The sequence below is a fragment of the Vipera berus genome (assembly GCF_964194415.1).
Source record: "Vipera berus genome assembly, chromosome: 3".
Classification (NCBI taxonomy): domain Eukaryota; kingdom Metazoa; phylum Chordata; class Lepidosauria; order Squamata; family Viperidae; genus Vipera; species Vipera berus.
The window spans coordinates 197,773,685-197,845,773 of record NC_138204.1 but is presented as its reverse complement, the minus strand read 5'-3'; positions in this window follow the sequence as shown (position 1 = coordinate 197,845,773).

The following is a 72,089-nucleotide window of genomic DNA, read 5'->3' as shown; positions in this document are numbered from 1 at the left end:
TGCCATGGATGGCAGACAAAGAGGTGAACAGAAACAGAGGAATCTTCCAGTTATCTCTGCAGCAATCCCAGAAAAGTCCATTCTCCCTTTCCTTCCTCCTGTAAAATGACCCCAGCCTAATTTCTGAATTAAGCATTGCAACATCTAGTCCACCTATACAGATAATAATAATAATAATAATAATAATAATAATAATAATAATAATAATAATAATAAGAAGAAGAAGAAGAAGAAGAAGAAGAAGAAGAAGAAGAAGAAGAAGAAGAAGAAGAAGAAGAAGAAGAAGAAGAAGAAGAAGAAGAAGAAGAAGAAGTTGGAAGGGACCTTGGAGGTCATCTAGTCCAACCCCCTGCTAAGGCAGGAAACCCTATACCATTTCAGACAAATGGCTGTCCAGGCTCTTCTTTAAAACTTCCAGTGTTGGAGCATTCACCACTTCTGGAGGCAGGTTGTTCCACTAGTTAATTGTTCTGTCAGGAAGTTTCTCCTTAGTTCTAGGTTGCTTCTCTCCTTGACTAGTTTCCATCCGTTGCTTCTTGTCCTGCTTTCAGGTGCTTTGGAGAATAGCTTGGCTCCCTCTTCTTTGTGGCAGCCCCTGAGATATTGGAACACTGCTATCATGTCACCCCTCACCCTTCTCTTCGTTAAACTACACATACCCAATTCCAGCAACCGTTCCCGATATGTTTTAGCCTCCAGTCCCCCAATCATCTTTGTTGCTCTTCTCTGTACTCTTTCTAGAGTCTTGACATCTTTTTTATAATACTTTTTATAATACATTTCCATTGGTCTTCCAGAAATATTTTCTGCCTACTGTGATGGTTTCTGTGTGCAAATTTAGTATGATGGGTGGTACTTAAAGAGCTGTTTTTCTCATCAGATGCTTCCCTTCCCTGTTCTCTGGTCCCAAAAGATACCTCCATTGGAAAGGAGAATTTATGGGAAGTGACACTTTGATACAACATAGGATTTCATATTCTTGCATTGCCAAAACATGAAGTTTCCTACAGCTGTTACAGATCAACAGTATATTCCCTGGTCCATAAAAGAGTTTAAAAGGCAAGGTTTGTATTGGCAGCATATGAAAAACATGATTTTAATCAGCCTTTCCAGCAGGTCAGTAATAAATGGAAGACAATTATCATCCATTTATGTCTTCCTTAATGGGTTAATAAAGAATGTTCCTGCCATGGTTAGTGAGTGATATCAAAGAGCTCCTTGCTCAAGAAACACAGTATGACTCTGAATAAAAAAGTAATGTGCATATTAGAATTAGAACAGGTGTAATTAATGTTTAATAAGTTATGGATATTATTAGTCTTTAATCAGTTGGCTTTTCAAGTGATAATTTGGCTAAACATATTTAGATCAACTCCAGTAATATCTTGGTTACAATATAGGTATATTCATCTACCATGGCCTGCTTAACGGAAGACCTGATTCAGAAGGAGTCTTTGCAGGGCTGAAAATATTGAAACTCTGTATCATTTGCTATCTAAAACAAGGTAGGTTTGTTAGATCTTTAATTGGCCTGGTTGTATGAATGGCATAGGCACAGTCTTTATTGATACTGGTGTATTGTCAAAATTGTTCCTCTTTAAAACCTTTCTCATTTTTTTCAAAATCTCATCCGTCATCCTCAGGCTGGTGACTTCAGCTTCATTCTTCTGGGAGAAGTGTGTGATAGTGGCTGTTTTTTCTTCTTTTTTAAACTGCCAGAGGGGGTGTGTTCTGTGGGTGGAGGCTTGGCTGTGTTCTGATGGGGTGGGGGTGTGCTCTGATTGGGTGGGGGCTTAGCTGTGTTCTGATTGGGTGGGAGTGTGTTTTGAATGGGGGCTGTGTTCTGATTGGGTGGGGATGTGTTTTGAGTGGATGGGCTGGTCTCAGCTGCCAGCCTTAGACCTGAACTGGTGAGTTGTGTTGCTTTTGTTCAGCTCCGTGTTTGTGGTGGTGCCATGTTTTTATAGTGGGTGTCAGTTTGCTTATTGTGTGGTTTGGAGGGGTTTAAAGTGGCTAATATTGCAGCTGTACTCCGAGACTCCACATACAAACACCTCAAGACAGATCCCACCACCTACGTGGAAAAAACCACAAAATCCAAAACAAAAGCCACCCCCATCAGTGAAGAGATCAAGCAAACAATCATTCCTAGAGAAAAATTATCCAGATGTCCCAAGCTCTATGGTCTCCCCAAGATACACAAAGAAGGAACCGCACTCAGACCCATAGTCAGCTCCATAGGCTCACCTCTACAAAATCTAGCCAAATTTCTTGCCAAACAACTACAGCCTTATGCAAATTCCATCACCTCACATGTACAAAACTCATTCCAATTCATAGAGATCATAAGTAAACTAAACTTACAGCCCTGTGACCTACTCGTGAGCTTCGATGTCATATCCCTCTTCACCCAATTGCCAATCAAAGAAGCCTTGACAGCTATCCTAAATAAATACAACCCCCCAAAACACATCCTAGATCTGACCAACCACTGCCTATCAAACACATACTTCATCTACAATGGACAAAGATACAAACAAATGGAAGGAGCACCCATGGGATCACCCCTTTCACCTGTCATCGCAAACCTCTACATGGAACACTTTGAAACCCTCGCTCTAGAAAAATCCAACCACAAACCCAAACTCGTAATCTGGCCACACAGCAAAGAAAAACTGGATGACTTCCTCACACACCTCAACAGCCTACACCCCAAAATACAATTCACCATGGAAACAGAAGCTAACAATCAACTTCCCTTCCTTGATGTCTTAGTCCACAAGAAATCCAACAGCTCCCTAGGACACACTATCTACCATAAAAAAAACACACACACAAACCTCTACCTGAACGCACTCTCACACCACCACCCAGCACAGATCAACTCCGTAGCCAAGACGCTCATCTCCAGAACAAAACACCTAGCTGACGAACAACACCTAAAAACCGAAGAACACACTCTCACTAATGTACTAACAGCCAACGGATTCCAAAGAAACATGATTACCAACTTAATCCAAAGAGAGACACCCACAAAAATCCAAGACAGAGAACAAGAAAATGGCAAAGCCCTCCTCCCATACTTAAAAGGGACCACAGACAGAATCAGCAAGATCCTCCAAAAACACAACATCAAAACAGCATTCTGCACAGACAGAAAAATATCCACCATCCTAAGAAACCCCAAAGACATAATTGGGTTAGAAAACCAAGGAGTATACATATTCGGGTCTTTTCCCGTGTAAGATTGAGGGTGTCTTGGTGACGTTTCGACAAGGTCCCATTCGTCATCTTCAGGCTTGTGTCTTCGGCTTCCAATCATGCTTTGCTTGCACAAGCACAAAGCCGAAGACACAAGCCTGAAGATGACGAGTGGTACCTCGTCAAAATGTCACCAAGACACCCTTAATCTTACACAGGAAAAGACCCGAATACGCCATGACCACAGGCCGGATGCATCATGCCAAAACTGCACTCACACCTTTGCCGGCAATGGGAAAAAAGTCATGACATGTTGTGACACATCATGTGACATCACGAGTTTGACACCCGTGCACTAATCAGTCAGTTAATTTCATGGTGACAAAATATTTTAGACAATATCATGGTCAAAGCAAAAATAATAATAATAAAGCATTGAAATTTGGAAAGGAACTTTTTTTTTAAATCTACCTTCATTTCCTGAGCATTTATGCACAGGAGACAAACAACTGAAGCCTGATGTGCAGAAGTACCATCTGTCTCTTTCAAATAAGCTTAATTTAACTCCAAACAGACAAAATAAGCTGTTCAAAAATTCAGACAATCCAGAAATAGGAAAAAGAAGGTTTTAGATTTGAGCTGGTTAGGTCTCAACCATCAGGCATGGCAGTAGAAGAAAGAACCATCAGGCAGGGAACAGTTGAGAGATTTGCTTTTGCTTTGTTTAATGTGCAGCTTATCAGAACTCTGTGCAAGGCATGTTGCTTTTTACTTAGTTCTGTTAATCATGTGAGAATTCATTTGGCATAGTAGTTAAAGCACCAGGCCAGAAACTGGAGCCCGTGAGTTCTAGTCCCGCTTCAGGCACAAAGTCAGAAGAATGACCTTGGGCCGGACATGCTCTCAGCTCAAGGAAGCAGGCAAATCACTTCCAAAATCTTCCCAGGAAAATTGCAAGGACTTATCCAAGCAGTTTCCAGGAGTCAGCTTTGACACAAGGGAATTAAAATGAATTGATACTATAGGTCAGGGGTCCCCAACCCCTGGTCCGTGGACCAGTACCAGGCTGTGGCATGCCAGAAACTGGTCTGCACAAACAAGGAAAGCCCCATCCGCAGGATGCAGGCAGCACATAAAACCACTCCCTCTCAGATCCACGGAAAAACCTCTCTCCACTTAACCGGTTCCTGGTGCCCAAAAGGTTGGGGACCTCTGCTATAGGTTATAGCTGACCATTGAGCAAGGGACAGAGAATAAGCCATAAAGAATGAGGGCCCAAGAAACCCACCTGAAAGGTGGCTTCTTTGATGAGACAGTCCATTTTATTATATTTTAATTTATGTTTTCATTATTCAAGTACTGGTAAACTATTTTCATTCATACGGCACGAAAAAAATAGAAATGGTATTCTGTACCTATTAGACATGCATTGATTATTGAGTAACATTGCTTAGATGAATACCAAGCTATTTGCCTTCTTCCTTAGTAACGTCTGCTCATCAAAGGAATTGATGAGACCCAGACACCAAGTTACTAAGCATGCTTTTAGTGTAAGATTGTTAAAGTCCTTGGGATACTTTTTAACCTTTGGGTTGAACCAGATTACCATGACTACTAAAAATGTATGCATGATGTTCCTTTTTATGATTGGTTCATAGTAACGTATATTGTAAAAAAATTATATAAAAAGGAGTTCACTCCAAGACAGGTGATATGCCCATTTTTGAACTTGTTTTGGGGCAATCTTTTTTTTGCAAGTAAAAATCTTAATCCTTTCCACCTATCTCATGTGGTTATTGGACCCAAACACTGCAAAAAAAGACCCAAACTTTCTGATACAACATCCTGTCTTGACTTGCCATCCCTCCCACAGTTACAATACTTGCTCTGATTCCTAGGAGGTGCCATATTGTGCTGAAATTCTTGGTTCCACATTCTAGGCCAGGAGTCCTCAATCCCCAGGCCATGGAGGGTACCAGTCTGTGCCCTGTTAGGAACTGGGTGGAGGTAAGCAGTGGGTGAGCAAAATTGTGCATGTGCAGGATCTAGGTTGTGCATTCCTCCTATTCTCCTCCCCCAGTCACTGGAAAAATTATCTTCCACAAAACCGGTCCCTGGTGCCAAAAGGTACTGTCCTAGGCAGTACCTACTAACCTAGTAGCCCAGAATCTGATTCTGATGGGTTGGCATATATATATAATGAACACCTTCAGGTTCCACTGACCTTGTAAAATTTGGATCATTAATTCTGATTTCTGGCATCACTATCTATCTTATGATTTTGAGAGACATACAGGAAATTCATCTTACACAAGTTTTCAGGTTATTGTAAAAGGTGTACTAAGGTTCCATCAAGGAAGAAATAGTTTTAGGTTCCTGATTTATTAGAAGACATTTTTAAAGGGGTGTACAGAAAATCTGGCACATGCTTTTACATGGAATGGAAATAGTTTAGTAGAATTTATTCAAAAATTGGATTGTGGCCATGCTGCAAAGCTACAGATATTTTGCTCTAGAAAGTATCAGAAATCAAAAAATAAATATCACACAATCTAATGTTATATATCTTTCAAGATGATTGCAAAAGAACAGGTACAACAATCATGCCTTTCTTTTTGTTTTATTTCATGTTTCACACTACAACTCATTTTGAAAATTCATTCTAGCTAACCTAATTCCTGTTTTTTTTCCATTGATTCTGCCAGAATTGGAACTATTTACAGCACTATGTAAATATGTTTGATTTTGTTTGATGATTTGCAATTTCTATCATATGTAACTCATTTCCCACATTTGCTTTGAAACTTACAATATAATAAAATGACAAAATTAAATTGCAAGCAAGTGTGTGTGTGAATGTGTGAGTATACACAGATGTATGCATGGGCTGAATGATTAGTATACAAACTTAAATTAGATTATGTGCAAGAGAAACTTACATATGAGAAAGATACCAGGATGGACTACTGCTTCTACTGTATTAGTTCTTGTTTCCACTATGTTGAGTGTTGAATGATTGTCTACCCAGGAGAGTAAGTATATGCTTTTATATCCAGTGTATATTTGCAGACATTCTTCTCAATGACACCCATGAGGCTATGTTCAAGCATGAGGAAATCATTCCAGCATGAAAAAGAGAAGTATATCTCACTTACTTTTCTCCCCTTCTTGTGTGTTTATGATGAAGCTACTATTTCTGACTTATTTTTCCATAGACAACTTTAAAATCTTGGAAGGTTCTCCTTGAATACCTCTAAAGGAAGATTCCAGTACTTTAAAAAAGAGGTTTAGGGAGGAAAAAAATCATGTGAGGTCTTTATTTTTCCAGATCTCAAAGTTGTTGAGTAAGGAGCCAAAAAATCTGAATAAAACTGAGCAATTCACCAACATCAAAAGATGAATAACATCAAAGATAAAGATTTCTCACACCTTCAGGATGCTAAGTGAAGAGTTGACAGCATAACAGCTGTTTTATATATTTTGTCTTGTCACTGATTAAGCCTGTAGTGTTACTATACCATTGTATTGGCAAGTTTGCCTTGAAATCTTGGCTATGTTGAATATTTGTCCTATGCTGGTTAAACTGTTGAAAGCTGTCTTTGATGCACAATTATGTAAATATATCAAGTACAGGCATTTGAAGGAGGGACTAAAACCAGATGGCCATCTGGTCAGGCTAGCTTTGCCAGTGGACAATCTCAACTGTCAGCCATGGAAAGAAGGGCCAAGGAACAGCCCTCCATCTGTGATCCCTGCCTTTGTATGCAAGGCTGAACATACAGTCAAAGCATTGGTATCTAGGGAACGGCTTACTTTGAGTCACAGCTTGTGTCTATTTCAATATTATAATAGATTTTGAGAAATTGTTGAAATATACAGGAAGGAAGGAAGGAAGGAAGGAAGGAAGGAAGGAAGGAAGGAAGGAAGGAAGGAAGGAAGGAAGGAAGGAAGGAAGGAAGGAAGGAAGATCTCTGGGCAAAAGAATTCTCTCCATAATCAATTAGCTATAGTGATTTGAGATGTGAAAAATAACAAAGCCTGATACAAGAAGAAGGGCTGTGCAAATCTTCAAAGGGGTTCTTGATGAAAGTTTATGTGAAGCATCTCTTTGAAACTGCTTTGCAAAGCACTGTTGTCTTCTTCTTCTAAAAGTAAAGGAAATAGACACGTGGTTTCATTTTGCCTTGTTCAGCACCTCTCATCCAGCGGTGCTAATATAACTAGAAAACATTTCTGCCCATGGTTGACACATACGCAAAAGCTTGTTCCAGTTCTTCCATTTATATATTAATTTGTGTATTTCTCAGTGTGACATGAAATGAGTTGAAGCACTGAAAGCCTGCAACAAGGCATGTTGCTTCCTAACAGCAGGAGAACATTAAGACTGAAGATAAGCCTTTGACTTATAACAAATTCTAAACAAGATGAGAAAGCCAGTTTGGTGTAGTGGTCAAGATGGCCACTTAAAAACCAGGAGAATGAATTGCTTTAGACACGAAAGTCAGCTGGGTGATGTTGGGCCAATCACTTTCTCTCTCAGCCCAGAAATGACTCTCATCTCACAGAGTTGTTGTGGGGAAAATAGGAGTATTAGATATATTAGCCACTTTGAGCTGATTATATACATCCCTTCTCACCCCTTCTCACCCCTCACCACTTCTCACCCCACACCTCTATGAGTAGAATATGTCTTCTTTAAACTTGAGTCTATGAATTTTCAGGCTCTGTACAGTATCTTTGCTGTTCCCATCACTGTACTCCTCTTGACGTGTTGCTCTTGGGGTCTGTTGGAGCCACTTTCCCAGTTTAGGAACACAGCCCCAAGTGTTCCTACCACACTAGGGTCATTTTGCCCTTTCTTTAAACATTCTCTCTAGTTTCTTCAAAGGGGTTCCCTGATATTTTTCCAGCTTCTCATATTCCTTCTTCCTGATGCTACTGTCTTGGAGGTCTAATCAAGCAGATTAACCTAGTGCAGGAATTCTCATACCATTCTGGACAGTCTTGTATAGAGGTCCCCAACCTTTTGGGCACCAGGGACTGGTTCCATGGAGAAAGTTTTTTCTGCAGACCGGAGAGTGTGTGGTTTTGTGTGCTGCCTGCACAGAAAACAGGTAGGGCTTTGCTTGTTTGTGTGGACCAATTGCTGGCATACCACAGCCCGGTATGGGTCCACAGACTGGGGGTTGGGACCCCTGGTCTAGTCTTTTCTTGAAAATCTCCAGTTCTAGAGCAACTCAGCTTCAGGAGGAGCACTACTCCATTGCTTCATAACTCTACAATCAAAAAATCCCTCCTTAGTTCAAGTTTGTATCTCTGTGTAAATCTTTCAGCCAGGATTTCTTGGGATGAAATAGCTTCTCCTGGTCTGGCCCCAATCCAAGATGTTCCGAAACCAGAATCCCCAGGAATCAAGGATTGGAGATCCAGGAAGAAATACAGCAAACTGGGTAATGGTAAGGCTCATGAGAATTATATTTTGGAGTTTTATTTCTTAGAAATTATTTGAGTCTTATATTGTGCTCTACATATTTGGTCAATGTTGTATAAATGTTTGTGCATTTCTTGCAGGAGGTCCAGCCATTCACATAAACCCTGAACATATAAATAGTATTTTCTTTTTCTTTCCTGTTGTCTTTTTGGCCTGAAAATTCCAGTCATTTTTTTTTTAATCTTCATAGACCTAATAAAGACTTGTATTCGGGTGTCCTGCAGAAATTGTGAGAAGATGCAAGAAGATTGTAGATGAAAGAGAGTGTTTAGTATCCAAGATCCTTGTACAATTGTATGCAAACACTCTTGATTACAAGACATATAAGTACATTCATCTGATTGGACTTTAATTTTAAATTTAGCTAGCTATGCTGGTGACAGTGAAGAATGGTTTACATCACAATCACTGTTTTCTTCTTACTCCTGTTGCAAGCCAGCTCTTCCATAAGGCTGACTAAAGAAATGGTATGTAATTATGTGATTTTGCACATAAGATAATGCAACGTTTGTTAAGAAGTCAAGATCATTTAACAATATTGCAAATTCTTGAATAGATTCCATCAATTTTCTCAACTAGATAATGCATTTGCAATGAAAGAAGTTTTCTTTTTCCCCAAGAAAAACATAGTCAGATTTATGTTTATGTTTATCTATACTGTATAAGGCATCTATGCTAAGAATTACTGGATTTATTAATGCCAAACACTTCATAATCCATTAAATGCTACATTGCATGGCGATCTGAAGCTCACATATCAAAATGCAGATTAATAAATTATGTATATTAGAGGTAGTGGATGTTCCCAGTAGTAGTAGTACTAGTAGTGGAGATTTCAATTTCAGATTTAATTACATATAACTCACATATCATTGCAAAGCAGATAGGTTGTAACATTTGCAGAACCCACATTTAATTTTCATGTTCTGTTATACTATCATAATAAAGATGGATTTAATCATTTAATTTCCACTGCTTGTACTTAAATCTGGATTCAACCTGTTGGTTTCCAATTTTTTTTTCTCATGAAAGAAATAGGTAATAATCCTCTTGTTGCATGATTGTTCCATTGTGGCATCTTTCACTGGAGGAGGAGGAAGCAGTGACAGCAGCAGCCTGATATGGCTTTATTTCTAACCAAAGAAGAAAATAGCTCCTGGTGCATATAAATACCTACTTGGGCAGCGAAGATGGAATAATATTCTTTCCAGCCACATTTTTTAAAAAAAAATCCTGTGCAGGCAGTTGTTATATAGAGAAACAACATACATTATGGAAAAAAATTGTCCCTCCTGACTGGACCATCTAATCTCTAAATATTATTCATCTTTTTATACATATAGTGTGCTGAAGATCTCTATATACTAATCCTTATCTAATTTGTAGCTTGCAGGTGCACGGGTGTTGTTTAAAAATCCTCAGTGGGTGACATGAAGAGCCTCTAAAACTCTCAAACTGTATTTATGCTCTATTTCAGTTTTCAAATAAACACCAGAATATTTTGGTTTGGGTTTAATGTAAAATATGAATCTAGTCATAGTGTAGAGTTAAATGCATAAGCACAAAGGAACCAGAGAAGGAAAATGCTAGACAGTTGTTGTTTTTTTAAAGACATATATAGTTTTTAGTCACCATGAAGTCTAAAATCTTTGTTAGTTCTTTATAGAGTAGACCAGACCAGACCAGACCAGACCGGAGTGGAGTGGAGTGGAGTGGAGTGGAGTGGAATAAAGTAGAGTGAAGGTCTGGACAGAATAGAATAGTTCTTTATTGACCAAGTGCAATTGGACACACAAGGAATTTGTCTCTCAGGGTAATACAGACAACAAAGTGATAAATCATAAGATACAATCATAAATCATAAGATACAAACAACACGTGATAAGTCATAAGATACCAATAGGAGAAGATAGTAGGAAAGATGAGAAGGATAATAGTAATATAGCCCTATTACATGTTTAGATATCCTTAGGCATTTAAGACAGTGCTATGGGAATTATGTGTTTAGCATGGCTCTCCAGAATGGAAAATAACTAGAACTTAAGTTCAGAACTTAGAAAAAGTGATTGACTAACCAGACTACTGGCAACCATTTTGACAGTGGGTTGTTGTTTGGGGTTGTTTTTTTTTTTGACAAATTATAAATATGTCCATGAAATAATAATAGTGTACAAAAAAGAATGGGCGCACCTTCTCTACACTAGGCAATAAGCAAGCAGCTTTGTGGTAATTCAAAAACACTTTAGGGATTAGATAATTTTCTATTGGATGCTGGATTAAGAGAACTGAATTGATGTAGCTCAGTGCTGACTTATTTGAAACCAGTTCCCTGCTACCATCATAAATATGAATCACTTGCCAAGCGTCTGAATTTTGATCACATGATCATGGGGATGCTACAATGGTCGTAAGTGTGAAAACTGGTCAAATGTCACTTTTCCAGTGATGCTGTAACTTTGAACAGTCACTAAATGAACTATTTTAAACCAAGGACTACCTGTACATATATTCATGCACATACACACACTTTTTCAACTCCAAGTTTTTGTGTGTGTGTGTCTGGAAACAGGAGTAGCTGGCAATTCTTTTGGCTTCAAACTCATGGTAGACACCAATACTTCAAATAATTGTCCTCTGTTGTTCCACAGTAGCTTCCTAAACATCATTTGGCCTGGGAGAGGTCACCTTCCCATCTTTTTCGGGAGGAGGAGGAGGAGATCTGGGTCATGTCAACTTCAACTATATATACTTACTTATTCTGCAGGGCAGGATAAGAAGTGATAGGTAGAAGCTTGTTAAAGAGAGATCCAATCTAGAAGAAGGAGAAATTTTCTGAGAGTGGGAATAATTAATCAATGGAATAGTTGAGGGTGCTCTATCATTGGCAATTGATAGATAAATAAACTGGACAACCATTTGACCAACATGGTATAAGGTCTCCTGCCTTGATCAGAGAGTTGGACTAGAAAACCTCCAAGGTCCCTTCCAACTCTATCATTCTATCTTCAATGTTCAATATACTCCCCAAATACTTTTTATGTACTGAAAGTGCAGGGAACCCATATTCCATCCATAAACATGTTATCATTTCTTTTTCTTCTTTGGAAAGCAAAGTACACATTTTTATTTCCATCAAATGTACTGAGATTTTTTTTATTATTTTTGTTTTTAATGCAGAATACATTTTCAACCTTAAAACTAGCAAAGATAGTAGATAAATGAAAGAGGAGTTTTAAAAGAGTTTTTTTAAAAAAACAAAACAAAACAAAACACTGCTATAGCTTTATTGATCATGATGATTTTCCACCCAGAGCCTGAAAATACCTGAATTTTCTCTCCTTTCCACCCCCCAAATATTGCTGTGAATACTTTTTTTTAAATTCCATTTATATCCCGCCCTTCTCTGAAGACTCAGGGCGGCTTACAAGCTTAGCAGTAGCCTTCATTCTATGTATATGCCTGCTTATTAGGGCTTTCACACACACCCCAAGCGGCATTATTACAGTCAGCTTAATTGCCCCCAACAATCTGGGTCCTCATTTTACCTACCTCGGAAGGATGGAAGGCTGAGTCAACCTTGAGCCTGGTGGGATGCGAACCTGCACTAATTGCAGGCAGCTGGTGTTACTTAAGGAGGCATTAGCCCACTGCTCCACCAAGGCTACTTCCCCTAAAGAAGGGTGCAAAATGAAATGGCTTTTTTGACAGTATGGTTTTCAACCTTCAGATACAAACATTTTAATGGGAAAGGTTGTTTGCTTGGTGTACCCTACATAAATCTTGCCTAAACCTCTCTCTGTGAGTGTATTATTACCCCTCAAAACCAGTTTCATTCAGTTGGAAAATAGAGTTCACAGTCAGTAGGAAAAAAGTTCACTTCTAGTCACATTTTTTCTCTCTCTCCCACAGGATTTTATACAGCTGATGCTCATTTTGAATTCAGTGAAAAGCGACATTTAACTTTTAAGTAAATTCTTACAGAATTGAACAAATAAATGTTTCTGAGTGTTCATCAACGTGCTTTGACATGGACTTTCATTAGAATCTCGACTAGGAGAAGTAGAAATTTTGCAAAAGAAATTAGAAGATCACCTAAGTTTGTATTTGCCTTCCAATTGTTTCAATAATTAAAATAACTTAGGAGAGCTATACAATCATGATTTATTTTGTTTGGAATAAAACCTGATATGAATAAAGAATTAATACAAATAAATAATCTAATCCAAGTATGCTTCCTTGTAAGTTTAAAAAAAAAATCAGTCAGTACATTGCATGTTTAATTAGAGAAAAGCAGGAAAATAAAATTTGCAGTCAGAATTAATTAATTGACTGACTGACTGAGAACGATTAATCAGTGGAATAACTTCTCTCCCAGAGTTGTGGTGCTCTGCAATGAAAGTTCTGAAAAATAGACTGTACAACCATTTGACTGGAATGCTATAAGGTCTCCTGCCTGGACCAGAGATTCAGACTAGAAGTTGAGTAGCTGATTGACTGATTTTGCACAATTTCTGTGCCTTCACAATCATAGGTAGTTTATAGGAAGAATGGCCATGATGGATTAATTTATATATAATTTTATATATAGGAACACAACTATATATAAATATTTCCTAGCTATAAACAATGACAACTTGATTTATTGCAAGTTTGTTCAGTCCTGCATAGGATATTTTTGGGGGAGATTGCAAAGTAAAGCTTTTTTGTCAACTTGGAGTGCCTGCAGTAATGTGTGTTTTGTGTGTGTTTGTGTGTGTGTGTGTGTGTGTGTGTGTTCCTAAACTCCTTCTTCCTTGGAAGCTATGATTTGACTTGATCTGAGTTAGCCCAGAAGCAGCCACTTCAGATCCATTCCTAGTCATAAAGTTGGATTCTCAAAAATCAAAATAGAACTCTGTTCTCATGAAAATGTTTCCTCTATTGTTAGTTTAAAAACTCATACATACATACACACATAACATATAAGCAATGTGTTTTTTCTTCTTTATTTTTAAACTGAAGATTCCATATTTTTCCTGATATGCTTCATGAGGAAACTACCCAATATAAAATTTTATCTAATTATGTAGAATGAAGAATGCTAAAATGTAGAATGCAAATTGTAGGAAACAAGGAAAAGTTTGCCCTAAGTCTAAGGTAAGTATGAAGACAGCATATGACCAATATATAAAAAGTTTCCCCTATCAATCCTTCTAAGACAGTGGTCTTCAGACTTGGCCCTTTAATGACTTGTGGATGTCAATTCCCAGAATTCCTCAACCAGCATGCCTGGCTGAGGAATTCTGGGAGTTGAAGTCCACAAGTCATAAAAGGGCCAGGTTTGAAGACCCCTGTTCTAAGATGTCCATGAAAACCATTGAGTCAACATGAATTAATCAACAGTGCACCCAATTCTATCATTTACATTCCAACAAAGTTAACCTTCAGGAATTTAGTTTATTCTTCGGTATGGCATAAATAAACAGATTTTCATTTGCTAATAAAACATTTTATAGCTTTGAAAGTGAGTAGGAATTCAGAATGTGGGAAGGTAAATTAGAAAATATCCCTAACTGACATCAGGTTTAACAAATTTCTGTTAAAGCGAGGACTGTTTTCTTGCCAAGAATATTTTACATTTTCAAGCATCTGGCAAATAGATGCAAAAGACATCTACAACCAGTCAGTAAAGCAAACTGTGGCCATATAACCCATCATGTAAAATGTGTTTATAAGCCTCTGCTTTGAATAAATGAATGTAGTTTGGTGTGAAGACTTGAATTAATTACTTGATTGAAACAGAAATGTCCCGCTCTGGTGCCATGTCATGCTGTTCCTTGCAGAGGGCGACAAGTTTTCCACGGCAGAGAAGATGGAGGGTTTTCATTACAGCATTGAAAGCAGGCATAAATGCTAGTCTTGGCATTATCTTAGCTTCTGATTAGACTATTCTGAAATGGAAGGACTTGATTTTATAAAAGATTAGATGGCAGGCTATCCTCAAGCTATACAGAAACTGCCACATCCATTCCACAGTGTAATGTCAGCTCTTTTCTTCTATTTGCATAATTTCCATAACCATTTCCACATTTTGAATTGGCTGCCTCAGAAAATAAAGCTGTCTTATATTATAACATCATCCGTAAGAGTCAGCGCTTAGGGTAGCACTATGCTTTGGCTCAATTTTATTGATCCTGAGGCAAAACAGTTGGTATCTCATTGCAAAATGGAACACATTTAGCCATTTCTAACTATCCTATTGAGATAATCCTTTCATATTTGCCTCCCAGTATAAAAGAGAAAGAGAGATTGGCAAAACTTATGAAAATGTTTTAATATTTATTTGCTTCTACATTCTCCAATCTACCTTGGGGTTTGAGATTCTTACAGAAGAGAAAACTGAATGAATAAACTCTCACTTTTGTGTGAGAAAGTCAAATTTACTTTAATAGGTATATTGCTCCATCTCTTTCCTTGGAACATTAGCTTAATAAATGGAAGGATTATCCTGTTTTTTTAAGTCACTGAGGAAAGAAAGGACAAGAAAATGGGGCACAAAATCAGGGCACAAAGATTTACTACTCAAGAAGATAGTAGAATCTGCCTTTGAGAAACCTGTTGTGAATTGTGATTGATTATTAACCCACCCAATAATTGGAGTTCCCTCAATGATCTACAGTTTCTTTAAAGTCTTGTATGACAGCAGCAGAAAAAAATATCAATTTAACTAATGAATAGCACAGGAAATATACTATGACACACAACAGCCATTATGCCAGTGCAATGCATATGCATTGCATTTCTTTTTTTAAAAAAGGAAAATTTAAGATATTGTTCGTTCTAAAACTAATTTGAGAGGTGTGGTGTGTGACTGGTCTCAGGACATATTTGCAATGTTGTTTTTGGCTCACTCAGTTGACTTTGTTTGTTTGTTTATGTGTCAACAAGACAGTGTGGAACCCTGAGGTTGATTCACTGTCCCTTGCTTAATAACATGTAACTAAAGTGTAATTCAAAGACAAGTGGGGGATTCCTTTCCCAGTGGCAGTTTTCATGGTGAAGTCCTGGTTCCTTGCATTCATTTCTCATAGGCTGTTGTTACCTCTATCATTGAATGTCACTTGGTGCAGATATGGCTTTAGCAAACAACTAGACTTCTTTTTTGTATTTTTCTACTCTTTTTATATGATCAGAATTGAATGTATGATAGGATTTGATACAGATTTCAGTAATTTCAGAAAATAATTCTTTCAACCTCACTTATGTAAAAGTTACATTTTGTCTGTACCAGTCCAGATGATCACTAGCAGGCAGTCAAATGAGGCCAAATTTTAACTCTTTGCCTAGTGACCGATGGTTTGATAGGTCAATAATCATTTGGAAGAATTATGCAAATGGTACCAAGAGCATCTTCCAGCATTTCTCTCACCCACCAAAACCACTTTCTTAAATGGTTAAGGAAGGTTTGCATCCATGCTGCACACATCCAAGTGACCATACTATATTTATGAGACTTTCTGAATGATCATTAGATTACTATGCTGATGGGGTGAAGAATGATTGGATGGAGTACTCAGAGGTGATAAACATTACTCTGGCATATTCTGAATGAGTAATTGGTGTTGACAATTACTGTAGTACTATTCTAATTTTAGACAGCGAAAACCATTGATCATTTTCTTAATGACTTCCAAAAGGTTTCCAGGTACAGCTCAAGATGCTGGTTACTATCTTTAAAGTCTACATGGCATGGTGCCAGGTTACATGTGAGGTTACCTGTCCCCAGCGGATCTGCAGGAGAGGAGCAGACAAACTGGAGGAGCACAATTTAACACATCATCAGTTTAGAATCCTCTTCCTGAATTCTGTTGATCCTTTTTAGCACCAACTTTGTGCTGACCATTAGTTGACTAGATTCTTGTCTATAGAGTTGAATAAATCTTCTATGCTACAACCTTATGAATGGTCTTGATTCTTTGTGCCTGACAGTTTTTGCCCATCCCACCAGATTTGGCAGAGTGGGCATTCTTTGGTTCCCCATGGTGAAACAATGTTATTTGGGGTAACCTAGGAAGTGAGCCTTCTTTTCGGGGGATTTTCAGAAGGCTGTGAAGACCTGGCTCTTACCCAGGCATTGAGGCATTGGCATTTATATGTAGGTAATATAGGGGGAAAATATTTCATAGAGACTCAGCTTGGGCTTTTTTTTAATAGACAGGTTTATTTATGTTTACCACCAGGAGTTTCTTTGGTGAGATAGATGGTCATAGAATTTTAATAAATAAATATTACATAGAGAGGCTGTACAAAGAGCGACAAAAAATGGTTCTATTCTGCATGTGTGTTATGAGGACACGGTGCCAAATTTTGCTGGCATTTTCTTTCCTCCTGGAATAACAAAATGTAGATATGTGGATGACAAGCTTTATGTTGCTATAGGTAATGTTAAGATGCAGATGAAATATCAAATGTGGCATTGGATTATTGGGGAAAGCTTAGAGTACATTCTTCATCCCTCAGTAACTCAGATGAGATTGCTGTTCAGAATATATCTAGACATAGATAGATATTTCCTTCCATCTTCTTAAATTTTAAAGAAATGCTCACTGATTTCTTTGTAGCATCAAGAATTATTCAGTGGCAGAAAATGTAATGTCTCTAGTGCTGTAAAATAAAAACTGGAAAATTATTACTTCTAAGGCTATGAAAATGAAGCTATAACAAGGCTTATGCCTTTAGAAGTTTTACAATCAACTGTACACTTAACTTCTATGTTCCTTTTGGTATGCATTATTTTGCATCCTCTTTAGATAACTTCACTCCTGTGTATAGCTTTTAAGTACTGACATTATTGAATTTTTCTAATGAATTGTATTGAGAAACTATTAATCTGTGTTGGGCTTTTAATGTACACATAATCATAACAGTAAAACAGGAAAGAAGCGTGACTACTGATGAAGCCATGTGCTATCAGAATGGTTTGCACGTTTATTGATATTTGTTCTCTTAGCTTGTGGCTAACTGTGACTTTATGGGGGTTTTGGTTAAGTATTTGCTTGATGTTAAATATAATCTATTCCAGCTTCTTCTCTTAAGAAAGTTTCTAAAACAGACAAGGTGTTTTGATTTAGAAGCAATTTTCAATAATTTTTCATTTTAATAATTTTAATTATAAATAATTTTCTATTAATGGGTATTTTTCAGTGGGTGAAGAAAATCATTTCTAGAGGAAGAAGAGGTGCTATAATAACATTTATTTATGTTGCTTTCACTTTGCTTTATTTATTTTGCTTTCTGCCTCCCCCATCCCCATGCTTCTACTGCTTCAAATATAAATATTCTTTAATTTGCTTTTCCAATACTTCATGTTTATTTTTTCTTCTCTCTCTTCTCAAAATAAAAAAAATCCTTTTTCAAACATATGACAAAGAGAAGACAGAAATATGAGAGAGAGAGACAGACAGACAGACAGACAGACAGACAGACAGACAGACAGACAGACAGACAGACAGACAGACAAACTCAGTATGGAATTATACTGCCAGGGGTTCGATTCTGACCAACTCAAGGTTGACTCAGCCTTCCATCTTTCTGAGGTCAGTAAAATGAGAACTCAGATTGCTAGGGGCCATCTGCTGACTCTGTAAACCACTTAGAGAGAGCTGTAAAGCACTATGAAGCAATATATAAATCTAAGTATTATTGCTATTTAGGCATTTTAGTTTTTTGGAAGAAAAACCCTCCTGCATTTACCCACAAATATTTCCTCAGCACTTCTAAACAGATTATCACCCAATCCCCAATGATTCCTGGGAGTTCACAAATAAAAAAAAAATTAAAAACAGGACAAAATTTCTAGAGTAGACCAAAAGAAATAATTAAAAAATGGCAATGATGACCAAAAAGGAAAAAAAAAACACCAGTCAGGAATGAAAAAATATACCACACAATCCAAATACTTCTTGTTCTATTAGTTTTCATTCCATTGGATGAAAGAGAATTTGCCTTTGAAATTTATTTCAAAGGAAGTGAAAATGTCAGTGAGTTTTTTATGTGCAGTGTCATTTTTTTCAATATTTGGCTATGCAATGAGCAAAGACTGTGTGCGAATAGTATCTCTTCACTCCAAAGCCTTCACTAATCTTTATCCACCTTAATCAGGGATCTTAAATCAAACAGACAAACAACATTTTGAAATAACTTGCCATTCAACTCAACATAAGATAAAAAACAAAACAGAAAAGTTGAAAATTCTGAAGTAGATTCCAGAACTGTTCAAACTTTTATACAGCTTTTCATTAAACAAAATATGCAATGTATTCATTTTTAAAATCCTATATTTTGTATGTTTATTTTTCCCTTGATAGATTAAAATACTTCATATGGATTGTTTATTTTGTATTTTCCCTTTCAATCAAACAAACTTGGCTTCTAATAATTTTTATCCCCATAAAACCGTTTCATTTTTTTTAAAAAAATCGTGCTTTTGTTGCTGAATAAAGAATCAGAATTGAGATGATTGAGGACAAAGCTGGTAGACTGTGGCCGTAGATATTTTCATAACCATAATAAAAATATTATCAATGTATGGATGTAGCAGTTCTTTAATATAGAGTTTTCCTTGTCAGTTACATTCCTAAATTTATTATATATATAAAATAGACGTATAGAGCTATTTGAAGTAGACGTATAGAGCTATTTGAAGATGGATGCACATACATAGTACATTCAAGACTGTCTATTTGGGGCACTTTGAAAGTCTATTCATCTTGTTGTCAAAGGATGCAGTCTTTTATGTTTTATTATTAATATTAAGAATTGTATTTCACCATTTATTTCACTAAGCATCTCAGACAAATCCATTCTTTTTAGAGGAATCAAAAACAAAATGACTTATGAATGCTGAAGCCAACACAAAAATCAGTACCATAAATGTTGGCTTCAGTTTTGGGAAGGACATGCAGACTGCAAAGAAAATAAATAAAACTCTCCTATATTTTCTGAAAGTGTAGTCCAAAAGCATTATTTTGGTCGTATGATATACAGTTCAGGTATTCTGAGAAATGCAGTGTGTTCCCATTTTGTATTCACCTTGGTTTTGTATCTGTAAGTTTCTTATATTTCTTCTTCTTTTTTCTCCCTTTCCATATCATTGTACAATTCTCAGTATCAGCAAAAGGCATTTCAAAAAATACACCCACATTCATTTTATCACTATATTTGCTAAATCAGTAATGCTACCTCTGTGATATGACCAGTATTCTAAAATGCCATGTTGTGTACTCAATTTTGAACAGTGTCCTGTGATATTGGGAATATGTGCCATATTGTTTATTTGGATTTAAATGAGAAATATGAAGAACCAATAGACAGTTGTTATCAAACCAAAAATACTTAGTGATATCATTTCCACAACAATCGTCTTACTTTAACTAACTGGATGCTATTTTTATTCACCCCTTCATGGATTACTGCCTTGTCGTGGCGAACGGGCTTGCGTAATTCAATGAAGCTATGAGCTATGCTGTGCAGGGCCACCCAAGATGGACAGGTCATAGCAGAGAGTTCTGACAAAACGTGATCCACTGGAGAAGGAAATGGCAACCCACTCCAGTATCTTTGCCATGGAAACCCTATGGACAGTACCAAAAGGCAAAACGATATGACGCTGGAAGATGAGCCCCTCAGGTCGGAAGGCGTCCAATATGCTACTGGGGAAGAGCAGAGGGCTAGTACTAGTAGCGCCAGAAAGAATGAAGCGACTGGGCCAAAGCCGAAAGGACGCTCAGCTGTGGATATGTCTGGTGGTGAAAGGAAAGTCCGATGCTGTAAAGATTTTTTCTCCATAGGAACCTGGAATGTAAGATCCATGAATCAAGGAAACCTGGACGTGGTCAAACAAGAGATGACAAGACTGAACATCGACATCTTAGGTATCAGCGAACTAAAATGGACAGGAATGGGTGAATTTAATTCAGATGACCATCAGGTATACTACTGCGGGCAAGAATCCCTCAGAAGAAATGGAGTAGCCTTCATAGTCAATAAAAGAGTAGGAAAAGCAATACTGGGATACAATCCTCAAAATGACAGAATGATCTCAGTTCGAATCCAAGGCAAACCATTCAATATCACAGTAGTCCAAGTCTATGCTCCAACCACCGGTGCTAAAGAGGATGAAATTGACCGGTTCTATGAAGCCCTACAGCACCTTATAGAACTAACACCCAAAAATGATGTCCTTATCATCATGGGGGATTGGAATGCTAAAGTAGGAAGCCAAAAGATAACCGGAATAACAGGCAAGTTTGGCCTTGGAGTACAAAATGAAGCAGGGCACAGGCTGATAGAATTTTGTCAAGAGAATACGATGGTCATAGCAAACACTCTTTTCCAACAACCCAAGAGACGGCTCTACACATGGACATCACCAGACGGTCAACACAGAAATCAGATTGACTATATGCTCTGCAGCCAAAGATGGAGAAGCTCTATACAGTCAGTAAAAACAAGACCAGGAGCTGACTGTGGCTCAGACCATGAGCTTCTCCTTGCAAAGTTTAGGCTTAAACTGAAGAAAGTAGGGAAAAGCACCAGGCCAGTCAGGTATGAATTAAATCATATCCCCATTGAATATACAGTAGAGGTGACAAATAGATTTAAGGAATTAGATCTGATAGACAGGGTGCCTGAAGAACTATGGACAGAGGTTCGCAACATTGTACAAGAGGTAGCAACCAAAACCATCCCAAAGAAAAAGAAATGCAAGAAAGCAAAATGGCTGTCTAAGGAAACTTTGCAAATAGCTGAGGAAAGGAGGGAAGCAAAAGGCAAGGGAGAAAAAGAAAGATACGCCCAATTGAATGCAGAATTCCAGAGAATAGCTAGAAGGGATAAGAATGCCTTCATAAATGAACAGTGCAAAGAAATAGAAGAAAACAATAGAATAGGGAGGACCAGAGATCTTTTCAAGAAAATTGGGGAGATGAAGGGAACGTTCAATGCAAAAATGGGCATGATAAAGGACCAAAATGGCAGGGACCTAACAGAGGCAGAAGAGATTAAGAAGAGATGGCAAAATTACACAGAAATTATACAAGAATGAGCTTAACGTCCCTGATAATCACAATGAGGTGGTCACTGACCTCGAGCCAGACATCCTAGAATGTGAAGTGAAGTGGGCCTTAGAAAAGCTGAGCAACAACAAAGCTAGTGGAGGTGACAGTATTCCAGCTGAGCTATTTAAAATCTTAAAAGACGATGCAGTAAAAGTGCTACACTCAATTTGCCAGCAAATTTGGAAAACTCAACAGTGGCCACAGGATTGGAAAAGATCAGTTTACATTCCAATTCCAAAGAAAGGCAGTGCCAAAGAATGTTCAAACTATCGCACCATTGCACTCATTTCTCATGCTAGTAAAGTTATGCTTAAAATCCTACAAGCTAGACTCCAGCAGTATGTGGATCGAGAACTACCAGAAGTACAGGCAGGATTTCGAAGAGGCAGAGGAACTAGAGATCAAATAGCCAACATACGCTGGATCATGGAGAAAGCTAGAGAGTTCCAGAAAAACATGTACTTCTGCTTCATTGACTATGCTAAAGCCTTTGATTGTGTGGATCATAACAAACTGTGGCAAGTTCTTAAAGAGATGGGAGTACCAGAACATCTTATTTGTCTCTTGAGAAACCTATATGCGGGCCAAGAAGCAACAGTGAGAACTGGACACGGAACCACTGATTGGTTCCAAATTGGGAAAGGAGTCCGGCAAGGCTGTATACTGTCGCCTTGCCTATTTAACTTATATGCAGAGCACATCATGAGAAAGGCAGGGCTAGATGAATCAAAAGTTGGAATTAAGATTGCTGGAAGAAATATCAACAACCTAAGATATGCAGATGATACCACTCTAATGGCAGAAAGTGAAGAGGAACTGAAGAGTCTCTTGTTGCGAGTGAAGAAGGAGAGTGCAAAAGTTGGGTTGAAACTAAACATTAAGAAAACCAAGATCATGGCATCCGGCCCTCTCAATTCCTGGCAAATAGATGGGGAAGAAATGGAGGTAGTGACAGATTTTATTTTCCTGGGCTCCAAGATCACTGCAGATGGGGACTGTAGTCAAGAAATTAAAAGATGCTTACTCCTCGGGAGGAAAGCCATGGCAAATCTAGACAGCACAGTAAAAAGCAGAGACATCACCCTGTCAACAAAAGTGCGTATAGTCAAGGCTATGGTCTTCCCAGTTGCAATGTATGGCAGTGAAAGTTGGACCATAAGAAAGGCTGAGCGCAAAAGAATTGAGGCCTTTGAACTCTGGTGCTGGAGAAGACTCCTGCGAGTCCCTTGGACTGCAAGGCGATCAAACCGGTCAGTTCTAGAGGAGATCAACCCTGACTGCTCTTTAGAAGGCCAGATCCTGAAGCTAAAACTCAAATACTTTGGCCACCTAATGAGGAGGAAGGACTCACTGGAGAAGAGCCTAATGCTGGGAAAGATTGAGGGCAATAGAAGAAGGGGACGACAGAGAATGAGGTGGCTGGATGGAGTCACTGAAGCAGTAGGCGTGAGCTTAAATGGACTCCAGAAGATGGTAGAGGACAGGAAAGCCTGGAGGAACATTGTCCATAGGGTTGCGATGGGTCGGACACGACTTCGCAACTAACAACAACAAATTTTTATTCAGCTGATTATCTTTATTATTGATTTTCTAATTATTTTTAGAAGTTGATTGATATATTTGCAGTTCAGTAAGTAAAATGCCGTGGAGCCAGATCACGTCCAATACAGCAGGGATCACTTCTTGTTTTGAAAAATATATTTTGGAAAACTACCAACTAAGAACAGAATGGATAGACTGTCATACTTTGGGGGGAAATGTTCCAGATGACATCAGAATGCTTTGTGCTTGGAACTTTGTGTTTCATGTACAACTGAACCAATCTTACTTTATATGGAAGCTGGTGCAAGAGTGGATACTGTAATCATAATCAGAAACCATGGTAAATCAGGGTTTCTGGACATCCCAATCAGAATGAAGCTATCCCTGTTCTCATTGCTTTTGTTTATAATGTATACATTAATTAATAATGGCTTAATTCATTGAACTAGTTTGGTGTTTCTCAACCTTGGCAGCTTTCAGATAATTGGACTTCAACTCTCATGCTAACTGGTGGGTTGAAATCTACATACCTTTAAACTTCCAAATTTGAAAATACTGGTATAGATCATTCCAGAGTACAAGTCATGGAGCCATGTCCTTTATCTAAAGGAAGGCAATTTTTAGTTAAATTAGAAATTGTGGGCACTCCATCACTGGAAATTTTTAAGAAGAGACTACAGTAGACAGTCACTTGTCTGAATTAGTATAGGTTCTTCTGCTCAACCAGGGGGCTGGACTAGAAGAGCTCCAAGGTCCCTTCCAGGTCTATTCTATTCTATTCTATTCTATTCTATTCTATTCTATTCTATTCTATTCTATTCTATTCTATTCTATTCTATTCTATTCTATTCTATTCTATTCTGACAACCTACTAACCAACAGAAGTCCAACAATGGTGCTAACTACCTAGAGAGAAATTATGCTCCTCTTCATTAAACATGTTCAATCAGAGGCTCAAAACATCTGCTATGAATACTCTCATTTGTATTCTGTGATGAGTAAGGATTTGATCTGATGGTTTTAATGGGTCTTTCCAGCGCTGTGAATCTCCCTAGTACCTCCCATGGAGCCAGCAGATGGCTTTTCATACCAGCTGACACAAAACTGATGGCAATGTCTTATTTCCACCTTCTAAAGAGGGAAGAAAATGAGAAAGCTGGAGTTGGGTATAAGGTGAACAGGGGGTAAAGCATTTATTTATTTATTTATTTATTTATTTATTTATTTATTTATTTATTTATTTATTTATTTAACTGATTAATTAAATTTGAAGGCTGCCTAAGGCCAAAATGAATCTGGGCAGTTTGCAGTTAAAAATGAGAAATGCCCATAAAACCAAGCAAAAAAAACATTCATGTATGTCCAGAAAACATACAATTAAGAAAAAAGAGCACCAACAAGAACTCAATACCCACCCTAACCCAAGCCTGAGTTTGCAAGGACTTTGCAAACATCATCTAGGTGGAAGCTGTATTGATCTTTGGGGGCAAAGAGGGCAAATGCCACAACAGAGAAAGTCCATTTACTAGGTCATGATAGATGGTACTGTTTAATTAAGGGGACTTGAAGTCCACTAATTCTGTGTGATTTCACTGGACAGACAGAAAATATTGGAGATAGGCTATCTTTCAAATGACCAGTCTTTATGCCATAAAGGGCTTTAAAGGTGATCACCAGCACCTTGAGTTGTATGTGGAAGCAAATTGGAAATCAGTGCATCTCACTGGGCAAGGATGACATTCAAGTATGCCATGGCATACTCATATTTGCTTGTGCCACCCCATTCTGAATGAGTTGTAGTCTCCACATAAAGCACATTGCAATATTGTATGTGTATTACAGAAAAAGAAAGAAGTGGCACATGTGAGAAATAGATGAATCTTTAATTCTGCAAGGCCTGATCCAGAAAAATGATTGCCATCCATATTTTACAAATAGAGGTAAACATCTGTATTCCTAGGGACATGCATGCCTCCAAAACTTTTGGATACAGTTCTAAGAGACTTAAATTTTACTAATTTGTTAATATTATTATCACAGTTGTAAGAAAAAATATTAAATAAAGATCTGTATTTAACTTCAAATAAAATGTACATTTAGATGAAATGATATTAATTTTGTTTCTTTGTGGCTCCATTCTTACTATTTAGAGTGAAACACCTGGTATACTATTTTAAGTGAAGTAACCATCTGGGTCCTAAAAAATTATGCAGGCGTATTTATAGGGACAGTTAACATCTAGCCTGAGGCCTACAATAGTATCATTGAGCAACTGCTAAGAACCTAGTAAAATCAACCATTGTTGCCTCTTGATGATATTGCAGGCCATTACTTGGGAGATGGTGGAGAGCAGTGAAGGTCAGTATCAGCAACATATAGACACTTATGTGTCAAAGTGTAAAACCTGATGAATTCATCAACAAGACTTTTAATTACATGAGCTATTCATGAGATGTGTGATGTGGGGTCAGAATTGGTTACAGACTCTTATCCTTGCTATAATTGACAATTAACCATTGTGTACACTGTGCATATCTCATATGTATCTTTTTAGACTGAAAAATTCCATTCCATGGGATTATGAAGAAGCACTTGTACATGGAGTTCCTTGATAAGTAGAATCAGAAAAAAATATTTTCTTTCCTTTTGGAATAATGCTGTAAAAATGAGGGCAGTTAGCATATTATATCCCTTTGAGTTCTCTATCAACAATCTTAATAATCTGGTAGGCAGCAGTCTAAGCATTCAACAAGTGCATATGCAACAGAACTCTCATTGGTTGCCCTACTGATTAATTACATTGGGACTTGGATGTGGGGACAAGTATCTTTCTGGTTCTTCAACTTTTGTTGAGCACAATATATTACTCAATTGCATGCAAAGATTAGGAATTGCTTGTGCCTACAACTCTGTTCCTTACAAAGCAGGCAAGTCCTGACCTGATGTCTAAAGGTTTTTTTAGAATCTAGAGGGGAATAAAGAAGATGATATTAAATCCCTGCAAAATAGTGATGCTGTTTGTTTATAAACTACACTGCATATGACACTTGTTTTTTCTATGATACTTCTGAAGCAATCCCCCAAAAGAAGTAAGTCTCAACTGAGGAGTCTCTCTAGGTACACAGCTACTACTAGATAGGTAGGTGGAGGATGTACCCACAGGGGTTTTTTTCCAGCTGCTTACCAGTTGTGGCCCTACCTGGAGCATAATGCACTGTCAACATCTCTCATAACAACTGCTGTAGCGCACTTTATGCTGAAGGCTATCCAGGTGCTACAGTTGGTTGAGAGCCACTGTGTTGTAAGTACTGCATTGGCTACCAATTGAGAAAGGTTTTATGACTCATAATTTATGATGGCAGTTATGAATTAGCACTTATGTACCAGAAGAATTGGCTTCTCCAAATAGAAATGATTTTTTGGCACTTACAGCCAGAATTTACAACAAATTTGTATGTGGGGGGAGGGGAAGATAAAATAAGAACACACTGTCTCATTACATGCTCTTGATCAGTCTTCCTTCTGAGCTTCGAAAGATGTCCTTCCAGATTTTTTAGAGAGCCTTGAAGACCAAACTTTGGAACAAAGCTTTTATAGTTGGTAACTATAGATGAGGTGTTTTGTTTGGGGGATGGATGGGTATTAGGTGATGTTTTTAGGTTTCTATTATTTTGTAAATCATAGGAAGTCTTTGTAAGTTGGCACTATAATTATTGTAATTGACTAATTGTCAATTAATAGCTCTGTGAGACTTTCTTAAATATTTTAATCCCAAACTTGCACATAAGCCCTTTCTTCCTTCCTGTTGAAGCTCTTCACCTAGACAGTAAAACTAGAATCTTTCTTTAACTCTAGCACTTTCTGTAGATTTGCTCATGATTTCTCAAGCAGCTAGAGAACAAAATTAGTCTTGCTTGCATTTTCCTTTCTGTTACTTCTTGAGCAAGGTAATAAAACAAAGTAGCAACAGGCTAATACAGATTTCAGCATTTAGGAACTTAAGCAGAACTGAATATAATTCCTTGCTGATTGTCAGTGTTAATTCCCAGAGGGTCTAAAATATGTCCTAAACAACAGTTGTCTTATCCAGCAGTATATTTTTCTAGGCCTGTCTCTAGACCTTGATAAAGAGCAGGTAAAATGTACTCTTTCCTCTTTAGTTCTAAATCTATTATTGAAACTGTTTCAATATTTGCCTTCTTGAGTAAAAAGAAAAGCACCTTTATACAAATTTCAAGTTTATTTTTCTGTTTCAACTCTTGACAGATATCTTAGAATGAAAATACTGTAACTGCATATATAGTTACTGTAAAATCCACTCTTTTGCAGTGTGTGTGTATACACACACACACACACATTTTAAAACAAAATACCTCGAGTACAGATATGAAAAGGCCATCTAAATCTCTGTCTGGATGCTGCTGGTCAGTATAGATGATACTGAGCTAGATAAATAAATGATTTGATCTGACATAAGATTCCTGTCCTTGTGGCAGATCATATAATGGTGCCAAAAGATATTGCAGTATCAAGAGGGAAGGACAACAACAACAAATGGAAAAATCTAGAGTTCTTTTTCAGTCAATAAATGCAATAATAACCTTGCTTGTTCCTTTTTCACAATAGTTCCTCGCTGCACTAAAGGATCAGAATGTAATTCGTCCAGCATTAAAAGATCTATAGTATAAAGACACTGATTCCACCAGAAATAATGTACTACTTACTTTCTTGTATTATTTTAAAAGGCTCTTAAAACATGTGTGACAAAAAGCTGATGCCCGATAATTTGACCTAAACAGGAGTACTATAAAGTGAGCCCAACAGGTTTCTTACAAATTAGGATTGCTGGAAGTTTAGCTCTGAGTGGGGAAGTTCATCTTTATCCTCCCTATTCAGTGGTCTTCCCTTCAGTTCCCTCTTCAGTTGTCTTTGGACTACTAAACCAGAACTAGCATTTATTCAACAACCAAAAACCAGTTTGATTTCCTAGCTATCTCATTTTCCCAAGTCTACAAACAGTATCTTCTTGCCAATTATTTAGATTCAATTCCCTTCTACTTTCCCCAAGCAAGAAAAACTCTATAAAAACTTTATCTGTTTCACTTATATTTGTTCCCCAGACCAATTTTATCTTCTTTAGGCATAGCTTGTATATCTATGAAATCAGATGGTAGAATGGCATTTACCTGCTTCATCCACACAGTGTTGTTGGTTTGTTTTTTTACTTGTCATTACAGTTCATTAGAGTGGAATCTAAATAATCAAAGTAATATATAATGTCTTACCATCTTTGGGGTTGTTTATTAACTATAATAGAAGTCAGGTCTAAGTATATAATGTTTCTATAATTTCTCACCTTCCCAGATTTGTTTCCCATGTGATCTCATTTCTACATGTCTACAGCAGTATTTGTTACATGGTTTGTAAAGGGCTTACTAAGGTAGCCAGCTAACAGACATCTTAACCTGCTCTCTATGTACACAAGGTAAAAGTCAGCTTATCTTGTGTGGGATGAGGGAGAAAATGCTAGACGGTATGCCAACCAACTCTCATTAGTCATCACATTTCATAAAACGTATAGACATTTCTAGTTATAGGTAAAGGTAAAGGTAAAGGTTCCCCCGCACATGCGTGCTAGTCGTTTCCGACTCTAGGGGCCGGTGCTCATCTCCGTTTCAAAGCCGAAGAGCCAGCGCTTGTCCGAGGACGTCTCCGTGGTCATGTGGCCGGCATGACTAGATGCCAAAGGCGCACGGAGCGCTGTTACCTTCCCACCGTAGCGGTCCCTATTTTTCTACTTGCATTTTTTACGTGCTTTCAAACTGCTAGGTTGGCAGAAGCTGGGACGAGTAACAGGCGCTCACTCTGTTACGCGGCACTCGGGATTTGACCCGCCAAACTGCTGACCTTCTGATCGACAAGCTCAGCGTCCTAACCCACTGAGCCATCGTGTCCCTTTCTAGTTATACTCAACCACTTTTTCACTTTTCTGTCAAGCAATCATAAAATCCATGAGATGCAGAGATAATTGATTTAGCAATCTATTAGGCCAGAAATGGTTGCAAATCTATCATAACTGAGCTAAGTTGTTCAAGCAGAGGATTGCATTAATATTTATATCTCTGAATGGGTAGATTGAGTCATAGTGGGGCAATTAGCTTCAACAGCACAAAAACTGGCTGTAGCTATAAAGCTATTTAACAATTGAACAGTCCATGAAACAGTATTTTCTGAGTGAATTTCAAATACACCATTCTGTAAATTATAATAAAGAAGCAACCTAAATACATATGTATTATTTGGAAAATCTGCTATGTTATCAAATAGTATTCATATTCAGGCAATTGTCAAACAATGTTTTTTTTAAAAAAATAATAATAATAATATCCAAAACATCAATACAGTGAAAGTGGTGAATGAATCGGTCCAATCCTGTAGTGTATAAGAACATTCTCATGGCTTTAACTCAGTGTGTTCACATTGCTTGGTTAATATTAATAAACCTGGCAGTTTCCAAAATCAAGGGACTCCAAAATATTCTTTAAAACACAGGTGAATAAAACTGTTGAAGGACAAAATGTGCATTCTGCTTAAGAGCACTTTAGTCTTTTTCAAGAAGGAAATTATTTATGACATAGGTAGTTTGAATTTCAAAGGAAATGTTTCATATATTTGTTTATTACACAATGTAGAAACTCTCTGGGTGCAATGAGTGAACTGCTGTGAACTCCATGTAGGTGGCAGGAAGGGCATCCAGCCAATAAACGCCCAGTTCCAATCAATCTCCCCGATCCCATCCTGAAGCAAAGGATTGCAGGGTCATTAAAAGGGGGAAAAATCACACAATGAATAAATTTTAGGTATACTTTAATGACCTTTATTATTTTTTTGCTAGCAGTAGCTAAACCATGTTATTCTACATAAAAGGTTCTATTTTAATAAATGGTACTTTTCCCAACTCCACAATTTTACAACCAGAGAGCAAGCTTAGGGAGAACAAAGAACATATTTTATTGCATTTCTGAAGTTTCAAGCACCAAAAACAAACAAAAATCAGACTCAGAAAAGCAGAGATATGTAGGGTTTAAGCTGTAATCTAAGGGAAAAAGAAGAAGAAAACAGTGGAAGTTACTTCTGGGTTGATGTATATAGGTTTATTGTGAAATCAATAAAAAATGATTTAGAAGTAATTCCCAATAGGTTTTTATAGCATTCTTTTCATATCGTATATAGGATCACATGCCTTCTATAAACTCACTACACAGAGAAGAAAACATCCAATGATCTCAATGTTTTCAAGGAACTGTGGCTGCCATTTGTTCAACCAAAGGCATTTGTTCCACGACTGTAAAATAGCTTATTTGATGCCAGAGAGAAAGACACAAAGATAAGCACACAACCCTCCACACACACCCCCCCAAAAAAAAAATAACTTTTGTTGCAAGAATAAGAGAATTGAGAGAAAGGCTCTAAATAAAGCAAAAAAGAAATATGAGATTTATTGATTAAGTAAATTTTTTGAACTGTTTTGATGGAAACCTATTTAGGGATACTGAATCTACATGATTCTTATTTGCAAAGATGCCCAGAATTACTTGATTCTGGAGAAGAAAGATCTTCTCAGATCACAGAGAGTACCAAAAATCCCACAATAAAGATCTCTGGATTTTCGTTCCTTTTGTGGATAAAAAGAATGAAGGAGGTAGAGACGCCACAATAATCATATGAATTGATAACCTTTCTAAATGCATTATATGAACATGTATTTTTTTTTCTCTCCTTATCCTCTTTGTTGTCTGTCTTTATGTGGGGCATAATGAGATCCTTAACCCAATTTCACAGGGACCTTTGCCATAATTTAAGAACCAGTTCAGGCTGTACTTGTAAGGTACCTCATGTACCTTATGAACATTTAATTTCTTCCTTGATGAATGGATTTTTTTCTCTGCTTTGCTTTCAAAATCATCCCCATGTTTTTATTAGAACCATTATTGATTCTGATAACTCTTCAGTAGGCAGTGAAGGATTACATTGCAAATAACTATATTATAAGTACTGCCAAACAGCCAGAATTGATTAGTATATATTTAATGGCAGTGTGTATTTGATGTGCTAATTTAATAGAGTTTTCAGTCTGGAAATAAGAAGGCACAGTCACTGTTATTATATTGTCTTATTAGTCTTCTCAAACACTACCTTTACATTCTTGTGCCAGGTGAACACCCAGGTGAACACTCTACCTAGATGATATCCAGATTCTGATTCTAGGGAAAAATGAGAAAAAGATGCAAGGATCTTTGACAGTCAAATGTGCATATCATAAATAAGCACTGTAGGGAATGGAAGCAAGATATTGCTATCTAAAGCATAGCCATGCTAATTCATGCCTAGAGTAATCTCCCCCTATTTCTGAAACTGTGTCTAAAAAACTTCAAAAGTATAATTTAGAAGTATAGTACAGTACTGGCTTCATTGTTACTGTTGACCAGAGTTCCACTACAAAGAAAATGTACACACACACACACACACACACACACACACACACACACACACGTTCTACATATGTAGAAATGTACATTGCATTGATTAGATTTGTTTAATGATTTGTTCAAAATTAGAAAAGCACTGAAATAATGAACTGAAGACATGTCCATGCACTTACCTCTTGGCAACTGGCACTTATTTACAATGATTGTAGGATACTAAAGTCATGTGATCACTGTTTGTAATCTTCCCAGAGGGGTCTGACAAACAGTGTTGAAGAGGAAAGCAGAATTCACCTAACCACCACGTGATTCACTTAAAGACCACCTTTAAAAAAGGTTGTAAAATCGATTATAACATACGCACAACACAACTTAATGACCACATAGCAACAGAAATTTGAATCCCAATTGCAGTCATAAATTGAGGACTACTGGCATAGATAGTGTTAGAGTTTCTAAAGTTTACCTTTATTTGAACATGGAAGATTGTGGATGGTGGAAGATGATTCTAGAAAAAGTAAAACTTTGTAGATAACTTATAGCAGATATCTTATGGAGGAGAACTTGAATTATTCCACATGACAGATGTAAATAAGTAAGTGTTTCATGACACAGGGTGGCATCAGATACGCCTAAAATGTGCACAGTAAATTAAGCATTTTTTTAAAAAAAATCCATATACTTCATGAATGAAATTTATGTAAATTGTCATGGTGTGTGTGTGTGTATGTGTGTGTGTGTTTGTGTGTAGAAAAGGGAGAAGTTCCCTTCAGGATCCAATCAGATAATCTTCAGCAGGCAAATATTTATTTTGTGAACTTTCCATGCTTTATTCATAATGCTGCAAATTTAGCTTAAACAAATTGAACAAATTTCCCTTCTCCATCATTATTCTTCCTTCAAAGATTTCAAAATCAAGTCCGGCATACAAGAAAAACTGTAAAATTTACTCTAAACCATGTAGGCTGATGCAGCATAAAGTTAGAACACGGCTGTTAATGTAGAGCAGGTATGTCAAACTCGCCACGTATTGCAACTTTTTCCCCATTGCCAGCAATGGGGAGGGCGTGGTTTTGTTGTGATGCATCCGGCCCGCAGGCAGGCACTTTGACATGCCTGATGTAGAGCATAGGGATGATATGTTATCAAGATACATATGGCTACTATTTTGTTGGACATTAAAATATAAGCATAGCAAGGCTGCTCAGACCAAAGGAATATTAAGTCCACCACCCAATTTCCTACAATAGTTATTCAGATGTCCCTGGATAACCAATGTGCAAGACCTTAGGGCTTACTTTACTCTTGTTTCTTAGCAACTGATTCAAATATGCTAGCCTTGATTTGGATATGGCATTTTGCAATTAGGGTTAATAACCCTTTGCATTCATTAACAGAGCAATCTTATGCATTTAGCTATTTCATTAGCTGAATATACTTTTTTAAAAATTGACTGCAGGGGGTGACATTATAGGAATCCAATCAAATGATTTATAAAACATCATTTATGGGTTACTTTTTAATCCAGCCAATTGTGACTTAATAAGCAATGTTTAAACAAACTATGGTTTAATCCAACATAGGCACTGTGCTCAGAGTAATGTATTCCCAAATTAATTGTCTAACTCTCTTTTAAAACTAGAGTAAATTAGTAGACATTGCTGCAGCCACATAGTTTAAATATTCACCATTTAGGATTTACACAAAAAGGAGGATGGTATCAGCTTTCAATAATAAACAAAATAAAGTTTTCTTTTAAGAGTGATTTGCATGAAATAGTTCTGTAATGATATAGAAATTTATCTGGCCTTTTATTAATTCACTACATAGACAAAACATTTTGAAATGACAATCAAATCTGTGTCAAGATAGCATGGATTTGCCAGTTCTATAACATTCAAATTCATATCTTGGTTCAAGTCAACACAGGCAGTTCTTGACTTACAACAGTTCTTTTAGTGACCATTCAAAGTTACAACAGCTGTGAAAAAAGTTATTATGACTTTTGCAACATCTCCATTGTCATGTGATCAAAATTCAGGTGCTTGACAACTGACTCATATTTATGATGATTGCAATGTCCGGGGTCATGTGATTACCTTTAGTGACCTTCTGACAAGCAAAGTCAATGGAAAAGTCAGACTCACTTAACAACTGTGTTACTAACTCAACAAGTGATTCACTTAACAACCGTGTCAAGAAAGGTTGCAAAATGGGGGCAAAACCCATTTAACAACTGTCTCACTTAGGAACAGAAATTTTGAACCTTATTGTGATCATAAATTGAGGACTACCTGTAGAAAATAGTTTCCTTTCAGTACAGGCAAATTTTCCTTCAGAAAAGTTTATATACAAGACAAGAAGTAGTTTAGTTGATCTGTTGGTTGTGGATGTAATACTGTGATTCAGAGAAAATTCCAGTAAGCATTCTGTTTGCTTTATTTGCTTTGCCTGTATTAGTAAACAGTTGTGCTTCCAAAATTCAATAAAGAAATAATAGAGCTGAATATGGTGTCACATTTTTTTATTGGCCTGTTATTTCCTTGTTTTCCTTAAAAGGTGGTGAGGTAGAATCTGCATGCCCAACATAGGCAAACAAAAAGTGGCAGCTGAGAATCATCATATTTGAGCATGTCCAATAAGAGAAGACTCTGAAGTTGATATTTCATATAGAGGTCTTCTATATGAAGACAATGTCCCCATCCTTTGTTCTATTCAGGGTTTTTTAAAAAAAATAGTTGCACCAGAAAACTATAGAAGACGTCATGGGATTTGAAAACATTGTCTTTAAAAGAAATAGCCCATTAATTTTCCCAATTTCATAACTTCATGTAATGGGTTTTATACTGCTTAATAGTTTTCCCCTATATAATCAGAAAACATATTGTTAGCAAAGCAGCAAAGAATAATGCAAGCACCATAGTTGTTGAGAAGAGAAACGGGGATACTATCTTGCTTAGCAATCACTTACTGTTCACATTATTTCTAACAACTCACCAGAAGTGAAACAAAGGATTCCAAACTTTATCCGTTCATATTTGTCCCCTGATATTGGCCACAAAAATTATTAGATGTGTATCCCATATTTATTTTGTATTCCTCAAGCTGGAATACATAATATTCTCATCTCTTATTTTCTACACAACTACTATGGGGGGTGGGGATGGAGGACTGAAAGAATGTGACTTCTCTAATATCAACTATCTCAACCAGCTTTCAAACCTAAGGGATGACTAGAATTCATAGTTTCCCAGCATCTGGTTCAATATCTTAACCACTACAGAAAACTGGTCCTGATACCAACATGGACAAAGAATCATGTCTGAAATCTTTATAGATTAACATAATTTTTATGATTTATAAGGAAAGATTTAGGTAATTATTTCAATCTCACTTTGAGTACAAGCTTATTCATAATATAAATTGCTGATTCACAGTAATGTTTAAAACTATGCTTAAAGGTCTATCCCTAATACAATCAACTTCTCCACTGAGACTTAAAATTGGCACAAAGAATGAAATTAAAGACTACAATGGATCATTTAACACAGAACGAAAGAGTAAAAATCACCTGCTAAAAATCTATAAGCAGCCAATCACTTACATCAAGCCTAAAAAATATTCAGATTAATTAATTTATTTATTTATTTATTTAATTAAATTTTTATACCGCCCTTCTCCCGAAGGACTCAGGGCGGTGAACAGGGCATATCTTAAAACTACAAAAGTACAAAAGTTAAAAAAGAATTGACAAAGACATAAAATGTTTTAATTGAAATAAAACATTTAAAGATATTTAAATATTAACTGGTCCAAAAGATCAAAAAAGTCTTTGAAGGTTATAGAAAGTCCATAAAAATTCTTCCCAACGTTTCACAATTTATAGATATTCATAGAGTCATTCTGTGCACATTGAGACAATTTAGAGATACTATCCACATTTCAATCCATTTTTTTCATCAGCAGTATGATTAAAAGTGACAGCTCAAGGTATAATACATCACAATAGAGAGTGTTGTATGTGTGTACACTTTTTCTGTCTTCCATTCTGATTCTCCCCAACTAGCTTATATGTTTGCCCTGTTAAGTCATCTTCTATATTTAATGAAAAGGATTTATGGTAGTGTGTTTTAATGTGCTTCTTCTTCAAATGTGAAATTGCATCTGCTTGAATTAGACACAGTGCAATAACATTGTCAAATATATGGACTGGACAGGGACCATAATGTATTGATATAATCCATTACCTTGGATTCATACTTCATCACATTTAAAGTAGACATATTGCAAAATATGACTCCTTTTATTCACGGAAATGAAACAAAGAAGATCAGAACTCACTGCTGAAAAGGAAAGAAAATGATTTATTGAATTGCAATCAACAGTTTCTATATGACAAAGAAAAAAGGAAGTTTATAAGGAGAGTTGAATTCCTAACACAGATTTTTTTTATTTTAATTCCATTTACCTATATCCTGCCCTTCTCCGAAGACTCAGGGCGGCTTACAAGCTTAGCAGTAGCCTTCATTCTATGTATATGCCTGCTTATTAGGGCTTTCACACACACCCCAAGCGGCATTATTACAAAGTCAGCTTAATTGCCCCCAACAATCTGGGTCCTCATTTTACCTACCTCGGAAGGATGGAAGGCTGAGTCAACCTTGAGCCTGGTGGGATGCGAACCTGCACTAATTGCAGGCAGCTAGTGTTACTTAAGGAGGCATTAGCCTACTGCTCCACCAAGGCTCTTCTAATGCTATTAGTTATTAGTTTCATCAACTTGAAAGTCCTGAGAAGAGCAACTAAGATGATCAAAGGACTGGAGACTAAAATATATGAAGAACCGTTGCAGGAATTGGATATGGCTAATCTAGTGGAAAGAAGGAATAGGGGTGACATGATAGCAGTATTCCAACATTTGAGGGGATGCCACAAAGAAGAGGGGGTCAACTTATTTTCCAATACACCAGAAGGCAAGACAAGAAACAATGGATGGAAACTAACAAAGGAAAGAAGCAACTTCCTAATAGTGAGAACAATTATACTTCTCAAACAGCTTTCCTTCAGAAATTGTGGGTGCTTCATCACTGGAGGTTTTAAAGAAGAGACTGGATAGCCACTTGCCTGAAAATGGTCTGCATCTCCTGTTTGAGCAGGGGTTGGACTAGGAGACCTCCAAGGTCCCTTCAAGCTCTATTCTGATTGATTGATTGATTGATTAATAAAGATTGGCTGTTATGTTGACAGTTCCAAGAAAGTCCACTTTTTTCCAGGAGCCAGTCATGCAGACACAGGTTCCTTCAATTAGCTAATTACACAAATGGATACAATTTGATTGTTTTACCTAATTGGAATGTGGTGAGTAGTTAACCAGATTAGCATAAGAAGGGATGCCTTTTTATCCATGCTTATTCAATTGAAAGATGGAAAGTGCCAGCAGCAAAGTCAACTGCTTTGCTAATCCCTTCAATGAAAGAGGGAAATTTAAGCCTTTTTACTGCCTAACAATTATTGAAGAGTGCTGATTAAGCAAACCACCTTTTCATGTCTACAATAACAAGATTGCTCTATGTAGGGAGAAAGGAAGAAGGAGAGTTCACATGCTTGAAGATCGTTGGGATTGTGTGTGTGGTATCTTTGCCATTTTGATTGGTTGAGTTTATTGAGGAATTTTTATTCTCTTTACAGATGACTTAAATATTATTGGTTTAAATGAAGTCACTTGTGACTAAACAGTTGCACGCAGAAATGAGATAATTCACTTCCAAGTAGCCTCAGTTTATAATTTTGAAAAGTAGAAAAGTTTTATCTTTAGAGGGAGATGGTTTTGTGGTAACTGGTTTGGTTGGAGGCTACACAAACTTAATAAAGAAAAAGTAATTAAAAGTGATAGTGGTTACTAAATGAAGCCACCTACAGACCAAAATCATGTAAAAAAAATCATATAAAGTGGCTGTTCCATCTTGACTTACGCTGGAAAATAAATTATTGGTGTGTTAATACCTTTTTGAAAAGCAGGCAAAATGGCAACCACTGAGAAGTACCAAGAAAAAAATCTTGGGGTTATGCATACTTTGAAAATGATTCAAGAGAAGTACTTTGGGCTTTGTCAATGAGTTGACATATCTTATTAATGGAGCTCTCACAGCTCGCTTTATTCTTTCTTTCTTTCTTTCTTTCTTTCTTTCTTTCTTTCTTTCTTTCTTTCTTTCTTTCTTTCTTTCTTCTTTCTTTCTTTCTTTCTTTCTTTCTTTCTTTCTTTCTTTCTTTCTTTCTTTCTTTCTTTCTTTCTTTCTTTCTTTCTTTCTTTCTCTTTTTCTTTTATGGCCAGCTTTACTAATGTTCCATCATTAGCCTCATTACTCCTGGGGTATGGCCACAAATGAGCATCCTCCCAAGAGAATTCTTTTCATTACAGGAAATTGCTTATTCATGCTATTTTGACCCAGTTTGTTGATAGCTCAGGGATTGTAGTGTTTTTCCAATGGGAACAAATGGTTTGAAAATATTATTTGTTGAATGTTAGCCATCAGAAATCTGTTAAATGTTGATTATCAGAGATTTGAAAGCTGTGCAACTTAGACATACTCCAAAGGCATGAAGGGTGTGTGCACGTATGTGTCTGTAAAATATGCTTATATAAAGGAAGAAACAATAACTTGATGAATGGCTATATCAACATTACTTGTTATTTGTAAACAAACCAAAAGCAATATTTGTCTCTAGATCACTCTTTCATCCAAAGGAAGTCAAAGAGGGTGGTATATGGTAATATTTGTAATTCATAGGAGCTGTAGTGGCAAAGTGGTTAGAATGCAGTATTACAGACTAAATCTGCCAGGATTTCAATCCTGACTTGGTCAAGATGACTTAGTCTTCCATCTGTCTCAGGTTAGTAAAATGAGGACCCAGATTCTTGGTTCCAGTATCTGGTACACTGCTGGACACTACTATTGCCCAGTATTCCTTTTGATTGGTGAATGGCTATATAGGCTTGAGAAATAAAGAATAAGCACTATGCAACTCACATTAATGATTACTGAGTTCATAAAACAGTTGCATGGAGTTGAGAGGCCAGGGTCAGCCATGTGAAACAAAATGGATTATTCCCATCATTGCCAATGTTGCTCCCCAAAAGACTAGATGGTTCAAGAAAAACACATGGAAGCTTCCGGTTTGCGCGTGCGGCGCTTTCAGATGCGCAGATAGAGCTCCCTCCCTGCTGTCCGATCTTTCTTCATTGAAGGACCCTGAAAAGGGTCAAAAGTCACCCTGGAGGGGTGACCACCGCAAGGAGGCCATCCTGTGATCATGGAAGGGTGTCAGCCCTCCACGTGAATCCAGAGCAGCTCCTTTTGGCCTGAAGAAGAAGAGACCGGCCATCAACATGGCCGATCATTAAGCTGTTCCCTGCCGAAAGCCAAAGCACCATCTAGCACAATGAAGCAACCTGGAGGACTTGGGTGAGACCTTTCCTTTGTTATTTCCCTAACTGCCTGCCTGTGGGACTTTTCTGAAAATCTTCTCCCCCCCTTTTTTTGAAAAAAACAGCTTTTGTATACTTGGGGGAATAACATTTTAAGCCTTAAAGCAAAGGGGGGGGGACACCATCTGATCAAGCAAAGAAACTAAGCAATCTCATTCCTACCTATTAAAAAGCTCATATTTTTGTGGTGATCTACTACCCTATTTTCTGTTCAAGATGTGAACTAAGGAAAAAAGAATGGACTAATTATATAAAAGCTTTATATTAATTTGGGGAAAAAGAATTTTACAACTTATTCTATATGCTACTGATGACATCCTGTGGCTAAACCTGGAATTGCAAGTAAATCTTTTGCTTATTCTGACAGTTAACTGAATAACAAAGTTGTCGATATTATCTTCAAAGACTAGTGTGGGAACACCTGGCACTGAAAACAACATTTAAGAGCATTGGAGGTGGAAAATTACTGACTTCTATTAAAATAGCCTCCATGGAAGACTTAGCTGTAAACACTAACGAAATGGATGACTATAACCCACCACTTAATTACAAATTGATATTGGACACAATTTTGGCTATAACTGAGCAAATTAAAGCCAAATTGTATGATAAACCTGACAACTTAAAGCCACCAGACCAAATTTTGATCTTAAATGATGAACTGACAACCCCAAAAAAATAGAAGAACTGGAAATTAACACTGAAATAGGAAACTTCAAAGAGCAACAAACGCAGCCTACAGAGAACTTTGAAGTCCAAACTCCAACTTTAACTACAAAACTTACAGTTCAAAAAACAACAACACCCAAAGAAAGCAACATTAAGAGTGAAGATATCAAAGGCCTTCAAATACATTATGTTGAGGATTCAGCTGATCAAACGATAACAACATTAGCTACTACGTTCTACCTAACCCAGATGGAAATGGAACAAGAAGTACAGCAAACATCAAAAACTGAGCTATTAAAGCAATATTTCAATGATTATAAAGGGGACACCAGCCTGGCAAAATTGTCACTTGGATGGTCTCCGTGGATTCAAATAAGAGGTGGAGGAAGAAAGGGAGACACATTTAAGAATTTAAAGACACCAAAATGGAAGCTTGATTGGCACAAAAGGAAGGTGAGAGTTAGATTTAAAGATATAGATGTATCTTTTTGGGGGGATTTGTAAGGACAGAACTTAAAAAAAATAAATCTTTTTTGATAGACTAAGGGGAATCTTAAAAAAATATAAACTGATTTCATATTTAGGTTTTAGATTTTTAAAGGAAAACAAAATTAAGCTTTTAGAATAAAACTTTGAATTATACTACAGAATTTAGAATCTTATAATATAAGACAGTATTTTAACAACTATTGAATGGTTAAGATAAAAAAAAAATTCTAACAATTCGTGATTTGTTAAGATGAAAACTTGAATTTACTGTTAAATCATAAGAATGATTTGTAATGAACAATGTAAGTTTTGTAGACAAGAGAATTATTCTTTATTGAAATAGGGTATTGTAGATTACCCAAAAAGTAAGCTTTCTTCTGTATTTTATAGGCCACCTGAGAGTATTTTACTGCAATTAGGTAAAACTTAAAAACAGGATTTTGATATGTATTAGTCTAATTACATTGAAAACTTTCTTAATTGATTAGGTCATATCTAGAAATATACTAACTTGATTACTTTGACTATGTGAAAACTAAGGGAATCAGAGAGGGAATTTTTATTGATGCAACCTGAACTATTTACAAACAACTTGTTATTTGTTACTTTTCACTACCCAACCACCATATTGCTTCACAAGTACATGTATATGTAAATATTGAAAAACCAATAAAACTTGAACAATAAAAAAAGAAAACCACATGGAGCCTGTATAATTGGACCACCCCAGTGAGTTTCACTTTGATTGAGCAATGGGAAGGAGAAAAGCTGTACAGAAAACATATGTGGAATGAAGAAAGAGACAGTGGTAATAGGAAAAAGAAGACAATGAACCTAACTCTACCCATCCCACTTTCTAGAGCAGGGGTGTCAAACTGCTGGCCCACGGGAAAAAGTTCTGATACATCACACGACGTCACGTGATGTCGCGAGTTTGACATGCCTGTTCTAGAGACTCAGATTCATTATTTATAGTTTTATTATCCACAGTTTCATGCTGGAACAGATTGAAGTCCATATCTGTACATGTATGTCACTGTCTCAGAATGTGTGCAGACAAGATGGATATATTATGTTTGCACTTTTCTGAGCTCATAAATCACAAAAGATGTGCAAAAATAGAAAAGTAATTGTGCTTCAATGTGCACAGTAATTTGGAAAGTGGAAATAAGATCATTTACATGCAGATTATTGAGCAGGTTTACCCTGATTTTTAGTTAAGGGATAACATATTTTGTGAAAAGAATACATAAACTATTTAAGACTGTGGTTATGATTTTAGGTAAAATGAATAATCTGATGTCAGATTATTAAGTGGTTTCCTGAAAATAGCAATATATCTGGGGGAAAGTAGAAATGCTAACGAAAGTATAAAATTGCAGAATTTATTTGGCACTATTTTAAGAAAACAGTTGATGTTTTCCCCGTTGAATCATTTAATCCACAGTGTAAGTAATTAGCACAAAACCTGTACTTCCAAGTCATATGCACATATTTTCTGTTAGATAACCATGCCCACACAGATACACAAACACACAGTGGTGGTGTTGAGTTGTAAGCTTCATGTGTTTTTGTACAAATGCTGCAAGCTAACAGGGATCTTAAAATGGAGATCAAGTGCTCATATCTATTCCCAGAGCATCTTCATATCAATTTTCCCTTTAATTTCTGGATCTAATAAATCTTCAGTCTATTCTTATGCATGAGGAAGCAGAGAAGATTTTTTTTCCTTTTTGATTCTATGAGGTCTCCATGCTAGAGCAGTATGTTTCATTATCTGTGTATCTTTAATTGAAAAGGGAATAGCTTAAATCCTCCATATATTAAAATGCAGACACATTAACTGGCTTAGAAATTAGTATTTATGAATTCATGGAGTTTTAATCCATAAATTTCCAGCTCTGTAATTGTTTTCATTACATGCAACTGATTTGTTGTCCAAGAAAAATCAAGTAATATTACACCAAGCACTGGTTACAATAATCATGTTGTAACACTGATTTGTATTGCTTTTTTGCTATATTATTGTGATGCTTGACGTTTCCCATTTTGTTATATTATCCTATTTTATAAGACTTTACCTTGCTTGGTAATTACACTGTACGCTGTGAGAAGAGAAAAGAATTGAGAGATCTATAAAGCAATCAGAAAGAAGTTATTTGGGATAATGAGAAAAGGGAAAAAACATGTAGAGCAGCCATTGACAACTTGACAGCATGGAGAAAAAGCATAAATGAAATTGAGCTACCATATTAAGTAAAAAAGCACTGTAATGCAACCTTCATAAATAATGCATTGGGTGGGAATTTAGGGACCAGACCTCAAATAATTACAGGTCCTTTCCAATCAGATCAAAAACAGTAGGATCAGGTACACTTGCATTGGATTTACTAAAGTCACATATTCATTTAACATTATCCCAAAAATGAGCTATAAATTCTATAATACCACAGAATTTATTCTCACAAAAATATATCAGCTATTGTCTCTATCTTAATTATTGGTCAGCTGTATATAACCAGGACCAATGAAGTAACTACCGCTATCCATTTGGCTTTACATACTAACAAAAGGGTGCAATGGCTCAGTGGTTAAAGACACTGAGCTTTCATCTAGAAAGCTGGCAGCCTGGGTTTGGGATCTGAGCACCATGCAAAAGGGTGAGCTCCTGTTACTCACCCCAGCTCCTGTCCACCTAGGAGTTCGAAAGCATGCAAATGTTAGTATATAAATAGGTACCACTTCAGTGGGAAGGTAACAGCGTTCCATGGATCTCGGCATATGGTCATGCTAGTCACATGGCCACAGAAGTGTCTTTAGATAATGCTGGCTCCCTCAGGGAATGGAGATGGGCAGAGTTGAACAGGACTGGACAGGGGAAACCTTCCACTAGCAAGACAGATTTTAGTGTCATCAAGTACAGATTAGGGAGATGTCAGATGATCAAGCTGAGAAATAATAGATATTATTGCTGCTGTTGGCTGCATAATTGACAAACACAAAGAATAACAAAAGATAAGGTAAGATAATATTTTAATGTGTGCCAGCATGTTCACTTTTTTTCTGTGAACATGCTGGCACACATTAAAAAATGAAATGCTGATGCCTGCTCTCAAAAGAATGTGTATGTGTGTGTGTGTGTATCCACATATATATAATTCATACACACACACACACACACACAATCAAAGAAGCCTTGACAGCTATCCTAAATAAATACAACCCCCCAAAACACATCCTAGATCTGACCAACCACTGCCTATCTAACACATACTTCATCTACAATGGACAAAGATACAAACAAATGGAAGGAGCACCCATGGGATTACCCCTTTCACCTGTCATCGCAAACCTCTACATGGAACACTTTGAAACCCTCGCTCTAGAAAAATCCAACCACAAACCCAAACTCTGGCTCAGATACATAGATGACACCTTCGTAATCTGGCCACACGGCAAAGAAAAACTGGATGACTTCCTCACACACCTCAATAGCCTACACCCCAAAATACAATTCACCATGGAAACAGAAGCTAACAATCAACTTCCCTTCCTTGATGTCTTAGTCTACAAGAAATCCAACGGCTCCCTAGGACACACTATCTACCATAAAAAAACACACACAAACCGCTATCTGAACGCACTCTCACACCACCACCCAGCACAGATCAACTCCGTAGCCAAGACATTCATCTCCAGAACAAAACACCTAGCTGACGAACAACACCAAAAAACCGAACTACACACTCTCACTAATGTACTAACAGCCAATGGATTCCAAAGAAACACGATTACCAACTTAATCCGAAGAGAGACACCCACAAAAACCCAAGACAGAGAACAAGAAAATGGCAAAGCCCTCCTCCCATACTTAAAAGGGACCACAGACAGAATCAGCAAGGTCCTCCAAAAACACAGCATCAAAACAGCATTCTACACAGACAGAAAAATATCCACCATCCTAAGAAACCCCAAGGACATAATTGGCTTAGAAAACCAAGGAGTATACGAAATCCCATGCACCACCTGCCCCACCACATACATCGGACAGACCAACAGAAGAATGAGTGCACACATTGAAGAGCACAAAAACTCACTCAGAAAGAGAGAACAAACTTCATCCCTGGTCCAACACTTTGAAGCCACGGGACATGAAATTGATTTTAAAAAAACCAAAACTATCGCCAAAATTGAACATTTTAACAACAGAATAATCAGAGAAGCCATTGAGATAGAAAAACGCCCCCACAGCATGAACAAACAAGATGATACCTCTCGCCTACCAGCCATTTGGAAACCCGCCTTGATTGACAGACGAGTCCCAACCACCAAGAATGATACCAGACCCAAACTCATGATAACACCACATGACATCACCACCACACAACCATTCAAAAAGCAAATCCAAACCCACAATGATAACAAGGCACAACCACAAAACAGAAACCTAACTACAGCTGCAACATCAGCCACTTTAAACCCCTCCAAACCACACAATAAGCAAACTGACACCCACTGTAAACACATGGCACCACCACAAACACGAAGCCGAACAAAAGCAGCACAACTCACCAGCTCAGGTCTAAGGCTGGCAGCTGAGACCAGCCCATCCACTCAAAACACACCCCCACCCAATCAGAACACACCCACCATTCAAAACACACTCCCACCCAATCAGAACACACTTAATCCCCCACCTTATCAGAGCACACGTCCACCCACAGAACACACCACCTCTGGCAGTTTAAAAAAGAGGAACAAACAGCCACATGCTTCTCCCAGAAGAAGGAAGCAGAAGCCACCAGCCTGATGATGACGTATGGGATTCCGTCGAAACGTTGCTCCTACACCTTTAGTTCTACGCGGGGAAAAACCTGAATAACCAAAGATCCACATATATACAAGGTTGTTACTATAAAGCTATTACAGAATCTAGCTGTTATGCTTCAGAAGCCTCCTCCCAGAAGGTACCAAAGAAAACCAGTCATGGAGAGGATGTATAGTGTCCAAGACAATACTGCAGACCCTGGACAAGGAGCACTTATATGCCATGTCCTAGATAGAAGGAACTGAACTTCCACTAATCTTTTCTGCCATCCTCACCACTCTCTTCACAGCCTTCCTGTCTAGAACAGTAATAGTTCCAAACCACACAGTAATACAATATGACAGGATGCTTTCAATCATCCTTCTATAGAAAGTGGTAAGGACAGGGGAAGAAAGATGTGCTCTTCTCATACAATGCAGAAAATGCATCCGCTGTTGTGCCCACTTCACCAGGGTTTCACTGTTGAGCGACCAAGCTAACCTGCTCCTCAATTGTACACCCAAACATGTAATACTACTAAGCACCTCCATAGTTGAATTGTTAATACACAAAGGTATGTGTCTGCCTTTTCTGAAATTGACAATGATGTCTTCCTACATTTAAAACCAGAATATTTTTATTACACCAGTTCATCAAACCCTCTACCACCTCCTGGTAAAATAAGTAAATCAGTATTTGCTTATTATAGAAAAGCTTTTGATCATGTCAAACACATCAAAGCTGTGGAATATGATAGGAAATGACAATGTCACAATACCTCATGTTCTCATGTAAGACCTAATTTTTTTTATAAAAAACCTTTGACAGAAAGTCAAAGATGAGACAGTCTTGTGAAACTGGCTCCAGGAATGAGACAAGGCAGCAGATTTTTACTTATTTCAGTTTACATGCTAAATATATGTTGAGGACAGCTAGACTGAAAGAACAATTCAGTTTTAGAACTGGAAGAAGAAATATCAATAACCTCTACTATGCTGATGAAGGTGACAAGCAATAGTCTTTACACAAAGGGAAAAAAAACAGTTTTTCCCTGTCTATACACAAAGGGAAAAAACAGTCCAACCTATCAAAAACAGTACCATAAAAAAACAGAATAGAAACACAAGTTAAGATAGGCAAGAAAATGGTAAGTGAGCACCTGTCCAGCCAGACAAGTTCAAATCACCAGGCCCAGATGGATTACACCCCAAGGTTCTTAAGGAACTGGGAGATGTGATCTCAGAACCACTGAACTATATTTTTCAAAGATCCTGGAGCACTGGGGAACTATCAGAGGACTGGAAAAGAGCTGATATAGTTCCCATCTTCAAAAAAGGGAAAAAATAGATCCAGGAAACTACAGACCTATCAGCCTGACCTCAGTATCTGGGAAGATTCTGGAAAAGATAATCAAACAATGAATCAGTGAACACCTAGAGGCAAACAAAGTCATTACTAAGAGCCAACATGGGTTAGTCAAAAACAGATCATACCAGACAAAACTTATTGCTTTCTTTGACCAAGTGACAAAATTAGTGGACCAGAGGAATGCTCAGGATATAATTTATTTGGACTTCAGTAAGGCATTTGATAAAGTAGATCACAACCTACTACTTGATAAGATAGAAAAATGTGGGTAAGACAGCATCACCACCAGATGGATTCATAGCTGCCTGACCAGCTGTACTCAGCATGTGGTCCTCAGTGGAACTGCATCTACATGGATGGAAGTGTGTAGTGGAGTGTCCCAGGTCTCTGTTCTAGGCCCAGTGCTCTTCAACATCTTAATCAATGATTTTGGATGAGGGGATAGATGGGGAACTCATCAAATTTGCAGACAACACCAAGCTGGCAGGAATAGCCAACACTCCAGGAGATAGGCTTAAGATACTGAAGGATCTGGACAGACTTGAACACTAGGCGCTATCTAACAAAATGAAATTCAGTGGTGAAAAAGTAAGATTCTACATTTAGGCAAGAAAAACCAAATGTACAGGTATAGTATAGGTGGTACCAACTGTGAGAGGGATCTCAGAGTCCTAGTGGACAAACACTTAGATATGAGCCAGCAGTGTGCTGCAGCTGCCAAAAAAGCCAAAACTGTTAGACTGCATTAACAGAGGGATAGAATCAAGATCGCATGAAATATTAATACTACTTTACAATGCCTTGGTAAGGCCACACTTGGAATACTGCATCCAGTTTTGGTCACCACAATGTAAAAAAGATGTTGAGACTTTAGAAAGAGAAGAGAGAAGAGCAACAAAGATGATTAGAGGACTGGAGGCTAAAACACATAAGGAACGGTTGCTGGAATTGGGTATGTTTAGTTTAATGAAGAGATGGCTGAGGGGGGACATGATAGCAGTGTTCCAATATCTCAGGGACTGCCAAAAAGAAGAGGGAGTCAAGCTATTCTCCAAAGCACCTGAAGGCAGGACAAGAAGCAACAGATGGAAACTAGTCAAGGAGAGAAGCAACCTAGAACTAAAGAGAAACTTCCTGACTGTTAGAACAATTAACCAGTGGAACAACCTGCCTCCAGAAGTGGTGAATGCTTCAACATTGGAAGTTTTTAAGAAGATACTGGACAGCCATTTGTCTGAAATGATATAGGGTTTCCTGCCTGAGCATGGGTTGGACTAGATGACCTTCAAGATCTCTTCCAACTTTATTATTATTATTATTATTATTATTATTATTATTATTATTATTATTATTATTATTATTATTATTATTATTATTATTATTATTATTATTATTATTATAAAACTAATGATAAAAGATATAAGAACCAGCCTTAGAATTGATAATGAAGTGGTAGATTGCTTCTGCTTTTTGGCATCAACCATCAAACAATGAAGAAATGCACTACAAACTAGCACTTGGTAGAGCAGCCATAATCACTTTGGAAAAGATACTCAAATATTATGATGTCCATGTCTATATAGCACATGAATAGTGCAAGGTACAGGTATTTCCTGTCATATGCTATGAAAGTGAAAGTTGGATGCAAAAGGAGAGACAAAATGAAACATGAATGACAAAATTTAAAATAATTCAACAATGAATTTGTTGAATTGTGCCGTGGTCAGTTGTCACATAGCAAGTTGGCCACAGTGAGTTGTCCTGTGGTGAATTGCCCATGGCAAGTTGTGTCATTCTGTCTTGTAGAACAACTATCTATATGGTTCATAAGTGTCATATGGATTTGATAGCAGATTCCCAACTATCACCCATTTATTTTGGGGTTTTTTTTTAAGTTCTCTGATTTCAGGTAAATGTGACAGAGTTTCTTTCCAAAAGAATTAGGCAAAAAAACAAAGTAGGAATAGAGATATGAGAGAATTGTATTGGTTTGTATTTAAATATTTTTGAACTGTTATATTTATTATTTATCACAATGCAGCATTTTTATTAGTAAGGTGTGTCGAAGAAACACAAGTAATTTGTTACTTAAATGTACCTTATGGACCAATGAAAAATATTCAAAATATAATTATATTGTTACCTAATGCTTTATATGCAAGGGGTCATAAAAGATTCAGAGAATAGAATCCCTTCTTGGCTTTAATATTTGAGAGGCAAAAAATAAGTGCTTTTTTAAATAATGGAACAGGTGACATTTTAGCAATAAGCCTCACCACTTCAGACAAAATTACAAATACATATTGCTAAGCATCATCCACAGACTTTCAGCTGTAATTAATTCACCTTGAGGTACATCTTGTGTGAAAGGTAATGAATCAGGCTTCTTGAAACAGCCTTTTATAACTGTCCTCAGACAATTGACTGATTTTTTTAAATAATTGTTGATGGATAAAGATTTCAAGGGAGAATGAGAAAACATTTCTTTCTAAAAGAAGGTCTGATTAGAGCAGCTCCTATGAAGTGAGCACTAGATTATGTCTAGCCTATTGATCCCCAACAGGAAAAGGAGCCTTCACAATTCCTAAGGTTGCATAATTGATATCCTTTCACACAGGAGGAAAGAGTTATCTTGGAGGGGGAAAAATATAATACAGCAAATGTTCCAATAGAACTTTCAAGTTTGTTCTTACCATTTTAACTTGACCTTTCTCACTGAAGGATGAAAAGTCCCTTCCTGTATACACACAGAGAACAATATTGTGCTAACTGAGCAAAGTTACTGAGAGGCTAGTGATATTTCATTAGAGGCAATCATGAAGAGTACAGATTTTTTTTTATCTATTTCTGACTGAAATAGATCTATTTCTGACTGAATTTAAGCCTAAATGTGATCAGGAACTGGACCGGTTCATCCAAACCTTTATATCATCTCTCTTTAGGTTATGATAATAGAGTTCACAAAGTTGTCTTTGCAAAAAAAAAAAAGACAGAAATCTGTTTAAATTAAGCAGTTGGAATTAGAAGAAATATGCTCAATATGGTTACTAATATGAATGCAGGCCATTTAACAGATATGAGAAATCATGGAAATTGTGAACTTAAACTGGAGGAGGCCAAAACTGGAAAAAAATCAACTCAATGAAAATAGATACTCTGAATTACTTTTTAAAATTGAAAAATAATTTAAAATTGGAATAAATGGTCAGTTTATATCAAATTAACTACCCATATCAGCCTAAGATGAATTGCATAAACTAGCATTCTTGAGGGATGAGGCAGAGGATGTATGTACTTCTGTACAGCCACATCATAGAGTACAGATTCAAAAAGGCAAGACCAAAAAAATGGCAAACAAAGGAAAACTATTACAATGAACTGCCACTAAATGCCAGCCAACTCTGTGTGAATGAGAGATCTTTAAACCGTTGCTTAATCTTTCATTAACTAGAAATTCATGCTGTAATGTGACTGGTAACCTTGAAATGTTAGAAAATTACATTAAAATCTATATGATGGGCCAACTGCCAATGTTATGTAACTACATCCCTTTAGAACAATATCTTAACCATTAATTAATTAATCTTTGCTAAAACATTACAACTAATGTAAGAACTTTAGAGGCCAATTTCCATGTTCTGTAAAAAATATAGCCTTTTCATTTTTGTCATGAAAGAGACTATTCCAAGGGGAGATTATCTTTCATTTAGTCTTTTATTTTTCACTCTATTTAAACAAAAAGAAAAGAAAAACCCAAATATTTCATTGGCTGCTTTAATATTTAATTGATTTCTGACTTTCATATCTGTACATATGTTAGTAAGTTAAAGGATTAGAGTCAACACTTGTTTTACATCTATGATATAAATTGTATAAATGTAATATTATTCCTATCTTCTTTTTCAATAAAACATAGGACTACACACAAGAAGTCATTCTCGTAGGGAGGTATGAAAAGTTGTTCTTGGGAAGGTATTTTGGGCATTTCTGGTGCAAAGAGATGCCATAAATTGTTTTTTATTATCTCATATATTTTTAATAAAAAACAGCAGCTGCTGAAGTACAACATTGGATACAGCTGATACAGCTGAAGAGCACAACATTAGAAGAAAGGAAGGTAATGGGACAATGAAAACAGTGATTAAAAGGAAGCAGAAAGATTTTAAAGAAACTTGTTGCCAAATTTAAAAGTGAGCTCCTTGGCTGGATGAATAGAAGTCGCTCAGGTTAGCAGTGATCAATACAGAAATAATTTTCCCTTATTCCATTGCAATGTACATTAAAACGTACCACAAACCAGAGTGCTAATATCTAAATGTCCTATAATACACAGCAGATAATAATTTATAGAATTTATTGCCATAAAAATCTATCAAATGTTGAAGAGAGTTAGAATAGGAATAAATTTCAATTGATTGATTGGTTGATATTTTTATGTACTATCAAGTCATTGACAATTAAGGTAAAGTAAAGTTTCCGCCGCACATGCGTGCTAGTTGTTTCCAACTCTAGGGCCGGTGCTCATCTCCGTTTCAAGCCGAAGAGCCAGCGCTTGTCCGAGGACGTCTCCGTGGTCATGTGGCCGGCATGACTAGATGCCAAAGGCGCACAGAACGCTGTTACCTTCCCACCGTAGTGGTCCCTATTTTTCTACTTGCATTTTTACGTGCTTTCGAACTGCTAGGTTGGCAGAAGCTGGGACAAGTAACAGGTGCTCACTCTGCTACACGGCACTCGGGATTCGACCCGCCAGACTGCCGACCTTCTGATCGACAGCGTCCTAACCCACTGAGCCACTGCGTCCCTGTAATTGACAATTACATAGAGACAGATCTCTATGAAAACAGCAGAAATGCTTCTCCTCTTTATTTCACTCTTGTGATCTTTTGTTTGTATAATTCTGGATTGTTCCACAAAATAGAATTGTGTTGGCAAGTTAGCTGGATGTGTTTAAATGTATAAATAACAGTTACACTGTGCATTATAAAAATGTAAATTAAAAAGAGAGAGAGAGAAAAGGGAAGCAGAGATAAATGATAGTGGAAGCCTTAAGGATGCCCGAAGCTCTCACTGACAATTGGCAGTTTCACACAGTGGGCTGTTTTGTGTCCTCTGGCAAACAAATGCAAGCTGAATTTCTGCTCTCTTTAGGTCAAATTTCATTTGTACTCCAGTACATTTTAATCCAAATGCAGACACAGAACTATCCAGATTGCTTTTTCCATGAGATAAAGACTGTACAGAAGTTTCTGAAGGTCACCTGCATTAAATTGTCTTTGTGCCATTTTGGCATTCCAAGAACTGATCTTGTTCATGCAGCACAGTCAAAATACTAGAAATTTTCACTTTGTTTCTTTTTAATGATTAAACATAATACAAAGTATTGTGTTTATGTAAACAGCTCATTGTTCCCCTCCTAAATTACTGTTATTCATCCACTTAAAGTGTTCTTGTAAGACCATCATGGTCATTTTCATCATCATCAACATCCAAGAGTAATTTGACTGTCTAGACTAAAATCCTTAAGTGAAAAGATATTTGTTCTCTTGATTATATTTTACTGATCTTTTTGTATGAATAGTTTCGCTCATCTGTCTAAGTATGTCCAAGAACCATTTCAATAGACGGTAATAGAGGGTAAAATTTGATTGTTTTAAAATACTTCTTAGCAAAACATTGCTAAAATTGCAGGGGGGGAATCGATAAGATTGTTCCCACCAATGCCTTATTTTACAAGTATATTGATGTCCATATCTTTGTCAATCAAGCACAGCATAAAAACAATAATGATGAAATTACACCTGCAAACAATGCAAAATATATTTTTGTAGAGTTTAATCAATGTATGCCAAAGTACTGTATATGGCAACACCTATTTATCCTTGCCTGATTTTACAAAGACTAAGTTATATTAACTATTATATTAACTTGAGCAGTTTGGTGCAGAGATTCAGGCATCAGGTAACAAACTGGGAAACCATAAGTTGTAGTTCCCTCCATTAAACATGAAACCATTGTCCTTGAGCCACTTTCTCTCTGTGTGTGTCTGTCAGCCCTAGAAAGGAGGCAATAACAATCCACTTTTTAGCCAGGCAGTGGCCAAGAGTCAACAATAACTCAAAGGCGGGACTTCCGGATGGCAAGGCATCGCCGGAGGCAGCCATTCTTAGGCTATCAGCCCCGCGGCTCCGTAGAGCCGCCGAAAACAGCGCCGATCAGCTGTTTCGGCAGCTCGGAAGCCCCCTCCTCGGGAGAAGAGGAGGGGGTGAGTGCCCAGGTAGGGGTAGAGCTCTCCGGGGCCACCAGAACTTAAAGTTTTGGCGGCTGAAGGATTGAGCCCCCCGAAGCCTGGGCATGCTCCGTACTGCGAGGCGCTTCTGCTCCGGGCTTTTTGGAGCAGAACAGGGTGTTTGCAACCATCCCAGCTAGCAAGAAAGAACTTTGGAGAACGAGGATGCAGGCAGAGCGATACAGGAGATTTAGGTGAAAGTGGTCTTTTGATCTTTAACTCAATGGACTTTGCTGAGCTTAAAAGTGGAAGTGCGTAGAAGACAATAGTGGGTGAAAATGGTGGCTACATCTCCTAAAGTTCCTGCTCCAGTGCAGCAGTCTTCGTTGCAAGCTTTATTGCCCCCTGCACCCGTATTTGTATCAGCCCTTACAGTTAAAGATTTGCAGAATGTGATGCAAGAGTTTATGGAAAAACAATTGTAATTGCTGAGCAAGAAGTCTTGATTTTAAAAGAGATCCCTCCAAGAATTTTAAGTAGAAGGAAGGAATTTGCTTTTTTGACACAAGAATTAAGACGATGTGATATCAAGTTCAGATGGGAGATACCAGTGGGTATGGTGGTGACCTATGAAGGTATGAGGCATCGTTTTACTACGGTAATTCAGGCACATGATTTTTATAGTAATGTTTTAAAAGCAGCCCCCATACTACTTTTGGAATCTACAAAGAAGAAAGGTGAGGGAGAGTCTCAACGACACAGAGAGAATCTACAAGGTGCTGAAGGCACAATGCAGACAGATGAGAAAGTTATAGGAGTGGATCAAATTTCAGTGTCACAGGAGGAGGCCAGAAATTGGAGGAGGCGTGCTGCTTCTAGACGAATGAGACGAGCCTGAAGACTTAGTTGTAGAACTGAAGGAGATAATAATGTAATAAGGATCATAAAAGGTGGTTTTAGAAGAGTAAACGGGAATTGAAATTGTTAAAAGGGTTAAATATTTGGGGATATATTTTTCACCCTCAAATGTAGAGTTATATAAAATAATTATGTTTTGTAATATTTTATGTTGTTTTAATTTTAAGATAATTATGAAAACTTAATTGGAAAGAATTGTAGTAGTGCTTACTGAAATTTTGAAGGTCATGATTTGCTATTTGGTTGGTATGTATATCTATTGTGTGATAAGAAGGTGGATAATGTGTTTAAGGTATATATTTTAAGACATGCTCTGTTGAGAGTTTGGGAAAAAGTATAGATGAAAGTTAACTTGTAAGCTACTTTTATGGGTAATAATGAAACATGTAATAGAAAATATAAAAATGATGTGATTACATATAAGAAAATTTTAAGTTTGGAAAGTAATGTATGGTACTTGAAGCTGTATAATATCTTAAGAGAAGGAAAGATTGTATAAACCTGGTTTTAGTATGGAAAATTAAAGACCAGGTGGAAAGAAGATTAGAAAATTGTTTTTTTTTTAATGATTGATGTAAATTTGTTTTGTCTGTAATTGTTCTTATTGGGTATTTTTATTGACACTACTGTTATGGATATCAAGCAGATGTTGAATTTAACTATGGCAGTAAGACTTTTAGTAGGGCAATATTGGAAGAAGGAAGAACTGCCGATTATAGAACTGTAAAAGTTCCCAACTTGGAGGATATGGCAAAGATTTTAGTGTACCTGAAAGACTATTTGCAACAGGCAAATACTGTGGAGTAAATATGGGACTAAAAAGAATTATTCAGCATTTGAATAATTATTGATGTGATATTTGTACTGTTTGGAGTTAATTTATATGAGTTAAAGTGCGATAGTTTTAATAGTTTATGATTGTTTGCATAAGGTAGATTATGATTGTTTGTATTCTAATACCCTGTACTTAGCTCTGGGAAGTCGGGGAGGGGGGGAGGGGGAAGGGAGGGAGGGGTTGGGGAGGGTTGGGGAGTGGGAAGGGGGTGGGGTGGGGTTGTGTTTTGTTTGTTAAAAATAAAATGTATTGTAAAACTTTTTAAATAAAAAAAATACAATAACTCAAAGGCCTTACGAAAAAATAAAGAATCCTTTCCTTAGTGCTTCATTCTAAGATGATCAGAACTGAAGGCTATACGTAACCTAGGAAATTTAACAAAAAATGTCTTGAAGGAGGCAGTAGCAAACTTCTTTCCTATTACCTGTCTGGATATGTCCATAAACTCATTAGGAACTAATTTCTACTCAATGGAGTATTTAAGTATATTTAATCAGCGTATACATATATCCTAATAATAAGGATGGGGGAAAGTAAAGTCAATGTGATAAAAAAAAATGCAAATTTGACTTTGAAACCAACTATACAAAATGTAACAATTAAGTAATATTGATAGAAGTAACTCAGCTAAAAATATAAATGTTTGACTGTTTAGTTTAGATACAAAAACATATTTACAAACACAGAGAAACACACATATCAAGTATAGTGATTAAAAATATGGTGACTATTTAAAAAGTGCAGCACTATACAGTATATTTTCTACATGTACTAGAGATCCCCCCCCAGCACTGATGTAAAAAATAGAAGAACAAAAAAATATATAGCAATTTGGAGAATATGGCAGTATTCAATGTACAATGTATAAAAGGGCCCGAGATTAAATTTACTATTTGAAAATAAGACTGGGGGAAAAACCTTTCCTGAAATTCTGGACAATCACACAGCTTAGCATACCCAATAGCAGGTGTATAATTTTGCACAGCTGGTTTTCTTAAAGTATAGTAAAGATAAAGGTTCCCCCGCACATGCGTGCTAGTCGTTTCCAACTCTAGGGGCTGGTGCTCATCTCCGTTTCAAAGCCGAAGAGCCAGCGCTTGTCCGAGGATGTCTCCGTGGTCATGTGGCCGGCATGACTAGATGCCAAAGGCACACGGAACACTGTTACCTTCCCACCGTAGTGGTCCCTATTTTTCTACTTGCATTTTTACATGCTTTCGAACTGCTAGGTTGGCAGAAGCTGGGACGAGTAAAAGGCGCTCACTCTGTTACATGGCACTTGGGATTTAACCCGCCAAACTGCCGACCATTTGATCGACAAGCTCAGCGTCCTAACCAACTGAGCCACCGCATCCCTTCTTAAAGTATAGTAGTAATAACAATAAAAAGATTAAAGATGCAAAAGGAGCCTTTCTCTGACAGAAACAGATATTTTCTCCATTCTCTCTCTGAAGGTTTTCAGTTGGTATAGCAGCTGAAAATACTGTATTCATAAGCATACACACACATTGTTGTTCAAAATATGTGTTAAAATTTTGAAAATCCAGGAAAGAGTGTGATTTACTGGTGCACAATTCAAAAATAATATGCTTAAAAATGTTTACCAGTCTGGAATCATTTAGATCAAACTCATATGGGAGGAATAAAGATCACAAACAAAAATCTGGGGAAAACACTTAAAAAATCCTGCAGGTTTGAACAATAACTTCGCTTTCTGGCGAAGGTTGTTGAGAGTGTGGTGGCGCATCAGCTTCCTCTGTTCCTGGAGGAAACTGATTATCTGGACCCGTACCAATCGAGTTTCAGGCCCGGGCACAGCACGGAGACGGCATTGGTCGCACTGGTGAATGATCTCTGGCGGGCTTGGGACAGGGGTTGCTCCTCTGTCCTAGTCCTATTAGACCTCTCAGCGGCTTTCGATACCATCGACCATGGTATCCTACTGCGGCGTCTCAGGGGGTTGGGAGTGGGAGGCACCGTTTTACGGTGGTTCTCCTATCTCCTGGGCCGCTCGCAGTCGGTGTTGACAGGAGGGCAGAGATCTGCCCCGAGGCCTCTCGCTTGTGGAGATCCTCAGGGGTCGGTTCTCTCGCCCCTCCTGTTCAACATCTATACAGTATGAAGCCGCTGGGCGAGATCATTCGTGGTTTTGGGGTGGGGTATCATCAGTACACTGATGATACCCAACTTTTCTTCTCCACCCCGAACCAACCCAGTGATGCCCTCACCCTAATGTCCCGTTGCCTGGAGGCGGTCCGGGTTTGGATGGGGAGAAACAGGCTTCGTCTCAATCCTGCCAAGACTGAGTGGCTGTGCATACCGGCATCTCGGGTTGACCAAGTTATTCCATCATTAACAATGGGGTGTGAGGTGTTACCCCCCGTTGATAGGGCTCGCAACTTGGGTGTCCTCCTGGATTCACGGCTCAGTTTTGATGATCATATAGGAGCCGTGACCAGGGGGGCTTTTGCCCAGGTTCGCCTGGTGCGCCAGTTGCGACCCTATCTGGACCGAGATGCCCTATGCACAGTCACTCATGCGCTCGTGACCTCCCGTTTAGACTACTGCAACGCTCTCTACATGGGGCTGCCCTTGAGGACCACTCGGAGGCTTCAACTGGTACAAAATGCAGCCGTGTGAGTTGTGATGGGAGTTTCCCATTACTCCCATGTAACACCTCTACTCCGCGAGCTGCATTGGCTTCCAGTTGCCCTCCGGGTGAGATTCAAGGTGCTGGTGATGACCTATAAAGCCCTATATGGCTTGGGTCCAGGATATTTGAGGGAACACCTGCTGCCGGCATCAAGCTCCCTTCGTCCTGTGCGCTCCCACAGGGAGGGTCTTCTCAGGGTGCCGCCGGTCAAAGAATGCCGGCGGATGACACCCAGGGGGAGGGCCTTCTCTGTGAGGGTGCCTGCCCTCTGGAACCAGCTGCCTGTGGAGCTTAGGACTGCCCCCGACCTTCGATCATTCTGCCGAGACCTGAAGACCTGGCTCTTCGAGCTTTCCGGCTCAGGCTGAGTTTTAATTGGGTTTTAACTGGGGTTTTACATGTTGCAGGGACTTAGTTTAATCTTTTTTAAATTGGTCTTAATTTTTGTATTAATGTTTTAAAATTATACCCTGTAAACCGCCCTGAATTCCTTAGGGAAAGGGCGGTATATAAATTCAATAAATTAAATCAATTAAATCAATTAATTTTTTTCCCCAAAGATAGGACTTTAATAAATAAACGAAAGCATCTGGAATCCATTAATCTAAGCAATTAAACGTCTAACCGTACATATTTTACTTAGAGTATTATTATCCATATATTATTCATTTAATTTTTACCCCAAAAATATGTCAATGCCTTCTGATTACCTAATCTAATGATTTTTATATTCCATTGGAAAAAGAATTTTGATAATGAGTAACGTTTCCATTCTCTGGAAGATTAAAAGGGAAAGAGAGAAAAAACCAACACTGAACATGCCTGTGATGGCTTTTTGCTTCATTTATCTGTGATAATAAACAGAAAAATTGTTTGGGTTATTTTTTTTTTGTCTTCCGAGACTTATGGGTGAGTAGTATGATGGATAATGACTATGATAGCAGTAACCAAGGTTCAAAGTTACTCTCAGCCACGGAATCTCACTGGGTGACTTTAGGTTAATAGTATCTCCCATTATACTGAGAACAAATTGACAGAAGGACTATTATGTGACCTCTGAGCTTTTGCAGAAGACAGGATAATGAACTAAAACATCAATAAAAATAAATCAATGCAACATGTTAAGGACTGAAATTCATTGATGATATATTCATGTCCAAGAATTAACATGATTAAGTAGGAGAATAGATATATATTTCAATTCTGTAGGTTTCAGGGTGATCAAAAGTGGACTTTCATCTAAGTGGATATGCTTAGCATCAAGAAATCAGAAAATGATCAGAATTTTTCAAGTTTTTGAGTTTCCTCATTCACACCTTTCAATTATTTCAGTGTTTGGATTGAAAAGGCATTTATTTGATTTTGGTGCTGCCTGCCTCTAGAATGATTTTTATATATCTATGTTTTATATTTTTATATATGATTTTTATACTATTTAAACTTTTCCTAAAATGCTTTGTTCAATGTTTTCGAAAACAAGTATTGGCTTTACCTTCCTGAATGTAAAAACACTGGGGTGATTGAATATTCTGAGCAAAACAAGATTAATTCTGACTGACCCAAGAAAACCAACTATAATACTTTGTGTTTTCCTTTTACAATCATATAATCCCTTGATTCGGGTTGGGGTCAGGGCAACTGGGTGGAGCTGAGTGTTTTCTGGCTGGATGCCCTTCCTAACACCTATGCGGGGTGCCCAACAGATATTCTCTTTGCACCTTTGAGAGAGAAACATCTGCCGCTACCTAGGATTGAATTCTCAGCAGTCTGAGTGGGAGATGAGTGTCTTCATTTCTAGGCCGCCATGCCACTCAAGGCCAACTATAACTACAGTGCCAAGATGCCCTTACTTTCTCAAAAGAATGTTTTGGCTCCTGTGAAAGAAACTTTTGTTTTTCTAGTTTATTCTAGGAAGTTGGATATTTATTTTATTTTTTTCTTGATGAGCTGATTTTACTTTTGGAAGGAGTTGAGAGAACCATTTTTTCTGACATTATTTATTTGTCTGTTTATTGCTATTACATATATTTTGTTTTGAAGCCATGTCTGCTCTTTGTACTTCCCTATCCAAAAGAATTCAGCAATTTGTGAGGTCTTCTTTGAAAATTAAGTAGGAAATGAATAAGATGTTGGGGTGAATGTAAATTAGTATTGAATGATTGCACAGTGAAAACAATAGTATAATAACACAGCTTCACCATCTCATAACTAAAGAAGTGTAAGAAAACCATGCTCCATTCAGGGAAACCATCCTGAAATGTATTTGTTTCCTTTAGGAGTAAATTGTCTTTCATTAAAAATGAATGAGAACTGGTAGAACCAGAAAGAGAAAGATCAACACCAAATTCTGGTGTTAATTAAATGACTATATGGTAATTTAAACTTTCTGGATTGTGTCAACTCTGTTCTCTAACACTGATTTTCTCTGGTGCAAAGAATAGAGATTGTATAATAATTCAAGAATTATTATTATTTTTATTCTTCCTCATCTGATCTGGTAACATGACATTGAGGCCTTGTGAACTGAATTCCTTATCTAACTGTACTCTTGAAATTGAACTACCCTATTTTTCCATGCATAAGACGCTATTTTTTCCTGTAAACACCCTGTGCAAAAATCAGGTGCATCTTATGCAAATGCAGCGTCTTATACACAGAAAAATAATGGTAACCTCCACAGCCCAGGGCATGCCTGTGTGGGTTGTCATGCCACCTGGTGCAGGTGTCAAGCCCCTGTGGGGTTGCCACAATCCAGAGGGGGAGGGGACAAGATCGTCGGCTGGCCGAACTTCCGGATTTGCCGGCACAGAGAAACTCGCACGCCAGAGTGTCTTATACAAGGGTGCGTCTTATAGACGGAAAAATACTGTATTAAAATTAAATCTAGATAATCTTATAGGTTCTCAAAGGGAAAGAAAACATATCCAAAATTATATTATGGCTTCTCTGTTCCCCTGCCTCCCCAGTTTCCCACAATCTCTGTGGATTGAACTGTTCTGATATCAGGGCTGAAACAGCTTTAGGTAATAATTTCAAAGTATTTCCTGTTACAGTATTTTTGCTGCAAGGCATGCACAATACAAGAAGGAGGGGAGAAACCAAAGCCCAGTCACCAAATTACCCTCTTCAAATTGCCTTTTCTAAGTAAAAGCAGAAAATGTTTCTTGTTTTAGAAAGAACATTTAACAAAACATAACAGAGCCTGTCTTGTTTAGTTTATGCTTTGAGACAAGGCAATTGCTACGGTGTAATGGTGGCATCTATTGGTACATGCTAAATATGAACATCTTAAATTGAAACTTCTCTCTCTCTCTCTCTCTCTCTCTCTCTCTCTCTCTCTCTCTCTCTCTCTCTCTCTCTCTCTCTCTCTCCAAAGTTGATGGTTGAAACAGTCAAGTCAGTCTTTCTGTATGGCAAGAGCAACTCTGAGATGACAATTCTTACACTGAGATGACAGTAAGATTCATAGCAATAGCTATAAAATTAGAAATTTCTGATGCAAAAAGTCTTGCTATGTGGATTAACTAGGTACCAGGACTGGATGCACCATGAAAAAAAAAAAAACAACCACCTTTTGAAATCAGTAGGTCTTTCTATTCTGTCACACTCCAAGAGAGAACATCTACCAAACTGTGTTCATAGACTTCACCTCTTGTGGGTGTTTTCCCCCTTATTCTGGTACTCACTTTGACAAACACTGCTCAGTACCTAACAAATCTTTATTTTTAAAGTTTGTATGTTGTTTTAATTTTTGATGGAAGACAATCTGCCAAAGCCAGGCATTATTCAAGTAATTATCCACATTTTCTATTTGGATAAAGCCAACAAGATCTATTACGTGATCAGAAATGGAGGTTCAGTCACAAAAAGCCAAAGTCTTTCTTTCTTTCCTATTAGATTTCTATTCTGCCCATCTGGCTGAGCCGACTTTTTACCTGATAATACACTGAGCATTCAGAAAGGTTCCTGGATAGAAATGTTTTTTACTGTAAATAACTCCTGCTCAAGTCATGAAAGATTTTAAACATGACAATAAATACTTTTTTTTTCTTTAGAAGTAAAATCTATTTTAAAATTAGTGTAGTTACCAACTAATTTCACTGTGTTTCAGACTAACGTATTTCTTATGGTGAAGATATATTCTGTTTTCAAATAATTGGTGAAACATATGCATAATAAAAACAGCAGATACTAACCAATATATTATTGGGTAAGCTGAACAAGGTTTTATGAATGTAGATGTGATAATGATTATTCTTATACTTGAAACAAAAGTATCTACTTTCCTTCTGAAAATACAAAAATAATTTTTGAAATGATAAATATCAAAGATAACCTGAAAGTATATTCAAAGTAAATTAAAAATCTTGACTATATTTCAAATATTGATTTCCATGACATCAACTATACATTTCCTGTAGAAGAAACAAGGATAAAATTCTTAACAATCTTTTCTCCTTGTCATCTTACTGAGCTCACTTAGAAACATGTTTTCATTTGCTTGCTATTTTTACCTTGCTCATGTACCAGAATTTTAACCGGCAGGCATGTTACCAATTACAGAGCTAATGTACTGGAAGAGAGTGATCAAAGGGCCTACTACTTGCTCAATAGGAGCCCATTAAATTAAAAAGAGCAATTACTTTCACATATCTTCCAACTTGTCTGTGCTGAAAACCTATATTGATAAATGTAATATTTTGATGTCGCCTTTAGAAAACAGCATGATAACCACAGTTTCCTCCATGAATGTCTTCTTTTGGTACATTTAAATGCAATTCTCCATCAAAAAGTTCCACTGGACACAGTTCACTCAATTCCAGTTGAAATCAGTTACATTTTGCTCTTTGCTATTGAAGTAGCCAAATTGGCACAGGAGTGAATATCACTGTTTTACTGGAACAACACAAAAAAACATTCTTTATTTTTTTATCCTGAAACTAGTTTTGATTATAGAAATTCCATTTCTATGGCTACTATCACAAAGACAGATAAATACCTTAGTAAGCAAATATTCAAACTGTTTCCTATTCAGTTCCTTTTTCATTCCATATAAATCCTTGACTCTCTTTTTTAAAAAAAAACAATAGCTCAAAAAATATCATTACAATATAACATCTTTTAACAAATAATACATGTTATTTAAAAAAAACCTATCAAAACTCAAAGTTTTGAGAATAGTGATAATGTAATGGGTTTTATCTGTGAAGGCAGAAGTAATGTGATGGAGTACAGCAGGGGTGTCAAACTCGCTGCGTCATGTGATGTGTCATGATGTATTGTGACTTTTTTTTCCTTTGCTGGAGATGGGATGGTGTGGCTTCTACGTGACGCATCCAGCCAGTGGACCAGCAGTGTGACACTCCTGGAATACAGTGAAGTGACATTTTATTTATTTATTTATTAAATTTGGAGACAATCCATTTTATTCACAGAATGATCATGAGCAACAGGATGTTTTTCAGGAAGGAATCAGCATATTCCAAGGATAGAGACAACATAGCTCAGAGCTGGAACAGAGAAAGAGAAAATGATTTAGGATAGTCCCTCCCTAGAATCTCCCAGGACAAAGGACAAAGTAGTATATATTTTGAGAGGGATGTGGTGGCTCAGTGGGTTAGGACACTGAGCTTGTCGATCAGAAGGTTGGCAGTTTGGCGGGTCAAATCCCGAGTGCCACGTGTAACAGAATGAGCGCCTGTTACTCGTCCCAGCTTCTGCCAACCTAGCAGTTCGAAAGCACGTAAAAATGCAAGTAGAAAAATAGGGACCACTACGGTGGGAAGGTAACAGTATTCCGTGCACCTTTGGCATCTAGTCATGCTGGCCACATGACCACGGAGACATCCTCGGACAAGCGCTGGCTCTTCGGCTTTGAAACGGAGATGAGCACTGGCCCCTAGAATCGGAAACGACTAGCACGCATGTGCGGGGGAACCTTTACCTTTTTAGTATATATTTAGTCTGGTAATATTCTGTCTATGAATGGTATGAGCAAATAAAGAACTGAACTTTGGCTGGATTGATCTATGTCTTTCTTGGGCTGGCCTAAAACATAGCTAAATAAATCAGTGGAACAACTTGACTCCAGAAGTTGTGAATGTTCCAACACTGGAAGTTTTTAAGAAGAGATTGGACAACACATTTGTCTGAATGAGCAGGGGTTTGGACTAGAAGACCTTCAAGGTCCCTTCCAACTCTGTTATTCTACTCTATTCTAAATTAGGAAAACTTTGGCCACCCATCAGTGATCTCACCACTAACTGCAATATATTATTATGTCTTATTCTGTTGTTTTGCATTATCTCAATGTTTTAATTTTTAATTCTGGTCTGTGACTGTAATAAAAAATTCATTGAACATACAGTTGAACAAATAAAGAACTGGACTTTATCTGGATTGATCTATGTCTTTCTTAGGCTGTGCCTAAAATATATTTTGCTAGTACTTGGAAATAAAAGTATCAGAAATCATAGTATTAACTTTATTTAGTAGTAAAAGATTGGAAATTAGACTCTGGTTGAATCAGAAATAAAGTAAGCTATTTCTTGATATCTAAAGAGAAAAGGTTTGGTTTAGTCTGATCTCATTTGTGCCTCAGGAAATTCAGCCACAGAACAGGGAAGGGAAGTGGTAGGATCTATGAAAATGAGAACAAAATGGGAAAAAATATACAGCTTTGAGCTAAATACCAAAAATTATTGTAGATATATAGAGACAGTGTTGCTTTTAAAGTATTTATCTTTTATTCTAAGACACATCTCTGATGCAAAATAGCTCTTAGATATCCTTTTTAGGCCTTCAAATTCTGTCAGATATGAAAACTAAAATCCTAAATCTCAGTCTGAGTAAGGCTGAGTTATTTTGTAAAACAACTGGAAACAAAGCATGCTCTGAATCATGGATATTATGGATTTCTACTATATTAAATTATTACCAGAGAAGCTTCTGAATATTATCAAAAGATATCCTTCCCTCCTCCTAACCTAGTTCCCTTTCCCTCCCCTCCCTCTCCTTCTTTCTCTCCATCTCCCTTTCCCTTTCCCCTTCTCCCTACATCTTCCTCTCCTTCCTTCCTTCCTTCCTTCCTTCCTTCCTTCCTTCCTTCCTTCCTTCCTTCTTCAACCACTGTGTAATCATTAACTCTGTAATAAACCCTAGCAAATGGCTAAGAACTTTTTTATTATTTTATTTTATTGACTCTTAAATATATTTTACAGAAATTTATTCCATATATTAATGAACAATACAGTTGGGTCCTCATTAATGGCAACATATATTTCTTTATTTGCCTGATCTAGGAATTCCATGTCAGATATCTGGGCTCTGTGCACATCAACCATCATGCTGCTCACACCTTTTCACTTCCTCACTTTTCTCTTGATTTTAATGCCCTCGCCGTGATGTCCCGTTGCCTGGAAGCGGTCCGGGTCTGGATGGGGAGAAACAGGCTTCGTCTCAATCCTGCCAAGACTGAGTGGCTGTGCATACGGGCATCTCAGGTCAACCAGACTATTCCATCTCTAACGATGGGGGGTGAGGTGTTACCCCCCCCGTTGATAGGGCTCGCAACTTGGGCGTCCTCCTGGATTCGCAGCTCACTTTTGAAGACCATATAGGAGCCGTGACCAGGGGGGCTTTTGCCCAGGTTCGCCTGGTGCGCCAGTTGCGACCCTACCTGGACCGAGATGCCCTACGCACAGTCACTCATGCGCTCGTGACCTCCCGTTTAGACTACTGCAACGCTCTCTACATGGGGCTGCCCTTGAGGACCGCCCGGAGGCTTCAGCTGGTGCAGAATGCAGCCACGCGAGTCGTGATGGGGGTTTCCCGATACTCCCATGTAACACCTCTACTCCGCGAGCTGCATTGGCTTCCGGTTGCCCTTCGGGTGAGATTCAAGGTGCTGGTGATGACCTATAAAGCCCTAAATGGTGAGGGTCCGGGATATTTGAGGGACCACCTGCTGCCAGCATCAAGCTCCCTTTGTCCAGTGCACTCCCACAGGGAGGGTCTTCTCAGGGTGCCACCGGTTAAAGATTGCCGGCGGGTAACACCCAGGGGTAGGGCCTTCTCAGTGGGTGCGCCTGCCCTGTGGAACCAGCTGCCTGCGGAGCTTAGGACTGCCCCCGACCTCCGTTCATTCCGCCGGGACCTGAAGCCCTGGCTCTTCGAGCTCTCTGGCCCAGGCTGAGAATTTTTTAATTTTAATTTTAATTGGGTTTTTACTGTTCTCAGGGTTCTATTTAATCTTTTTTAATTTGTTTTAATGTTTGTATTGATTCTTTTTTAAATGCCCTGTAAACCGCCCTGAGTCCTTCGGGAAAGGGCGGTATATAAATCTAATATAAATAAAAAAATAAATAAATAAATCTTATTTTTTAAAAAAAAATATTATAAATGATGCTTTTTCACCTTCACCATAATTTATGCATTTTCAGCTTGTATTTTTCAGTTAGTTCTCTCATATATTCAGGGTACATTTTATTGGTGGAACATATGGTTAATTCTTTATTTCCAGAAAAAAGAAAGAAAGAAAGAAAATACAGAATAGCCTATCAGGAATGGCACCCTTCCAAAAATGGCAGCCTAATTAACCAGTTAAATTTCCTAAATGTTAATATGCTAGTTAACATATTGAACAACAGATATTACCATATGTCTTCCGTGAAGACAGTCCCAGATTCAAAATTCACCAGTTATAACTAAAAGACTTTTCTAAAACTCTGAAAAACCTGATTAATTTTGACAAGGTTTTATTTTTAAAAACTGTATGTTGTCGTCTCCAAAGTATTTTATAGCATTTTAAAATTGCATATGAACTATTTTTATATTAAAACAACAGTTAAAATATACAGCATTTAAACTATAAAAATATAGACACAGACTGAGTGGTATTTTTTGCAATAGTGTGCAAGTTATGGTAGTAGTAGAATAATTCATGAAAAGCCTTGGGAGAATACAAAATATCTGGTTCAGAAGGACAATAAAGATTCACAGAGGTTGATACACACATACACACACACACACACAAATAAACACACACTTCCCTCTACTTATGAGGACTTAACTAGCAACTGAATCTCTACACAAGTTCAGGAGGGCCGATAAGTCTCATATGAGCTGAGATTGTTCCCCATTGTGGACAAGGGAATCAATGAAAATGTAGCTCATGTTCTGTTATATTATAATTCCCACAATTCTTCACAGACTTATAACTTATCTGACCATTTGGAAAATTCTGGAAAATTCTAATTTTGTGTGCAGCAGTTACTATCAGATCAGTATGATACACCTTTTTTTTGGGGAACATAAGTAAATTCTGCTGAGAATAAAGATGATGTAATAGAGTTTACCTGTGAAGTGAGAGATAAGGTGATAGAATACAGTGAAGTGGCAGTTTGTTTATTTATTTATTAAATTTGGAGACAATCCAACTTACCCACAGAACAATCATGAGCAACAGAAGCTTTCCAGGAAGGAATCAATATATTCCAAAGATGGAGACAACATAGCTCAAGACAAGATTCCTCCCTAGAATCTCCCAGGGTATATCCGTTAAAGAGAAAGTAGTATATATTTAGTCTGGCAAGATTCTGTCTATATGATGTGAGCAAATAAATAACTGAACTTTGGCTGGATTGATCTATGTCTTTTTTGGGCTGGTCCTAAAAGATAACTAAATTAGAAAAACTTTGGTGACCCATCATTGATTTCACTCCAAACTGCAATATACTAGTATGTCTTGTTCTGTTCTTTTGCTTTATCTCAATGTTTTAATTTTTAATTCTGGTCTGTGACTGTAATAAAAAATTCATTGAACATACAATTGAAACTATAACTGAGCACAAACATCATACAAAATCATAAATAGAATTTTGTAAAAAAAAAAAAAGTAGTGGGGTGGAATTTCAGAAGAGAAAGATGAAGTTCTCTTACAATTTCTCAAGGGATAGATGTCATCTAAGTGCTAACAAGACCCCAGATACTGAAAAATCTCCATGGCTGGAATTTTCCTTATGTGTCCCATTAAATTTAATGGAAAGTTGGATAAAAGACTGAGGTGGTTTTCCTGGTGAAGGCAGGATGGAGATATACTGTAGCTGTCTTCAAACAGGCAGAAGGCCTTTGATTATTAAATAGCAATAGTACTTAGACTTTACAGCACTCTTTGTCAGCATATTGCCCCCAACAATCTAGATCCTCATTTTACTGACCTCAGAAGGATGGAAGGCTGAGGCAACCATGAGTCTGTCAGCATCAAACTTAAGGCTATGGGCTGATTTAGCCTGCAATACTGCACTCTAACCACTGGGCCACTGGTAATAACATGCCATATTATTATTTTCCCAAAACAACCCCCTTGGAAAAAGCATGAGAGCATTTTAACCAGTTTATATTATCATAACTTTAGGTTCTATGCAAAATAACATTGTTGGCAGTTGAATTAAATCATTATTAAAAAGCATTCATTTGTTCATTTGTTTGCATGTCACATTAATCCCTACAGCTTTCTGGTGGACAATATCATAAAAGAATACATAACAGGTATAATGAGGATCCATAAAAGCCAAAATTAAATTATCATTTACAAAATAAACAAAAACCTTTAATTCCCAATCAGTAACAGAAAGAATATAAAGATTGCATTTAAGTATTGTGTTAGGAACTTCCCAGTCTCTTCCAGCAATGTGTATACTGCTTAACCTGTAGAAAGCAAATCCATGAGAGTGTTTGTCAACCATAGCAGACAGCATGCAAATGTTTTCTCCTTTCTTATGCTGGCTGGGGAATTCTGGGAGTTGAAGTCCACACATCTTAAAGTTGATAAGGTTGAGAAATCTTCTGTGGATGAACTTGGACTGCAGGAAACTTGTGTGAGTAATCTTAAATGAGAATTGCAGGTGAATTCCTTTCTGTCTTTCTTTATAAGGGAGAAACTTTTAGATACCTCTCCCTGACTTCAATCTAGAATTTCTTGAACAAATGTTCCTCCTTCAAGCATGTTTTGGGTTTACTGGACTTATACTGGTTTTCTTTATTATTATAGCTTTCTCAGTTGCTGGGCTTGCTTAGTGTTTTTCAATCTTGTCAAGCTGGTGGGAGAATTCTGGGAGTTGAAGTCTATACATCTTTAAATTGCTGAGGTTGAGAAACATTCTAGTTGGTCCAAATGGATTTAAACCTTTTCAGATAACTGGAACATGCCCAAGAGCCTTGACATCAGGCATCTGTCTTTGCTATTTTTAATTCTTGTCTTTTAGCTCATTCTTTTCTCAGAATTTCTTTTACAAATTCCCTCTGCCTGGGATTTTACTTAACATGCTTTCTCAGCACGTAGTCTTCATTTCTAACTAATAATGAATTAGCTTTAGCTTTATAGTATTAGATAAAAGGAAAATGCTAAGTACAAGAAAGCATAATATAAATGGGGTGAAAGATCGCAACATCAGAAACACACGGAATATGCAGCCTTGTGTAAATCTTATTGAACCAGCTTTGACATACTTATATGTTGTATCTTTGTAGCATCTGTAACATATACATTTTAATCTGCTTTCTACCCAAAAGTAGTTTCTTCTTAATACAGGGGTAACATGCAAGCAGCAGAAGACTAGTAAGCAAGAAACATTATCAGTTTTTCCTATTTTGTTTCCCTTTTGTTCCTCTATTTTGTTTATTTCCTCTATTCTGTTTAGTGTGAAATCTTTCTGATAACTCAGCTTTCTTTATTCCATTTCAGCTTTCTTTACTCCAGTTCAGAATCAATGAGTAATTTGAAAGGTCACCCCAACGCCATTTTTTGTGGCTTCCAAAGATCAGCCAACAATATTTAGAACTTCTTCAATGTTCCCTTTTTCTAACCCACAAAATAGGCCATAAAGAATTGGATTAAACTTCAGATATGTAAGCTATTAAAAAAGGACAGACTCCCTCCAGCTGAGCTTGAATTCTTGGCAGTAATATTTGTCACTGCTTTTTTCAGGGATGATTTTTACCCCCATCTTTTCAGTCTAGCTGATCACTCTGGGATTTTGTGTAGGTTTTCCATCCAAAGACTAATGAAGTTAAGTTTGAAGCTGATTAATTGTTCAAAATCAGTTAAGGCTTAACATACTTAATTTTATTAGAAACAAGTTTCCCAAACTTTTGTAAAACAAAAACAGATTTCAACTCCAATTGCTCAGGAGATGTTGTCTTGTTATTGCCATAATCACTGCTGCTCTTGGAATACAATTCCCATTTCGATATAGTACATACATATGTACATACACACAAATAGTACATACATATGTACATACACACAAATCATGTTCTTTAAATTAAAATGTTTCACCACCAACTCCTGTTGTACAATAAAATGAGCAGGCTGGTGGTTTTTGACAACCAATATCCACCAACTTTCCCTCTAATGTGTTTTTCTATGTGTTAAGCCCTAAACAGCTGGACAAGACTAAAGAAACAAAAACTGCAGAGTAAAGTTTTTTTTTTAATACTCATTGAGGGTAAATACAGAACTTTGAAAAGTGTAAGAGGAGTAAGAGGATGCCTTTGTTTTCCCAGATTTTATGCAGATGCTAGGAAATGAGTACAATAAAGAATTACGGATTCTGATATTGCCTAGACATTTGGAGAATGGCTTAATATCTATAGCAAAAGTGTCAGTGAACCTCAAATTATGACTTATTATATCTCAAAATGTAAATGTTTCTTTCTTCACTATTCTTCTCTATAAACAGCAGAAGGGCAGGAGTATGAAACCTTATGTATGAATATGTATTACTTATACATATGTATGCTTGCCTCTTTTTCTCTTCCTTTTCTGAAATGTATAAAAATGAATGCATATCTTTATCTGCAGGGATATGTAACTATTCTTTTGAAGAATATCCCTGTACATATTGTTTAGTAAACACTATGTTGACCCTTGATTATTTGCTCTGGGTCCTGGATTTTGATTCTAGAGTGGGTTATATAAATATGATTTTGAGACAAACTCTACAGTTTTCAGAGGCTAATATTCTCTTAAACTACATATCTAGTGCATGGATTTTGACAACCAAACAGTGTAAATGGATTCCCCATGCCCTTACAATGGCCAAAAGAGTGATGCTGCAGCATCAAAAAGATTAATGTACAGCCTGTTTCAGTCAATGAATTAAGGACCTGATTTACACTCACCACCTATGAGCAGATTGCCTATAGATGTAGACTTTGATGAACAGGTATAATGATATTTATAGAAAATTTTGTAGATTAAATAAATGATAGATATATAAGTGTATTAGAAATGTGTGTGAGTGTGTGTGTGTGTGTGAGAGAGAGAGAGAGAGAGAGACAGAGAGAAAAACACAGCTATGATTTTTAAAAAAAAAAATAATGACAGTAGCTGGCTTTCAAAGGGACTTGCTGAAGTAACAGTAATAGACTGTTTAACAGCACCAAGTGATCTGTGAGTCTGTGCTTTCATCTTTTAGCAGGTTGGGTCTGGGATCTGGTTTTCTGCAAGTTCTGCAAAACTCATCACTGTTAAGGGCAGATGAATCTATGGCCAGATGATATGTTTGACTTTCCCCCAGGTCCTGTTTCCAGCATCCTGCTGAGAATTTGATGCACAGCTTAGAAACGCTCTGGGAAAATTGAAAGGGCGTTAATTCTTACATCATATATCTGATGTTGTACAAAATGCTGGTCTCCTGAACTTTACTTGACTTGTTCAGTCTGACAAGCTCAGCAATTCCATTTTCCTGAAATAGTTTGTGTTGGGAAACTGAGGGGTAATGCATAAGCTTCTGTCATTTTGCTGAAGTGCTACTTTAAGTCTTTCATTATGATTCACTTTATGTGAAAGAAAGAACCCAAAGGCATTTATTTTCTTCTTACCTTTATGAAGATCCTGCAAAATAACCAAGAAAAAATGTCCTCAAAGGGGTAAACTTTTTTTATTATTCTTCCATGGAGAGACAATTTGTTAGATTTCCTTCTGGTTAAGCTTTAAAAGTAGACCACAATATAAAATTAAAGTTTCAAATTAAATGAAAGCCAACACAGTAAGTCAATAAAATAGCTTGTTACTGGACATGATATTTGAAAGCACACTAGAGGAAGATGCTTTTAGGCTGATGTTCCATAAATAAATTTACTCAGAAGTGAGTTTAATTAGAACACAACAGAATAACAGAGTTGGAAGAGACTTCCTTGGAGGTCTCCTAGTTCAACCCCCTGCACAAACAGGAGACCCTATTCCATTTCACACAAATAGCTGTCCAGACTCTTTTTAAAAGCCTATAGTGATGGAGCACCCACAACTTCTGAAGCAAAGCTGTTCCACTGGTTAATTGTTAGGAAGTTTCTCCTTAGTTCTTGCTTGCTTCTCTTCTTGATTAGTTTCCATCCATTGTTTTTTTTTTTACCTTGCCTCCTGGAGCTTTGGGAAATAAGTTGACCCCTCCCCCCTCTTCTTTGTGGCATTCCCTCAGATATTGGACCCCTGCTATGATGCCACCTCTAGTCCTTCTTTGCACTAGATTAGACATACCCAGTTCCTGCAACTGTTCTTCATATGTTTTAGCCTCCAGGCCTCTGATATATAATATTATATATAAAACATATGTTGTTGTTGTTGCTGCTGCTATTGCTGTTGTTGTTGCTGTTGTTGCAGTTGCGGTTGTGGTTGTCTATAAATTGTTAATAAATTACCTCAGGGCCATTCACTAATACGAATAGCTTTAAAAAAACACTTGACAAGAGTAGTATGGAACTGCTATAATATAAGCTCCTCCCCTGCTCAGAAAAAAAAAATCTTCCTATTTGCCAG